Source organism: Nicotiana tabacum, chromosome 12 (assembly GCF_000715075.1).
Source record: "Nicotiana tabacum cultivar K326 chromosome 12, ASM71507v2, whole genome shotgun sequence".
Classification (NCBI taxonomy): Eukaryota; Viridiplantae; Streptophyta; class Magnoliopsida; order Solanales; family Solanaceae; genus Nicotiana; species Nicotiana tabacum.
Genome location: NC_134091.1, coordinates 55,381,433 through 55,453,521, shown reverse-complemented (window position 1 = coordinate 55,453,521; position 72,089 = coordinate 55,381,433). Strand labels below are relative to the sequence as shown.

Below are 72,089 nucleotides of genomic sequence, written 5' to 3'. Positions count from 1 at the left end.
CTCAAAACAGTCGGTCGGGTCGTTACAGGTAGCCCTTAGGCTTTACGGTCGAGTGAGAGTGGTTTCTCGAACTCGAACTAAGGTAGCCCTTAGGCTTTACGATCGAGTGAGAGTGATTTCTCAAACTCGAAATAAGGTATCCCTTAGGCTTTACGGTCGAGTGAGAGTGATTTCTCGAACTCGAACTAAGGTAGCCCTTAGGCTTTGTCGGGTGAGAATTTGCTCGAACTTGAAGCAACGTAGCCCTTAGCCATTCGCATAATGGACCACAGAATGGGTATGCGGGTCGCAGAATTGTCGCAGAATCTCATTTTTCATGCCTTTGCTAATTTGGTCATAACTTCTTGTAGGAATGTCCAAATGATAAACAGTTTGAAGCGTTAGAAACTAGACTTAAAGATCTTTTATTTGATAGGTAATACACCATATAACACTTCGTATCATGAGAGTTATTCTCATTTAAAGTTAGGTTTTGTGCGAACACACTTGAAACTTTAGTCTATTATGAAATTTCCAACTTCTACATTCGATGCCGAAACCTATCGAATCAAGTCTGATTGACCTTAAATTTTTCACACAAGTCATAAATGACATAACAGACCTATTCCAATTTCTGGAATCGGATTCCGACCCCGATATCAAAAAGTCAACCCCCCGGTCAAACTTTCCAAAAATTTAACTTTCGCCATTTCAAGCCTAATTCCACTACGGACCTCCAAATAATTTTCCGGACACGCTCCTAAGACCATAATCACCATACGGAATTATTGGAATCATAAAAACTCTATTCTGAGGTCGTTTACACATAAGTCAACATACGCTCAACTATTTCAACTTAAGCTTCCAACATGAAATTTATTTTTCCAACCTAAATCCGAAATACCTTAAAACCAAAACCAATAATTCACACAAGTCATAATATCTCGTAGGAAGTTATTCAAGACTTCAAATAGTTGAAAAGAGCGTAAATGCTCAAAACGACCGGTCGGGTCGTTACAAGTTATTCGTCTGCTTTCGAGGTATGAAGCAACGACGGGCTTGATAAATACTGCTTTAACTCCTAAAAAGCCTGTTGGCATTCCGGAGTCCATGCAAAGTTGCTCTTCTTCTTAAGTAGTGAGAAGAATCGGTGGCTCCTATCTGAGGACCTCGAAATGAATCGTCCTAGGGCGACTATCTATACCGTTAGCCTCTGCATGGCCTATACATTATCTACTACCGTGATGTCCTCGATAGCTTTGATTTTATCGGGGTTGATCTCGATTCCTCAATTGGACACCATAAAACCAAGAAACTTTCCCGAGCCAACCCCGAATGTACATTTTTCGGGGTTGAGCTTCATATTGTACTCCCTCAGTATGTCGAAAGTTTCATGCAAATGCTTTAAATGGTCCTGCATTCGTAGGGACTTAACTAACATGTCATTAATATAAACTTCCATTGATTTTCCTAATTGTTTTTTGAATATTTGGTTTACTAGGCGTTGATAAGTCGCACCAGCATTTTTAGGCCGAATGGCATTACGTTATAACAATAGGTACCGTACTTAGTGATAAACGAGGTCTTTTCCTGATCCTCCGGGTTCATCTATATCTGGTTGTACCCGAAATAGGCATCGAGAAAACTAGGAGTCTCGTGGCCGGCTGTGGCATCGATCATACGATCGATATTAGGCAAAGGAAAAGTATCCTTAGGACATACTTTGTTCAGGTCTTTGTAATCTATACACATTCTAAGTTTGTTTCCCTTCTTTGGGACTACCACCACATTTGCTAGCCATTCAGGGTATTTTACTTCTCGAATGGATCCTATTTTAAGAAGTTTGATTACCTCGTCCTTGATGAAGGCATGTTTGACCTCGGACTGGGGCCTTCTTTTTTTCTTTACCGGATGGAATTTCGGATCCAAGCTAAGTCTATGAGTGGTTATTTCTGGTGGGATCCATGTCATGTCAAGATGGGACCAAGAGAAATAGTTCATGTGAGCTATAAGAAATTGAATAAGCTTTTTCCTGAGCTCGGTATCTAACCCCGTACCTAGGTATACCTTTTGCTCGGGCAGATGTTTGATTAGCGTGATTTGTTCTAGTTCTTCGACCTTTGATTTGGTAGCGTCAAAATCATTGGGGACCATGAAAGATCGAGGAATCCCATCATCATCATCTTCGTCAGTCTCCTGTTTCTCTAGTTGGGTCGAGGCTGACATTTGTGATTGCTATTTGGTGTTCTGTTTCTCCTTCAAATCTGATCCCTTTGTCGATGATAATGATGATATCGGAATTGCTTCATCGACGGCAAACATTTCCGTTATGGCCGGTTTCTCCCCGTAGACCATTTTGATTCCTTCTGGTGTTGGGAATTTTAGAACCTGGTGTAGGGTCGAGGGCACTGCTATCATGTTGTGGATCCATAGCCTCCCGAACAGGGCATTATATCTTATATCGCCTTCGATCACGTGGAACTTTGTTTCTTGGATGGTCTCGGCCACGTTAACTGGCAGAATTATCTCACCCTTAGTAGTTTCACATGCCATATTGAATCCGTTTAGTACCAGGGTTGCGGGCACGACCTGGTCCTGTAGCCCGAGTTGCTCTACGACCCTCGATCGAATAATGTTGGTCGAGCTACCTGGATCAATTAACACATGCTTAACTTGAGTTTTATTCATATGTACAGCTATTACCAATGCATCATTATAGGGCTGCATGATTCCTCCCGCGTCTTCGTCACTAAAGGATAAGGTTCCTTTAGGCATGTAATCCTGAGTTCGAGATTGCTTCTCTCTTATGATCGACATCTTAGTGCGTTTAAGCACCGGCCCTTGAGGGGCATCGATCCCTCCGATGATCATGTGGATGATGTGTTGTGGCTCTTCTTCTTAGTTTTGTCTATTGAATTCTCTGTTTTTGAAATGGTTCTTGGCTCGGTCACTTAAAAACTCTTGAAGGTGCCCTTCAATGAATAACCGGGATACCTCTTCTCTCAACTGCCTGCAATCTTCCGTTCTGTGGCCATGAGTGCCATGAAACTTGCACATTTGATTGGGATTTCTCTGGGCTGGATTGGACTATAGAGGTCGAGGCCATTTAGTATCTTTGATGTGTCTGATAGCTGATACGATGGCGGATGCATCAATGTTGAAGTTATATTCTGATAACTGTGGTGCTTCCTTAGGTCCAGTGTGTATGTCGAACCTATTCTTGTTCATCAGCCCTCGAGACCCTTGGCCTCGATCACCTTTCCTTTCTCCTTGTACGGGGTTGCGTCCCGGCTCGCCACCCTTACAATCTTCGTTATACGGCCGGTATCAGTCCCTGTTCGACCTTGGTTCTCGGTCGGTATCCCTTTTAATAACGGACCCAGAGCCCAACTGGTCATCTTCGACTCTAATCTTCGATTAATATCGATTGTTCACATCGGCCCAGGTAACAGCCGGGTACTTGATCAAGTTCTGCTTCAACCGTCGTGAAGCCATCGAGCTTCGTTCGTTTAGTCCTTGGGTGAAAGCTTGAACGACCCAATCGTCCGTGACCGGTGGTAGGTCCATTCGTTCCATATGAAAACGAGATACAAACTCTCTTAGCATTTCATTATCTTTTTGCCTTACCTTAAAAAGATCTGACTTTCTGGTTTCGACCTTTATGGCTCCGGCATGCGCTTTTATGAAAGAATGTGCAAGCATAGCAAAAGAATCGATAGAGTTAGGCGGTAAATTATGATACCATATCATTGCTCCCTTTGACAGGGTTTCATCGAACTTCTTTAATAATACAGATTCGATCTCGTCATCTTCTAGATCATTCCCTTTGATGGCACGTGTGTAAGAGGTGACATGTTCATTGGGATTGGTCGTTCCATTGTATTTAGGAATTTCGGGCATGCAGAACTTCTTGGGGATCGGTCTTAGAGCCACGCTCGGAGGGAAAGGCTTTTGCACGAATGTTTTGGAATCCAAGCCCTTCAATATTGGTGGTGCCCCCGGGATATGATCAACCCTGGAGTTATAAGTTTCCACCTTTTGGTCGTTCGCTTCAATCCTCCTTTCTCTTGACTCTATTCATTTTGTCAGTTCCTCGAGCATCTTAATAATTTCGGGATTAGTCCCTGATTCTTATTCATTTGACCTTACTACAGCTGGCCTCATTTTGTGGGTGACTTCTTGGGATGGACCGGGCTCGAGCCTGCTCGGTGCTTGGGTTTGGCTCTGCAACTGAGCTATCGCTACTTGTTGAGCTTGCAACATTTCAAAAATCATACGCAGGTTGATCCCGTCTTCTCCAACATTTTGTGTATTTCGAACTGCAGATCGAGTTCCACCATGAATGTTATTTTTGGGGTCTGAACCTTAATGGACACATGTGAATTAACGTCAATTGGATCTACGAATCGATTTATAACGGGGTTGACGAGTGGCCTTTCATCCTCGGGCATCAGGTTGTTATTCTTATCTTGAAGGCCAGCTTCGTTATCGATAGGTAGGGCCATTAGTTGAGAGTTCGTCGTTTTTAACCTGAAATCAAAGGCACTTCCAAGAGCAAGTGTAAAATAGTGTATTTCACATAGATTCGTACAAAATAACTACTATTATCCTTAGCCCCACGGTGGGTGCCAAACTGTTTACCCGAAAAACGGATAGACTTGAATTTATACGCAGTTCTAAGGATACGTGGTATAAATTGGTACAAATCGAGAAAGATAAATAAATGGATACTGAAATTAATTATAAAAGAGATGAATGCAAACCGGATGAACTAGTTAGCCTAAGCCTTCAATCTTAATCACCTCCAAATTAGGTGAAGAACGATAAATAGAAGAAAGCAATATGGCCAAAAAATACCATAAACCAAAGGGAGGATAATATTCGCTCTATTTTTTGTATATATTAGAATGAATGTGTGTGAATCAATGTCCTCTTACAAATGATAACCACTCTTAATATAGTTGGGGAATTCCATTTTGGGTATAATTAAATACATAGTGGGGATCCCTTGATATATTAATTAATCAGCTTTTCCTTGATTTACGTTGAGATTCTCTCCCCACATGCGGATATAACGGCTCTTTTGTCCCTTGGATCGAACTTAATCTTGGCTGGTCTCAGTACCGGCCGGTCTCTGGATCTCGAGCTCGATATTGAGTCGAGCTCGACATTGATCGATCTCTAGGTCTCGAGCTCGATATTGACTCGTGCTTGGCACTGATCGGTCTCTGGGTCTCGAACTCGACAATCCAACTTCACATCACAACTCGATATTATAATGACGAACCTCAGCCCATCATGCTTCAATCTTGATTAATCATACAAAGGGCAAACTCGATTTTGACCGTATACATGCTTCTTAGTTTTTAATTGCTTTTACCTCAAAGAATTCTGAATTATTAGTATAGTTTCTTAAGGAATATTTTAGTTGTCATTTGCAAATTGTTGACTGAACATTAAATTATTCAATGATTCTCTTAAATATTTTTGTTGCAATTAAATTATTGATCTTTCATCTATAATTTTTTATTACAACATATAGTTTATTTTTGTAAGTAATTCACATATAAAGAATTAGTCATATGTTAAGATTTTTTAATATTTTTGTGCTTCTTTTTGCACTAAAATTAGCACAAGTTTCAAATTTTACGGTATTACATTGTCATTAGCATTTTATTTTCCCTCTTTGTTTTGAATTTTGATGGTAAAAATTGAATTGTTTAAGAAGTGTATAAGTTATCTCTTTAATAATATTTAAAATTGATAATAAGTCATAAAATACTAAATGTTCTCACATGAATTGACATTAGTGACCAAAAAAAATTTGACACTATTTACAAGCACCAAATTTACGTTAAAGCCGATGGTGCACCCATGACCATGGTCTCAAAATCCTGAATCTGTCTCTTGAACTTAGTATGTGCAGACCCCCACCCTCACCCCACCCCATTCTCTCTCTCCCCCCTGTGACTACAATAATATTTTGCTAATTTTGAATGTACAGATTAGATATTTAAGAGAGTTTGCTTGAATTTTGTTTAATATGGCAAGGAGTAAGTACCTAAGTCACAGACCATAAATAGTTGGACAAAGAAAAAGTTGCACTCAAGAAGCCTGCAATGCATGTGGAAACTGCATAGTTAATTTTTTTTATATTTTTTTAAAAACCTTTTTTCTCCTAACCAAATCTGCAAAAGGGGGTGGGTGGTTTGGAATTGACATCAAACGACTTACCTGTATCAATTACTTCTCGTAGTAAAAATCATCATTCTCTTATTCTTTCTGCAGAAGTCCACATTCCACGTTGACCATGCATGTATATTGCTTGTTTTTTTTTTTTTTTTTGTTGCTTATTTATATATACGTATTGTTTATCAAATCTATAGAATGTTTCATTGGATGGTTTATACCATATACACTTCTTGATGACATGTAAATGGTTTTCATTTTATTTCGCTGCTCCTCACTATTTAAGTCGAGTTGTATTACTATTTACTATACACGAGTTTTTTTATTAATGTGATTAGATGTTTTAGATATAATAATCAATGTATTTTTATAATTTGTAGCGCAATGACCATTGTTGCTCTCAAACGCACACGCAAGTATACGTGATCGATAAGTAATATAGGATTGTAAGTCTAGATATCGTACTCACAGGGACTACTTATGATTAACTATCAACTAAATTAAACTCAAACAATTAATCTATTTAAGCGAATCCTAACGTATGAATATTTAACTAAAATTAATCTAGAGTAATAAATTAAGAGATTAAAGAAAACAACGACAAGACGAATTCAATGTGAGTGAATATTCTAGAGCTATGGGTTAGCTAACAACCCCGTTGAGTTTTTCACTTAAATCGTCTAATTAATTTATATGATTTATTGGTTGACACGGTTAATATTGCTCGTAGCCTTCTCCCGAAGTACTACTCGTCTATTCAAGCTAATTTAACGCCTATATTCCTATGAAATTAGAATTAACAAGAACGCATTAATAATTCCTGTATAGTAACCAAGCAAGACGATTAGGTATATTCCTATCCTAACCGCAAATTCGCCCCCACTCAGAGTTAAGATCTTGCTCTACTCAATCTTATATGCAATCTAGAATTCCCTCTCCCGAGTTCAATCTTAGATTCGTAGATAGTATTCAATTGGTGATCAAGCAATCAAATAATTAAGCACAAAATTAAATAAATAATCCAATATGATAAAATAATAAGAACAATTCAAACTTCAAACTACAACGTTCATGTAGCACCCAACAACTCTAGAACTAATAAACTATGAGATTAAAGGGAGAGAAACTAATTAGAAACCTCCTCCAAGCGTGGTGTGTGTTCTTCCACGTGAATTCTCCTTCAAAGTATGTTCAATCTTCTCCAAATCAGGTTTAGAACTCCTTATATACGAATTGGAGTCGTATAGGGCCAAAATAACCTTGTTCCAAGCAAAATAGGAAAAATCCCGTCACGCAGGGTCCAGGCCAGCGCCGGCGCTGGAGTCAGTGACGGAATTTCCTTGTCTCAATGCTTTGAATTGTTTCACGGCTTTTTCTTGTCTTCAAATTGGGGGGACAAACACCAATAGGTGTCCCCCTATTTCTCTTTATTTTTTTTTTGTTTAATTTACTTTCTTTTTCTTCCGTAATTTATTCAATTTTACTCCAAATCTCGTTATCTTCGTACCGCTTTATTTCTAAACAGTTAAAATATAATATTAAGCACAAAGTAATATAATTAACACTCAAAAGATGATTAAAATACTAAAACATGAGGCAACAATAAAAAAAAATATATGTATTTTTTGCCGAACATCAACCATGTTGTCACGCTAATATTGTGGTGGAAAATGATATTTAGGATGACTTTACATAGAGTACTTGCTTGACTTAAAACAACTAAACTGAATTTACCATAAAAGAGTTGGGTAACCCGTAAATAACTAGGTGAGTGGTTTACTCACTAAAGTTTAATTAACTTGGAAAAACACCAGTTAAGCGACATATAATCTGATATGGACATTTTGAAATAGAAAATTTCCTTTCTATATACATACCTTTTTTCACATACTTATGGGGTGAGCCACTTGAGGGTTGATAAAGCCTTTTTTTTTTTTTGGTCAAAGATAAAAGGCAAAACTAATTCTGAAACTTTTAAGGGAAAAAAAAAAGAAAGAGAAGAGCAAGCAAGTCTAATAATTGAATAAGCACTTACACATCTTAAAGAACAACCTGCAAAAGAGCTCTCTTACTAGTATTTATTTTTCCTTTTAAAGATATGACAACTGAAAAAAGGAAAAATTGAAGCAGAAAATTCTAACAGTCCCATGTGTGAATTTCAGACAAAGAATTTGGGTGCTTTACACAGAGCATTCTCTTTGTACCCACCAATTCAAAAGCTGATGCAATGCACATTACTCATTACGAAATCAATGTATTATGAAGAGGTCATATAAATTATAATGTCAACATCTTAATTTGGACAAAACCCTAAAAGTTTGAAGGAGTGCTTTAATAGCTTGACCAGCTCTAACAAATCATCAGCCTGAATTTTTCTTTTCATAGTTTTATTTTTTCGTGAATTTACTCAGCAATATGAGATTTTTTTTTGTTGAAAATTGCAGTAAATTAAAAAATGAATGCAGTTCTACTTGTTGTGTGTGTGTGTATATATATATGTGCGTGTGTGTTCCTTATTATTTGGATTTGAAGCTTTAGTTTAGTTAATTTATCTTCAAAATTACCAAAGGAATTACCAAAAGTTAAAATCAGAACTACCAAAAAGATAAATTAACTAAACGAAGTAGAAATTCCTTATGGGGAGTGCATCCCTCTTAATTAATCTTATTCGATAATGGGACCAGTAGATACCGGATACCAAAAAATTTTAAAAAATTATATTTGGTAGTTTGTTTTGTGACACTAATTAGTTTGGTAAAAATAAATGGCAAAAGTCACTCATCTTGTGCATGTGAAGTGTGGAAGAATGTATTAAATGTGAGTGAAGATGACATAGGAAAAAATAATACTTTACTATTAAACGTATTTAAGAATGTATTTAATGTATTAATTCTCTCTCAAGTCTTAGTGCATTATAGTAACATTTTGTCTTGTCCGTTTGAGAGAAAAAAGTATTCTCATGGGGACCCTTCTTCACTTTCTATTTTGAGTAAGTCTAAAATTATGATCACCGTCCCAAGAAACCCTAATTGGAAATACTCAAGAAATCTGGTAGCATTTCTTCCCCAAGCCCCCCATCCTCCAAGAAAGGCTGATAGTACATTGTCAGTGGTAGTTATGCGTCAACAACAAAACGTCAATTACTTTTATATAATATTCTTCTTCTTCTAAAGTCGCAATTACTTTTTTGTAAATAATAATTAGTACATGAAAGTATGATATTTATCGCTTATACAAACAAATTAAACATGATGCTGACAATTACCATAAAAATTATGTTAAGACAAACAGATAGATATTTAAATTTGCTATGCTATATAATTACAAAGATATTAATCACATAAATAAGCTATTTCTAGTTTTTTTTATTTTTCCTAGCCAGAACTAATCTCGAGATCCAGAAATCTATCTATACGCCTAGCCTTAAGCAAAAGAACTTTGTGAGATCGTCAATATTGTACCGAAGGCATCTTGAGAGTATACCGAATCAGTATAGCTATCCTTCTTTTGACACAGCAAGGCAATTTGAATTAGTATAATAATTACATAGTGGTGTCTAAACACACGTCAACAGTCTTTCACATGTCTTATTTTTTTGATCCTCCCAGATGTTTGCCTCTGGCAATATTTTACTTTCTGTTTAGTGATCTTTAATTGTTAAAAGATAATTTTAATTACGTCAAAAAAAATTATGTAAATTTCGTGGCCTGGCACTCTTATCACTCTTTGTAATACCTTCATAAGTGCTCGAGTATTTTTGCATGACAATATATATTGTAAAATAACAAATAAGGAATTTTTCATATCCTCTTCTACTATCATATATATATATATATATATATATATATATATATATATATATATGTGTGTGTGTGTGTGTGTGTGTGTGTGTGTGTGTGTGTAAACGTAGTAGTAAAAGCTTCATTACTTCACAAGAACTAGCCATCTAACTCCAAAAGAAAACTAAATCATGAAGAAAGCGGCCAAAATAAGCTTCTTTTTCTTCTTCTTTATAGTGGGTAAAATTAAAAATAAAGAAAATTAAACGTGAGGAGGATTTTGGAATTTGAGAAGTTAGTTTATATAAATAGGTGAGGATTGCAAAGAGGACACACCACTACCCAAAATCAGAAAGCCAACCTGAAAAAACACTACAAGAACAAAGGTAAACTCTTAGACATAGCCATTCTTGCTTTTCCTTATAAATCTCCTCTATAAACCTCAGTAAACTAAACTTTTCATTTCTTACACTGAATGTTTTTACTAATTTTCCATTTCTTACACTTTTCATCCTTCTCTTTATGGATCTTAGTTTTTTTTAAGCACATATTTTTGTTGCATTTCCAAGGAAATTACCAAGAAAATTCAAGAGTAGAAAAGGATTTCTGTTTCGCCATTAAAATCTAGGTTTCTAATTTGATGCATATCTATATATATATATATATATATATATATATATATATATATATATATATATATATATATATATATATATATATATATATGTATGTATGTATATGTATGTATGTATGTATGTATATGTCTTTCGAGGATTAATTTTTTTTTCTTTTTGTGGTTTATTTTAACCTTAATTAGGAGATACATTAAAGAATAGTTGGTGATAATGGGGAGAGGAAAGATAGAAGTGAAGAGAATAGAGAACAAAACCAGCAGGCAAGTCACTTTTTCGAAACGAAGAGCTGGTCTTCTCAAGAAAACTCATGAACTCTCTGTTCTTTGTGATGCTCAAATTGGACTTATCATCTTCTCCAGCAAAGGCAAATTATTTGAGTACAGCAGTCAACCCCACAGGTTTTTAAAATATTATTTTCTCATTTAGATTTCTTCTGAAAATTAAACATCTTTTTTGCATGATAATTATGGGCTTTGTAGTGACTTTTTTATGATAAATTATGAGCATCAATTTATTTTCTGTGGTTGATTTTCAACTAACTATGAGATTCTTATGCTCCTTTTTTTAAAATTTATTTATGGCTTTATAATTTCTTGATGGTACTAGTTGAGTTGCAATTCCAAATGCGTGTGTTTTTGAAGAGTTATTTTTCTTCAAGTTTTAGTCAAGTCTTCAGTGTCTCAGTTGACCAACTCGAGTGCCTAGACATTAAGTTCTGACAAAGTTAGGGTTCTTTTTTGAAGTCTATACCTTCTCGTTTAAGGTTATTTCTTGAAATTAAGTGATATTATATGGCATCATTAACAAGATTTCTTTTTTTTCACCTCACAGCATGAGCGAGATTATTAGTAGGTATCTCCAAACCACTGGTGCCTCAATTCCAGTTCAAGATAATAGGGTACGTATAAAAGACGACCAATCTTGGACTACTATTTTTCTTTTAATTTGTTTTCTCTTCTCTTCTTTTAGGGTTGATTTTATAACTTAAAGATTCTTATAATTTCTTCACATCTATTTTTCACTTGAAATTTAAATTTATAGGTTGAACTCTATGATGAAATTACTAAAATGAAGAGGGATACGCTTAACCTTCAGTTGAGCCTTCAAAGATACAAAGGTGATGACTTGAGCTCAGCACAGTATGAAGAACTGAATGAACTTGAGAAGCAGCTCGAATTCGCAGTTAACAAGGTCAGAGCTAGAAAGGTAATTAATGGTTTTTATTTTTAATTTACTTTATACAAAGTTGCGGTTTAATTTTTCCAAGAACAAATTTTTTTGGGTCAAAAAAATTTACTCAAGAAATAATGGTTTTTACAACTTTCATAATGTGATTGCAGCACGAGCTCATGCTGCAGCAGTGTGAAAAATGAGAAAAATTATTCTCCCTTAATTTGTTGATGTTGATTCTCTTCTATATTGTTCAATAATGTCCTGTATAGGAGAAAATGCTGGAGAAGGACAATCAAGAAATGTACCAGTGGGTAAGTTTTATCGCATTTAATCACTATGAAAATTATGTTGTCTATTAATTTCTTAATAAATGCAAAATGTTGGCTTTAACTATTTTAAGTATAGCCATTAATTAGTTTTCCTATTGACTTGGAATTAATTTATGAAGTTGATGAGCAATCAAATGAACAAGCAACAGTCAGCATCAGTAATGGAGCATAATGATGAAGAAGCAATTACTGAACTGAATCTAATGGGAGAGCAGCCACTGTTGTCTCAGTTTTCATTCTTTGGTGAAGAGCAAGTACAACCCAGCAGCAGTAATGTACTTCAACTTGCTGCAGCTAGCTATAGTACTACTACTTGTGCCTATCGCCTTCAGCCTTCGCACCCTAAACTTCACGACTCTGATCTTCCTGGTTGTAGCTATGCTCACTTAAAAGGTAATTATATTTAATAACGCACTCAAATTCTTAAGCTCTTTTCTTAATTAAGTATTCCCTCCTTTTCTTGAGACTAATATGTGGGAATTTTAGCATGCATTAATACCTCTTGGTTAATTTGGTTAATATGTTACTCCACTGTCCTAATTTGTCTGAAACTTTTTGAAGTTGATAACTAGATGTTATCATATGTGATTTTGACACATTATATTAAATACAACTTTTTTATGATCTAGAAAAACAAAAGCATTAGTGTATATTGAACTGGTTTATATTTTTCTTGTTTTGACTGTGTAAACATGTAGGTATCTTATAATCTAGTTATCAATTTCATATATTTGTGAATGATAGGTCTCTTTATTACTAATAAGATTTTTTTATTTAAATCCATCAGAGTAAAGCTGTCATTTCTGTGTTTGCAGATTGATCATGCTTTAATTATTATGAGGAGCTCCAATTGCTGGGAATGAAGCTGGCCAGTGAAATTCCTAGTGGATAATTCTACAATTTCCTTTTGGCATATTTGGGAAACATACTTTATTTAATTATTATGCATCTGATTAAGGACCTATTGATTGTACCTTGGAATTTCTCCCTATGCGTGTACCTATAGTGATTTGTGGGCTTAGAGATATATAGGAACTGAGAATGCTTATAAGTGATCCTATAGAAGATTTACTAGTGTTATAGATTTATAATTGCACTATCCTTTAAAGTAATGGGGCTGGAAAAAGATAGTTTCTTCTTAATAGCTGGTATGAGGAGTCGTGATCACAACAGTCGTTATGATTTAAGAAGTTGATTTTCCTAGTACTAAAGACAAAAATGTCTTTTTGCATGAACTTGTTAATCGACAGTTCAATTAATTAAAATCAGTGCACCGACATATTTGCTAAATGTGAGTAACAAGAAATTCAAGATCATAACAAGCAATTATGAAAACTAATCCTCAAAGAAAATAAAGGGTAGGGATATATGGGATAAAGGGAGGGATGGAACTTGACCCCTTAAGCAAATCATACAAATAACACACCCAAGAAGAGTCCGTCACATAGAATTAAACAAAGAAATGAAATGAGGAATTAGTCCTAGACCAAAGTGGTTGGCTAAAGACAAACAAAGCTTGGGATCCAATTCACAGTCAACCTATAATATAGAAATTGAAGCTCAGACCTAAATTTTTATCTTCAAGCGATCCAAGCACTGATTCAAGCATAGACGACAAGCCCTATTTTGCACCATAAAAGGGTTCTTTCAAGCAAAAGCTAAAGTCCCATAATTACAACATTTAATTACCAATAGGCGAGTCATTTTCTTCAGTTAATTATGATCAGTTAATTTAATCACCACCATCAATATTACATTATTACCAGCTAATATCATTTAAGTATTTCTCTCCCACATTTTCCTTCATATTTCCAGAAGTTATTTCCGTCCCTTTCACACTCCAGTAGTTTCTCATCCCTAGTTATGGATCGCATTACCCTGGCATAATTTCATCCTCTCTAATTTTGAGACTAATAGTAATTTAACATCAGAAATATTAATATGATGATCGCCCTCCTATATTATCCTATTTTGTCTGCCTTCAATAAGAAAACAATTCCAAATTTATCCTTTGCAGTAATTTTGATGGTAAAATATAAATTTTGGTGAATTGCATTATAATGGTGTGGACTACTATATATTTTTGGTAATAAAAAATTTTTATTCATCATTTTTTTGGTAACCAAAATTTTTTTAAAGAAAAATCAAACCACTGATTTCTTGGACAATTGTCCCAAGTATCAGTTATAGCAACTAGGAACTACACAAACAACTCTGCTATCATCAATAGAATTAACTTTCTAAGCAGACATATATTTAGAAGGTGTGGACTCCTAACCTTTTAAAAAAGGAAATGCGATTTTACTTTAAAATTAAAATTTTAAAATCTAAATGGCTATATAATTGCAAGGATCTTTTTAAAATCATGATGCGATTCAAAATTAATGATGACACTCGTCACTCGGGGATAATTATAATATATGTATTATCCTATGTAATAATGTTGTAGATAGTTATTAATACATTGCTTTTCCAATAATTATCGGTGAAGTTTTACAACCAGAAAATCGCTCTATTTAACTACTAATTCCGACTACAAAATAGTAGTAGAAATTTTCTAACTACAGTACTATCAAAAGTTCTTTTTTTTTTTTGTAATAATTGTGAACTATTACCATTAACAACAAAAATAGATACACATAAAGAGCACTTGGATTCATAGCCGCCTTTCAGGAAGGTTACTCCGACATCCTAAGCCTCAATCAGCAGAGAAAAAGAAACTAACTACATAATAATCTTTGAACGAAAACACTACATCTATGAATTGTCCTCTGTAATTCTAATCTCTCTTGTATCTCTTTTTGTATCTGTACTACACAAAAACTATTATTTACACTGATTCCGCTAGATAGTTTCTAATTCCTTACTTTCCACATATGATATATCACAGCTCCCAATTAGGGGTGGCAAAATGGTTAAAAGAAAATAATTAATCATCCATATTATCCACTAAAAAATGTGTTGGATAATGAACTTTTTAATAACGGGTCAAATATGGATAAGAACCATATTATCTATTTAGAAAATGGATAACCAATGGGTAAACAATGGATAACTAATGAGTTTAACTTTTACATTTGTAATATCTCAAATTGGGGGTTCCTTAAGTTTGGGAGACTAGAAATTCTCCCAAAAGTGATCATATTCATGAAGCCATGGATAATATGGTTACCCATATTATTCGCCGGTTAACCCATTTTTTTATCCATATTAAATATGGGTCAGGTCGGACTAATTAGACTAATAAGTGTTATTTCTTAGCAAAATGGTGATTCCCCTTCAATTCATTCATCAATTAGGTTATCAAGTATATTAGAATCGGTTTACCCTCAAAATCGGATAACAATTGAATTTGTTAGTGGTTTTAAGAATATGCGAATTAACTTGATACAAAGCGATAAATTAGATTGAAATTGAAATAAAAAACGATAAATTAACTGCAAACCACATGAATTGGATGATTTCAATGTAAGGAAGCAAGCCACCCTTGAGTTGAATACACTTTTATTGACACCAAAATATCAAAGAGTAAGAACTTGGAGAATGTATTGCTTATCAGTATATGTTACAATATCAAGTCTCCTTTATATATTAGTGGAGATCTACCTTTTAAGGTATTATTTTATTATTCCATAAAAGGCAAAAGTCTTTGATTTGCTGACCGTTGGTTCCCTTTTTGAGTCGTTCCATGATTTCTACCACAATGATTGGTTAATGACGAGAATTACGGACCCCTGTCGGATGAGTTGGCAAAGCTTTCTTCAAGGCCGTTAGAAACAGGACTGGTTACGCCTTCGGTAAACTCGAGGGCAAATCTGATGGTTTCGATGGCTATCTTTGACAATGCTATGGGTTCGATCATAATCACCATGTGTCGATCTTGGCTGATGGTGTTAGGCGTCAGATCGATCTTCGAGCTCGACTTCACCCGATCACAGATATTTCGACCCTGGCCTAATCAGGGAGTTCGGAAGCTCAATCGAATATCGAGATCGGTTTTACCCGTATACTGATAGTCCTCTCGTTCTGCGGAGAGTAGATGACGAGGAACGACATGAGCCTAGATTCTCACTTCGATATATCATGACGCAAGTGACAAAAACATGACGTCTATTTTTTGGAGAGTAAATGATAAGAAACGATACGAGCTTCCGATTCTCACTCCGATAAATCATGACGATGAATTCATGACGTAAGTGACAAGAATAGTTGAAACGTCATGTCGGCCCAGTCTTCAAGGCATTAAATGTGTGTCAGTTAATGGTCGGCTGCTACATGATGCGAACCGCTGTTTGAGAAAACTATAAATGCCCTATTTCACATATTCATTAGAACCTTTACATTGGGCTCTTGTGTTTTAAGAAAACTTCATCACTCTCATCTTCTGGTCTTCTGAAAACTTAAGTTTAAAACTTCCTCCCTTCTGGTTTTCTGAAAAGTTAAGTTTAAAACTTCTTCCCATCTGGTTTTCTGAAAGCTTTCATAAGTTATCTGCTAATTGTACCTCCTCTTTTATCAGCACCTTATTTTCTCCTCTATTTAGAAGCAATGACAAAGACTTCAAAGTCTGTTCCTCAAAAAGAAAACCCCTCTTCCTCGAGACCGTCTGAGAATATTTCGCCTGTTGTCACTAAAGAACTGACACCAGAACACCCTCCAAAGACGTTCACACCTGCGGGGTGTCCAACCGAGGCCCATTTAAAGGTTGAGAAAACCTCCTCGGTACCGGGTCGATGCGAGCCGGTCTCTAGGTACATATATTCGGTCACCGACAGTGTCCTCGAGAAGGCTAAGGAGGATTGCAACTGGGCCGATAAGCTTGTAGTGGTCCCTACCCCCGAGGAATTGATTTCCACCTACGTGAAGGGTTTTTTAAGTGTTTACACTTACCCTTTCACGTTGGGTTCTTTAGATCCGGTCAGCATCGCCTTCTGTAAGAGGTACGAGGTGACCCTCGGCCAGATTCATCCTTCGTTCTAGAAGATAGTAATTTTTCTCCACTTCTTTGTGAGCAAGGTCGAGGGATGTCCCTTCACCATTGACTACCTTATGCGCCTGTATATCCCCCGGCTCTACCGAGGGGATTAATCAAGCTTGCACGTTGGGCCACTAAGGCCCCTTTTTCAAGCATCGACGAGGATCGGGACCGAGGCTGGTTAGCTCGTTTCATCTGAGTGAAGACCTCGGATTTGATCCCAGCCGAGCATATGCTATTTCCTGAGAAGTGGAAAATGAAGCGTAAGTATAATCTTGCTTTTAAGATTTTGTTCGATGTTCTTTTCTTTCCCCTCTCATCTATATTTTGCGATGGTGCAGCTGTTGCTCGAATGTCGGATACGGTTCCTTGAATCAAGGATTGGGTCAAGGGCATCGTAAAACAAAAACCTTATTCCGATCGTTCGTGGTGCGAGCTCTCGAAGGGCCGATGGGAAGCTAATTCCCATGGTAAGAGCTTTCTCAAATTACTTTGATTTCCCTTTCGCGTTATTAACTTCTAACTTGCTTTTACTTCTTTTTGCAGGTTTACCAAAAGATGCTGAGATGAGGCCCCCATCCGGTGATGACGATATCTTCATCGAGCACCCTGCCTCGGGACAGGATAAAGAGAAGAAAAGGAAAAAGGCTCTGAGTTCCCCGGGCCCCGAAAAGAAGAGGCCAAAGAAAAGAGTGGCTCATAAACCCAAGGGAAGCACCAGTGGTCGAGCACTGTCCCCAGACTCACTCTATTGACTGAGGAATGAGTCCAATGGGGAAGGAGAAGCCTTTGATCTCGTGGCCAGTATACCGCCACAGCTCGAAGGGCAAGGGGACTCTGAACCAGGGGGAGGCGAGGAGGAGGTAGGAACTGAGGCTTCCCGATATGTGGGAAAAGCCTCGGAGGAAGCACTCGGTTCGATAGAGATTGCTGAGTCGCCTTCGTTCACAGAGTCGATGTTTAACGAGGCCCAAGCAACAAAATAATGCCCCATCGAGGGAGCCCACAGATCGAACGGCCCTTTTGTCGTGGTTTTTTCGATGGCGTGGATTCGACGGCCACAGAGGATGCCATTGGATTTGGCGATCTAGAGATACCAAGGAAGAGCTCACCCTCTGAAGCAAGCGGGCCTTCCTCGAGCCCAAAATTGGTCGATCAATTTCCTGCCCCGAGTGCATATCCCGATCGGAAACACACCATTATTTTTTCCCTTCCTAAAGATGCCCGGGTCCTTTCCGTCCCCGTAGGGGTGGCCAGCTATCTTTGGTGCCTGGTGACCGGGGATGATCGAGCTAAGATGAACGAGGTGGATGTACCCTGCCTATTCAACGAAGCTCAACAGGCATTGAACCGGGTAACTTTGAATATTCCTTTATTATGTACTTGCAGGCCCCGATAACGTTTTCCCTTTATTAAATAATCATAACATTTTCCTTTGTGCATGTAGGCCTCGGTACTTCATCACAAGGCTTTTCTTCGATACCGGTAAGAGTTCAAACATCATGAGGTCGAGACTTGGAAGCTCACTCAGAAGAAGGATGCTTACAAGCTTCTTAGTGAGAAATCCCAGGCTGAGCTAGAAGCGGCTCGGAAGGAGCATGCCGACTTGGTCGAGCAGGTAATTAGAGTTTTTGAAGTTAGTCATGATGAATCAGACACAATGGCTGACGATCCGAACCTGCAGGTTCAAAAGAAGCTTGAACAGATCGAGCAGCTTCGGGGGAGGTGGATACGGTCAAAGCCGAGGCCGTAGAGTGGAAGAAGAAACATGGATCGCCTAGCCTCGGAGAAGGAGACTGTCCGGGCCCAGTTGGTTGTGCCTGAGGTTCAGCTTCGGGCTACAAAGGAGAAAAACTTGGTGCAGGCCAAAAGAATCGAGGGGCTTCAGTCTCAGTTGAACTCGGCTATCTCCGGTCAAGAGAATTTAGACAAGGATCTTGAGTCATCCAAGTCATAGGTTATTGTGGTCAGGGCCGAGGCCGATGATAAGGTGGCCCAATATAAAGTTGATGCCGAGGCGATTTAGGACCAAGCGAAAAACATGGTGAAGCATGTGAGGTGTCAATCCCGAAGGGAGGCCCTCGAGGGAGTCCATGCTCGGAATTTTGACGTATTGGCTGAAATCGAAAATGCCAAGATATACGAAGCCATGGCCAGGAAGCTGGCTTATCCCGAGGGAGATTCTGAGGGGCCCGAAAAGTCGGGTGAGTCCGATGGTGGCGAAGACCTCTTAGGTGATGACATGGCCCCGATGAAGATTAGGCCATTTAGGATCTTTTTGCTTTTTGCACAATCTTTTTGTTGAGGTCGTTCGGCCGTTGTAAAAAATATATATCGGGGCTATTCAGCCCTTGTAAAGAAATTTTGATATATATATATATATATAAGGCTTTTCCCTTTCATAGCTTTTGAATTTTTTCTTTGCTTTTTTATTTGTATCCGCAAAGGTCGAAATGCCTTAGCATGAAATAATTAGGTTATGTTTGAAGATTCAAACAAACCTTGCCTTTAACATTACTTTAAGGAATTGTAGGGATTCGTGTTAGCGACAACTTTTCCCCAAAATAATTTAGGTTTATAGCTTGCCAAGGGTAGCCTTTAGAACCGGTTATGAGAATTTTTCGAAGGCCTTGTTTTTGTTACGAGTCTCGGACATCTCCGAGTCGTGTTAATATGGCCATAGCCTTTTTAGTTCAGTCAATTCCAAATAAGCTTTTGTACCCTCGGGTTTTGTTAACCCGAGAATGGCCTTAGCCTTTAGTTCGGGCAATGCCAAATAAGCTTCATGCCCTCGAGTGTTATTAACTCGGAATGGTCTTAGCTTTTTAATTCGGGCAATGCCAAATAAGCTTTATGCCCTCGAGTGTTATTAACTCGGAACGACCTTAGCCTTTTAATTGGGGCAACGCCAAATAAGCTTCATGCCCTCGAGTGTTAGTAACTCGGAACAGCCTTAGCCTTTTAATTCAGGCAATGCCAAATAAGTTTTATTCCCTCGAGTTTCGTTAACCCGAAATGGCCTTAGCTTTTTAATTCGGGCAATGCCAAATAAGGTTCATGCCCTTGAGTGTCATTAACCCGAAATGGCCTTAGACTTTTAATTCAGGAAATGCCTAAGCGACAGTCCCCGAGTGAGAGTGAATGTTCGAACTCGGATTAAGGTGGCCCTTGGGATCGATGGCTTTGGGAAATTCCTTGAAAGATGTAAGAAAATTTTTAAAGGACAAGATGTTTATGTGCAAGGAAGAATCTTCTTTTTTATTCTTATGTACAATAGTCATACATATATACATATTTTGTGACAGGGCTCGAGCGGTCTGTGTGGGCACAGTTCATTTGACTGTTTAGCCCTTACAATAAATCCTATTGATCGAGAACCTTCAATCACGAAGTTTCTTTCCTTGTTAAAGTCAATATCCGGGGGTATTTCCCCCCAGTGTTCGGGACTTACTGAAGAATGGCCTCGAATGCTGTTGTGATTATTGTCACCAGCTCATAGCCGGCCTTCAATTCTAATTAAGCATGATTTACTTGTTGCCTCGTTAAAAACCTTGCCAGAAAACCCATTTGGGACAAAGCCGGCTCAAGGGAAAAAGAGTGCAACGCGTGCTTTCAGATCTAGGATCTCGTATCATCCCTTGTTGGTCACCTGCTAGTGTTAGTTCGAAATGTAAAAATAAAAGAAAGAATCGGGGTCATACCTTAGTAGAAATATCGCTTTAAATGAGTTATATTCCAGTTGTTCGGTAATTTCTCGTCGTTTATTGTTCCGAGCTTGTAGGACCCTTTTTCCCGTGATCTCGATAATTTGGTACGGTCCTTCCCAGTTTGGTCCTAATTTCCCTTCATTCAGGTTTCGGATGCTCAGTGTAACTTTTCTTAGCACCAAGTCTCCTATATTGAAGTGTCGAAGGTTGGCCCTTCGATTGTAATATATTTCGATCCGCTATTTTTGGGCGGCCAGCCAGACAAGGGAGGCTTCACGCCTTTCATCTAATAGCTCCAGGACCGTACTCATAGCCTCATCGTTTGATTCCTTTGTTGCATATCGGAATCTGATGCTTGGTTATCCGACCTCGACTGGTATTAAAGCTTCGGTGCCATAAACCAAAGAAAATGGGATGGCCCCGGTATTTTACTTCGAGGTTGTATGGTACGCCCATAGGACCTCAGGTAGCATTTTCTTCCATTTTCCTTTGGCATCGATCAACCTCTTTTTGAGGTTTTGTATTATGGTGTTATTGGTGGATTCTGCTTGTCCGTTCCCGCTAGGGTGGTAAGGAGTGGATAAGATCCTTTTGGTCTTACGGTTTTCGAAAAACTTGCTTACTTTGTTGCCAATAAACTATTTCCCGTTGTCGCACACAATCTCGGCCGGTATTCCGAATCGACATATAATGTGGTCCCAGATAAAATCGATGACTTCTTTTTCTCTGACCTTTTTATATGCTTGTGCTTCTACCCATTTAGAAAAATAGTCAGTCATAAATAAAATAAATTGAGCCTTACCGGGTGCCCGTGGAAGGGGGCCAATGATGTCTATCCCTCATTTCATGAATGGCCATGGTGACAAGACCGAATGTAGCGGCTCTCCTGCTCGATGAATCATCGGAGCATGCCTTTGGCATCCATCGCATATTCGAACGAACTCCTATGCGTCTTTTTCTATATCGATCTAATAGTAACCGGCTATGATTATTTTTTGAACCAATGATTCTGCGCCCGAATGATTTCCACAGGTACCTTCGTGGATTTCCCTCAAAACGTACTCGGTATCCCTCGGTCCCAACCATATCGCGATCGACCATCAAACATTCTTCTGACTAAGGTTCCATCCTCGGACAAACTAAACCTGGCTGCCTTCGTGCGTAGGGCCCTCAATTATTTTGGGTCAGAGGGCAGTTTTCTGGTCCTGAGATATTCCACATACTTATTCCTCCAGTCCCAAGTTAGGCTTGTTGAGTTGATCTCGGCGTGGCCTTGTTACACCACCGATCTCATAAGTTGTACAATTTCTCCCGAGTTGATCTCGTTGTCTTCGACCGACGATCCCAAGTTAGCGAAGGAATCAACTTCGTTATTTTGATCCCGAGGTACATGTTGCAAAGTCCATTCTTTGAACCGATGCAATGTCACCTGTAACTTTTCCAAGTATCTCTGCATTCGTTCTTCCCTGACCTCGAATGTCCCATTAACTTGGTTTATCACAAGGAGTGAGTCGCGCTTGGATTCGATCACCTCTGCCCCTAAGCTTTTGGCTAATTCAAGGCCTGCAATCATGGCCTCATATTCGACCTCGTTGTTAATCAATTTCACTGTCTTAATAGATTGCCTAATTATTTTACTTGTTGGTGGCTTTAGAATGATGCCACATTTGCGTTTGAGGCGCTGTCCGTAAAGAGGGTCCAGATTCCCAAGGAAGTCCCCAAGTTAATTAATAACTCTCTTTCGACCTCGGGTAATAAGTTCGGCGTAAAGTTGGCCACAAAGTCTGCCAAAATTTGGGACTTAATGTCGGTCCGAGGTCGGTACTCAATATCATCACCACTTACTTCCACGGGCCATTTGGCCAATCGGCCCAAGAGTTCGGGCTTATGCATAACGTTCCTTAATGATAAGTTGTTATGACGCATATGGGGTGACATTGGAAGTATGGTTTTAGTTTCCTGGAGGCGCTTAGCAAGGCGAGCGCCAGTTTTTCTAGGTGAGGATACCTAGTTTCAGCCTCACCTAAGGTCCTACTAACATAATAAATCGGAAATTGCATGCCTCGTTCTTCCCGAACTAGGACTCCACTTACTGCTATCTCTGAGACTGCCAAGCACAAGTACAGTTATTCGTATGTCTTTGGTGTGTGAAGCAGCGAGGCGCTCGATAAGTACTTTTTTAGTTCCTCCAAAGCTCGTTGGCATTCTAAAGTCCATAAAAAGTTATTTTTCTTTTTCAATAGTGAGAAGAATTGATGGCTTTTATCGGACGACCTCGAAATAAATCGCCTGAGGGCGGCTATGAACCCGGTTAGCCTTTGCACGGACCTTACGTTGTCCACGACTGTGATATCTCCGATGGCTTTGATCTTGTCGGGGTTGATCTCGATTCCTCGATTGGATACCATGAACTTAAGAAATCTACCTGATCCGACTCTGAACGCGCATTTTTCCGTGTTCAACTTCATATTGTACTTCTTCAATATGCTGAAGGTTTTCTGTAAATATTTTAAATGGTTCTCTGCTTGCAGGGACTTAACCAACATATCATCAATGTAAACCTCCATCGATATTCCTATTTTTAATCCGAATGGCATCACGATATAACAGTATGTGTCGTATTTAGTGATGAAGGAGGTTTTTTCCTGATCATTTGGGTCCATCCGTATTTGGTTGTACCCGGAATAGGCGTCAATAAAACTGAGGATCTCATGGCCGGTCGTGACATCAATCATACAGTCGTTGTTGGGCAAAGGAAAAGAGTCTTTGGGGCATGTCTTATTCAGATCTTTGTAATCTACACACATTCTTAGTTTATTTGCTTTTTTAGGGACGACCACTATGTTTGCTAACCAATACGGGTATTTAACCTCCCAAATGGACCCTATTTTAAGGAGTTTAGATACCTCATCCTTGATGAAAGCATGTTTGACCTCGGACTGGGGCCTCCTTTTCTGCTTGACCGGATTGATTTTTGGGTTCGGGCTTAGCTTGTTAGTGGTTATATATGGTGGAATCCATGTCATATCAAGATGGGACCAAGCGAAACAATCTATGATAGCTATGAGAAATTGAATAAGTTTGTTCCTACGCTCGGGAGTTAACCTCGTGCCCAGGTATACCTTACGATAGGGTAGATGTTCGATCAATATAACCTGTTCTAGCTCGTTGACCGTCGATTTAGTTGCGTCGGAGTTGTCGGGGACTATAAAAGATCGGGGAACCCTGTAATCATGTCTTCATAAGTCCCCTACTTATTCGGTTGGGTCGTAGCCGGTATCGGTGACTGCTATTTGGCTTTTTGGTTTGCGCCCGAATTCGGTTCCTTCAATGTTGCGAGCGTTGATATTGGAACCACTTCTTCGACTGCAAACATTTCTTTTGCGGCCAGTTATTCCCCGTAGATTGTCTTAACCCCCCCCCCCCCCTCCCGAGTAGGGGATTTTAACACTTGGTGAAGAGTTGAGGGCATTGCCATCATGTTGTGGATCCATGGCCTTCTGAGAAGGGCGTTATACATCATGTCTCCTTCGATCACATAAAACTTGGCCTTTCGTATGGTTCCGGTGGTATTGACCGGTAACGTTATTTCCCCCTTAGTGGTTTCACATGCCATGTTGAACCCGTTTAGAATTCGAACTGCATACATAATTTTGTCTTGTAGACCGAGCTGTTCCATGACCCTCGACCGAATGATGTTGGCCGAGCTACATGGATCAATCAAAACACATTTAATTCGAGTTTTATTTACGAGTATAGATATTACCAGTGCATCGTTGTGAGGATGTTTGATCCCTTCCGCATCCTTGTGGCTGAAAGATAAAATTCCTTCTGGTATGTAGTCTCGAGTTCGTTTCTCCCTAGTGATGGATACTTTGGTGTGTTTCAACATCGGCCCATGTGGGATATCGACTCCAGCGATGATCATATTAATGACGTTTTGAGGTTCGGTATCTTCTTGTTCTGTCTGTTTGTTAGAATCCTTGTTCCTGAAATGATTCTTGGCCCGGTTGCTCAAGAATTCTTGAAGGTGCCCATCGTTGAATAGTCGGGATACTTCTTCTCTCAGTTGTCGACAATCTTCCGTTCTATGACCGTGAGTCCCATGATATTTGCCCACTTTGTTAGGATCCCTTTGAGCTAGATCAGATTGTAGAGGTTGAGGCCATTTGGTATCCTTGATGCACCCGATAGCTGATACGAAGGTGGCAGCGTCGACATTAAAGTTGTATTCCGATAGCCTAGAGGCTTCTTTAGGCCCGATGGACTTGTCGAAGCTGTTTTTAGTCATGAGCCCCCGGTTGCTTCAACCTTGATCATTTTTCCTTTCATTTCTTACGGGGTTCTGCCTGGACCCACTGCTCCTCCGATCTCCATTATATGGCAGATATCAATCCCTGTTTGATCTTGGTTCATGATCGATGTCTCTCTTGACTCTATCTAGGGATCTGACGGGATAAATAGGCTCCGAAGGGGCCCCGAGTTGGTCATCTTCGACTCTGATTTTTGATTGATACCGTTTATGTACTTCGACCTAGGTAACGACAGGGTATTCTATCAAATTCTGCTTCAGTTGTTGTGGAGCCACCGAGCTTCGAATATTGAGTCCCTAAGTGAAAGCTTGAATAGCCCAATCATCAGCGAATGGTGGCAGATCCATTCGTTCCATTTGAAAACGGGACATGAATTCTATGTGCATCTCCTTATCCTTCTGTTTGACTTTAAAAAGGTCTGATTTCCTGGTTTCGACCTTGATGGCACCAGCATGTGCTTTTACAAAAGAGTCTGCAAGCATAGCAAATGAGTCAATAGAATTAAGAGGTAAGTTCTGATACCATATCATAGCTCCCTTTGGCAGGGTCTCCCCAAATATTTTCAATAGAACAGACTTGATCTCGTCGTCTTCCAAGTTGTTCCCTTTGATGGCACATATGAAAGAGGTTACATGGTCGTTTGGATCGGTCGTTCCGTTATACTTATGTATTTTGGGCATGCGCAATTTCTTGGGGATCAGCTTCGGAGCCGCGCTAGGAAGAAAAGGTTTTTGCACGAACTTCCTGGAATCCAGTCCTTTCAATATCGAAGGTGCTCCTGGGATTTGATCTACCCTGGAATTGTAGGTTTCCACCTTTTTGTTGTTCACTTCGATTTTCTTTTCCCCTGATTCTAACCGCTTTGTCAGCTCCTCAAGCATCTTTACAATCTCGGGGTTAGTACCCGATTCTTTTTCATTTGACCTTACTATGATCGGTTCATTTCTGTGGGTGACTTCACGGGGTGGATCGAGTTCAACCCTGCTCGACGTCTGGCTTTGGCTCTGCAACTGAGCTATCGCCACATGTTGAGCTTGCAGCATTTCGAAGATCATCTGTAGGCTGATCCCATCTTCTTCATTGTTTTGTGTGTTTCAAGCTGCCGATTGGGCCCCACCACAGATGTTATTTTCGGGGTCAGTGGGCAAGTTGGCGTCGATAGTCACATGTGAATTAATATCAATCGGATATGCGATCGGAATCCCAACGGGACCAACGGGTGACCCTAGGTTACCGGGCACCATTTTGTTATTCTCACCATAATGACCGGACTCGTTATCGATATGTAGGGGTGCTAATTGAGAGTTTGACATTTTAGCCTGAAATCAAAGACACTTCAAAGAGCAAGCGTAAAGTAGTGTGTGTTATGGAGATTTGTATCAAATAACCACTATTATCCTCAGCCCCACAGTGGGCGCTAAACTGTTTACCCTCAAAATAGGATAACAATTGAATTTGTTAGTTATTTTAAGGATATACGAATTAACTTGATACAAAGTGATAAATTAGATTGAAATTAAAATAAATAACGATAAATTAACTGCAAACGACATGAATTGGATGATTTCAACGTAAGGAAGCAAGCCACCCTTGAGTTGAATACACTTTTATTGACACCCAAATATCAAAGAGTAAGAACTTAGAGAATGTATAGCTTATCAGTATATGTTACAATGTCTAATGAATTGTCAAATTCCCTTTATATATTAGGATAGATATACATTTTAAGGTATTATTTTATTGTTCTATAAAATGCAAAAGTCCCTGATTTGCTGACCGTTGGTTCCCTTTTTGAGTCGTTCCGTGATTTTTGCCATAATGACTGGTTAATGGCGAGAATTACGGACCCCTGTCGGATGAGTTGGCAAAGCTTTCTTCGAGACCGTTGGAAACAGGACCGGTTACGCCTTCGGTAAACTGGTAAATCTAATAGTTTCGATGGCTATCTTTGACAATGCTATGGGTTCAATCATAATCACCATGTGCCGATCTTGGTTGATGGTGTTAGGCGTCAGATCGATCTTCGAGTTCGACTTCACCCGATCACAGATATTTCGACCCTAGCCTAATCAGGGATTTCGGAAGCTCGATCGAATATCGAGATCGGTTTTACCCATATACAGAATCATCATAAACCCAAAATAATTCCTTTTATATCAATTCATCACTATTCACTTTCTTCTATATCCAAAATGTCATTTTGAAAACCTACTCTTAAGGTTCATACAATATCTCACTATAACTTCAAAATAACATTCATAAGCATGCTATACATACTCCAATATGTCATATATATAAAGCTCAAGTAAAGGAATCACCTCTTGGTGGAAGAAATCTTATTTTTCCTCTTCTTGGTATTCTTGAAAATTCAACCCATTTCCTATAGATTTGATCTATAATTATGTTAGTGTAAATTATATTATCTAATCATTCTTATACCAAAGAAACTTACCTTGAATTGTATTCATGGTGGAAGAGCTCTTCCTTCTCTCTGGCACCCAAACCCTAGTCTAAAATTCCATCTCTCTCTCCCCGAAATAGCCACTTTTATAGGTTTGACGACATGTGTAGCTATGCACACCTCCTGTGTAGCTACGCTGCCATTCCTCTTCAGCTCCCCTTCTTTGACTAGCTTGCTGGAATCAGCTATGCACAAGGCAGCGTGGCTACGCACTTGTGTAGCTGCATGGCTGCTGTGTCACTTTTCAGTAAAAAGATCATAATTTCTTGTAAAAATATTCAAATGCCAAACAGTTTGAAGCATTAATAATTGTACCCATAGACCTTTAATTTAATAAGTCGTACACCACATAAATTTTTATATAGTGGAGTTGTGCTCGTTTGAAGTTAGGTCTTGTACGTACAAACTCATTTGAAACTTTAGTCTATCATATAGTTTTCAACTTGATTTAGCCTTAGGGATCTTCTTAGACCATAAATCATTGCTAATACACCTCGTACATGTATTATCATGATCAATTGATATCTTTCATATCATTAGACCTTGTTCATACGCCAATAAATATAATTTACACATGTCAATATTCTTAATAACCTTAAAACACTTCGAAATTTTTCGGAGTGTCAGTTAACCCAACCCTGGAACTGGATTTATTTTTCTCTTCAGCAACATGATTATTCAATTCTTTCCTGTTAGCTCATTGTCATAGCTGGAATCCAAAAACTGGACGCTTGGGTGAGTATCTGCATTGTTTTAGATCTGCTAGTAATCTGCGATCGTAAAAGGTTTAAATTGTAGTCATAGCTCGATGGTCTGTAAATTCTTTTTGAATAGAACATATCCCATGAGAATGATATGATGAGTAAATTGTTCTATGACTTGTAGACACTTGAATTTTATTGGATGTTGATACAGAATTTGGGCTACATCAAAAATTCAAGAAATATTGGCTTGAACTAAAATTATTGGTCTATGGAGTTCGATTGATCCTTTAAGACCAATTACATTGGTTAAACAAAAATCAGACTATCTTTAGATGACAATATATAGTTAGGTAGCAAAATGTGTCTAGTTCGTTTAAGACTAGAAAAATACTACGTGCACAGGATGTTCTTCAGTTATTATTTTAATGGAGTATCAACCTTTATCTAGATCACCTTAGCTTTCTATCTCTTTTCTTAATTTTGGTATTAATTTCATACTGTTTGTTGGACTTGGAATTTGGTCGAACAGATAGAAACCAAGAAGGAAGTAATTCAAATAATTGACAAATATTGTTTGTTTGTTTGTTATCGGATGCTTCTACTATCTTGTAAAGTTATCTTTCTTTCGTTTATAACATAAAAATCACTTAAATATGCTTATAGCACTCACAAGGTCACTTAACCAGATTTCTCAAACTTTTAATTGTCAAATACCTATGTTACCCTCTAAATTATCAACCTTATCTTCTTCTTCTTTTAACTTTTTAATATTTATGATTTTTCTCTTTTTAATCAACATTTTGGACTTATCTATAGAACAAATAAATTTTATTTACAAATAAAAAATAAAATTATTTTCTAACATATATAATGTCGGAATAATAATGTAATTGAGCATAATTATCAAAAATATATAAATTATATTATAAAAATACCTTTATTTTAAATACTTATTTTCTACAGTACGTGCATGGAATGTATATTTTAGAACTTTTATTTTCTTTCATTCTCAATTGTGTAAATAATTTTTTGAGTATTTGTTGTTAATATCAAAATAATTATTACGAACAAATCGTTCTAATTAACTTTCTACTATGGTCAATATTTTATTATTTTAACATTATATATGGTTAAATACTATTTTTATCTTTTTAAATTTATAAATAAAATTTATTTTTTCTAAAGTAAGTCCATAATATAAATTACAAAGAGAAAAAACTTATAATATTAAAAAGCTAAAAAAAATAAAAGAAGATAAAAGTTGATAATTTAAAGGGTAAAATAGGTATTTGGCGATCAAAAGTTTAAGAAATCTAGTTGAGTGATTTTCTGAGTGCTATAGACATAGTTAAGTGACTTTGGTGTTACAAACGAAAGAAAGATGATTTTAGTAGATAATTTCGGATAGTTGAGTGACCATTTGAGTAATGAACTCCTTCTACTTCGCAAAATAAAAAAAAAACAATGGGAGCGGTGGGAAAGCAGATTGAAATGCTGACCCAGCTGTGGGAAACAACTGGAGCTAAATTTGCTAAAGTGAAAAAGTTCAAGAAGCACATGCCTCAATCTTATGACGAGGAAGAGATGGAATTTGATGAAGAGTAGTTTGTTGTGGTTGTTTGTTATTATTAGGATATTTAAACTTTATGGAATATTTAGACTTTATGGTATGTTTAGACTTTATTGTTGTGGTTGTCTGTTAGCTACTTAGACTTGATTTGAATTGTTTTAAATTTTAGACTTTGATTAATGCTTTAGTTTGGTTATTTAATGGGTTTAAATGTTTATTTGTTGAAGGGTTTAGTTATTTGAATCTTCTCAAGTTTGATTGGTTGGAATTTGACGTTTGGTTGAGTTATTAAGTTTTGGTTATTTAGCAAGTGGTATAGCTAACAAAATAGCAGAATTATGTTAAAAAGATGCCCAGTTTTAGTGTAGTTGAAAAGTGGTCGGAAGTGGACATTTTTTTTTTCCAGAAAAATAAATTTTCGATTATAGTAGTCGGAAAATTTAATGCACTTTCCAGAAAATTTAAATTCTCCGACTATGGTAGTTGGAAATTTTAATAAATAATTATTTTTTATGTTAATGTTCCGATTACTGTAGTTGAAAATATTTATAGAAATAAAAAATAATTTAATTGATTATTCGAATACTGTAGTCAGAAAGTTCGATCGTTTTATGATCGTTTGGCAAACTAAATTGTCCGAGGACTCTACAGTAGTCGAAAAATATTTTCTAACGTACTTTTTTTTCCGACTACACCAAAACGGTCGAAAAATAGTCAAAAAATTAGATATTCCGACTACTGTATGCAACAAAAGTTTTTCTCTTTTTCATCAACAATCAAAGCTTAATATAACTAAATGTTATAGTTGAAAACAGAAATAGAGTTGGAACCGTTGAAACGTTTGAATTAGACAAACAGGGTAGTTGGATCAATGGGATTGAGTGCAATGAGTAATGAGTAACTAAAGAGACCTAAACAATTGAATAGGAAAAAAAAGAAAGAAAAAGAAATGGGAAAAAAAGGAAATATAAATATCCTTGCAATCTAAGAGATGTGCCACATTACCTCTCTAATATTTATTCAATCCATTCACTTTATTTGGCATAATTTGACTTGACACAAAGTATGAAATAGTTTGACTTACACAAATTCAAAAAATCTTATTACGTATTTGACTAGCTATAAATTTGAAATTTGCGGTCTTAAACACACCATAACATTTGTATGGCTATAAAAGCTTCTCATTAAGGAATTATTGAATCGTGTCATTTTTTTTTGGAACGAATTAAAACTAAAATAGTGCCAAGCTAAGTGGTACGAAAGGAGTATTTGCTTTTAGCTCAAACAGTGCAAAGTCCAGGACTGTACTCTAGTTAGCATGTAGCTTCATCTCCCAGAAATCCAAGAGGTATGGAGCATTGAAGGGGAGAAACTTGAATGAAAATGGTGCTCTATCAAAATGGAAGAGTCTTTCTTTTCCATCTTTGATTGTCAGCACCTGCCAAAGGAACATAAGGCAAGCATTAATAAGTGAAAAAACAAAATACTACTACTATTTTAAGAAGGGAACTACTCACAATTCCACTCTTACTATAGATGAAGATTTAAGAAAAGCACAAATGTATGAAGACATTGGTAGAAGTAAAGGCGGAGGAATATCACCAATGGTTGTGATGGGCTGGATAAGATTCCTCCACTCTTAACCAGAGATTTCGAATTTGAGCCATGAGGATAGAAAAAATTCTAATAAGGAGCGATGTTGGGGCCCAATGCAGGTAATAGACACCGGATAGGAAACCAAAAGAAAAAAAAACTCGAGGATTTTTTTTTACCCAACTTCTTTTTAGGCAGCAAATTTGTAGAGATTATCAAAATCAGGAACACTAAGGTTATATATTAGTACTATTTATAAATATAAAAACTTCACAAACTATCCAATTCTAGTAAACTTGAGCAGAACTTGGTACAGAGTTGAAGTTGAAGAAGGATGCCAAAAAGCTTCTTTCCCTCTATGTGAATGCAGATGTTCACTCAGCAGTTCATATTCTAGTATTGCTCGACTGCCTATTATCTTTATACCAAAGACATCTTAATAGTCATCATCTTAGGAATACGAGCCATTGATGTATTGGTCATATATCTGGTATTCTCCAAGACTCTGATCATCTTGCACTTCATCCACCCCGCTGTACTGAATGGAAAGTTATCAAATAGCTCTTGCAAGTAATCTCTCGAAACATTATCATGGTTTATTTGTGGATCATCATGCAGAGAGACATCCTCTTCCTGGCCAACAAGGTTAAGAGATTCGTATGCATCTATCTCATTTTCAATATCATCATCCTCAAATCAAATTCATCATCTTCTAAATCATTAGGTTCATCAATTTCATAGTTTTTTGCTTGTTCATCAACTTCATTATTTTCCGCTTCTTTATTCACTTTCTCTTGCTCTTCAGGACTTGCAACTTTCACATAATTGCAAATCCTCTATCACTTTTCGAAGCGAGCAAAGAAAGATTTTAATAAAGAGTCTGCATCAAGATGAGGGCATATTGACATAAATCTCACAGCAATGCACATCCTCAAGCAATCAAGTGTATGAGAGGAGAACCATCATGTTGTACTATCGCAAGTTTCTTGATTTGAGGGTTTTCTGATTTCTTGTTAAATGTATTCGTCCTTGAGTTCACAAAGATGCAATGACATCTGACATTTATACGAAAAAACTCCGAAGGCACATATATCATCCCATCTATGTTTCAATCTAGATGATACTTGGCTCTCACAGTAGCTTCATAATTTAGGATTGTGCACTCGGAAATCAATGTTCTGGTATATGCGAGATTCAAGATCCTTCCGAGGACCATACCTTTTTTTTATCCAGAATCTACGGAAAGGCTCATTCAAAAAGTAATTTGCAAGTCTAACAAGAAGCTTTTTGAGCTTGCTCTCTCCATCCTCCAGACCCCCATCACGCAAGCGCTCAGGCAATGACTTTTTGCCCCATATTTGACGCTCTCCAAACAATTCATATACGGATTTCTGCCATCTCCAATCATCTGAGCCCTAAAGTATGATCTTTTCCCAGTCCATAGGTTTAGGAACCTCTTTGATATTAAAATCAATGCCAAGGCTCCGCTCCATCTCCATCTCCCTCTCCCAATTTTGCCGGTCAAGTTCGTCCTGTTTTATTTTTCTGAGCTCAAACTTGCACAATATTTTAACAAAATATTTACAAGCATATCTTTTAAGGAGAAGAGAGGAGGTAGGAAAATCATCAAATCCTCCTGATCGATATCCATAAGACCTCCCTTCTCAAATTTAGGTTCCACCTCTGCCCACTGTCTCTTTTTTCTTCTTGCAACATTAGCATGAACATCAAGAACATGCTGAAAGTCTACCATTCCATTAAAATGATAAGCTTCAGCAACATGAGAATAATATTAGCCGAGAGATGCTCCTGCAAATTAGTAGCTGTCAAACATCTAGACTCATTCACCTTTTGTGCACCTAATGAATATGAATTTTCTTGTTCACGATTAAAAGGACTTGTTGAAGATTGTCTCGATATCCCACAACTACTATCGACATCCCTTACTTTAGTCTTGGATATTTTCAGCACAAAATTATTGCTATGCTTAAGCTCTCCAAAGGCAGGGTGTGAATAAGGATCTTCTGGCCGAAAATGAAGCTCTAGCTTATTTGACTGTGAAGTTCGAGCCTTGACAATGCCTTGAATGCCGCCAAGATTCTCAACGACGTGCTCTATTGAAGAAGGGTAAGCAGTGTAATGTACGACAAAGACCTTGTTAGTGGGGTAAAATGCCTGATACTGAACCATCTTTTATAATCCCATACTTTATTTCTCTGAAGGAGTTGAATAAAGTGAAAATATACTGCTTCTTGCTACTCTGTTCAATCAATAACTGCGTAAATAATCCTGACATAAATTTTTGCACATTAATAAAAGGGAGTAAAAAATTATTCAAGGGTTCTGGAGGAATGGTCAAATGACAGTTGGAGGAATTAGAGTAAAAATTGATTATGTATGAGCAAATTTACAACTGACACTGTTCAAAGAGTTTTTTTTTCTTTTTTCAAAGAGTTACATTATACTCTAACTCGTTTTGGAGCTATGCGCAATAGAAATCTTCATCCCAAAATTGACTATGTCCGTTCATACCATGCGTCAAAAGAGATACAATATGCTAATAAATGCGATAAAAAATTCCATGGATCCACCAAAAATAAAAGAAAGAAAAAGAGGCAAACACATAGGAGACACGAACTAAGACCAAAGTGGAAGGCCAAAAACTAACAACGGCATCTGCATACTGCACCTAAATCCTTTTTGGGATCCAAATGCACATAGAATATAGAATTGAAACTCATACGTGCATGCTTATATCAATCCAAGCATTGATTCAAGTAGAAGAAGGAGACGACGAGCCCTAAATAACCACAAAAAGTGTAAGGCCCCGTAAAACTTCGCCTAAAACCCGAAGTTTCGTGGCGCCGAGCTTTTTGGGTTGAACAGTGCATTGGAGAGTTGAAGAAAAATTATTGCAGAATATGGCATTTCTGCGGTCCATTATGCGACCGTAGAATTACTGTGCGGACCGCAGATCCGCCGCAGAGTGAAGCAGAGAAATGGCCAATTTTGGAGGTTGTTTTGCGGTCCATTATGCGGCCTCATAACCATTTCGCGGGCCGCACAATCCATCGCAGATCCAGCATGAGAAAACTTCGGAAGGAGGTTCTGCGGTCCATTATGCGACCACAAAACTGATCTGCGGACCGCAAACCTGTCCAGACCTGCCCAGTTTTTGGGACCTTTTCTGCGGTCCCCTTTGCGGGCTGCATACCTGTTTTGTTATCCGGTCTACGACTGCAGATCCGACTTCGTAGAGTTTAAGTTTTGAAAAATTTCACCCGATCCCATTTTTATAAAAACAACTTGTGGTTTATTTTGGCTTGTTCTAACTGATATTTTAGAGAGAGGAAAGTAATCTAAAGTGAGAGGGAGATTCCTAAGCTAATTGTTCATCAATCTTTGCTCAAGACTTGAAGAATTCACAAGGAAGACTTACAATATCTTCATCCAAGAGGTAATGTTCTATACCCTAGTTTCAATTTTGAGCTTGTGGTAGAAGATAGGTAATGTGGATTGTAATTCTTAGGTATATGGGTGTTATCTATGCATGCATCTACTACCAAAGTGGTGGGAAGGTTGTTGAACTCAAAAGGGTAGATGTTGGGTTGTGGGATAAAGGAATCCACCATGGGAGGACCTTGAAAACATAATGTCCACCTAGTGTTTGATAAAATGATCAAGTGAGTTGAACCTATGAATATCTTCCTAATTGTGGTTCGATTTTATCATGTATCTAAATAGATCAAAGTTGCTAGGATTTCCAGAACCGTGTAGTAATTTAAGGAAAGCTCAAAGCGAGGTATGTTGGCTAAACTCATCTTGTAGAATCGAATCCATGATGTCCTCGTAAGTTATAGTTATTATTAGCTCAAGCTCTTATGTCTCATGTTCCGAGCTGTTTCTTATAAACTTGACTATAACGAATAAACTTTATGTCGAAAGTTATATGTTCAAAATGTATTCGGAATGCTCTTATCATATTGTGTTATCCTTCGAGATTTTATTCAAATGTGACCATATATCAAAATATTATGAATTCAATTATGTCTCAAATGCTAGTATTATGCCAAATTATGGAAGAAAATTCAATGTGCCTAAGACTCTTATTTGCTCATATGTGTACTAAAGGTCGTGATTAGAGATGTTTTGTTGTTGATAATCTATGATGATGTTTGAAAGTAAAAGGGGTGATCATGACATATGAAATACGACCGACGTGCCAAGAATGACATTACATGTGTGACCACTAGTGCCAATGAAATGAAAAGATAAGTAAAAGACTATGAAATGAACTGAAAGTCCTTTATATAATAAACATTTGGGAGTATCGTTAGTCACCGAGGAAGGGTAGGTTGAAATGACCTAACCCTGAAACTACACGTGTCGGTGTAGGTGTGTATTGTGATTATTCCCCTTGTTTGGGATGAGATTGATGTGATGAGATTATTCCCCTTAAATGGAATGAGATGATTGCTAGAAAAGAGTGATGTCGATCCACACGACATTGTGGTGAGACAGACTAGCTGGTCGGGTCGAGATCGGACGTCATGCCGCACACATGGTGGTGATTGTGCTTGAAGTTGTGATTGAGATAATGATTGAGATATTGATAGTGATTTTGATTGTGGTTGATGTCTTTGGGTGAGACGTCCTAGCCGATCGGGCCGTGATCGGATTCTGTGCCAAAAATTACGGTGGTATATCGGTGCTAAAGACCTCCCAACCTAAAATATGAAAATTTACTTGAAAACTTGTCTTGCTCCTAACTCGATGTCTTGATGTTGTTTGAGGCTCCAATTGGATCTATAATTGTTCTTCCTTGCTTTATTACTCGTTCTATTGAGAGGGTGGTTAGTCATTCATACTAGTACCATTTCATATGTACCAATGTCCATTTTGTCGGGGGCGCTGCATCTTTAATGGATGCATGCGGCTTTGATTAGTGATAGCAGTACACCTTCTTCCCAGCTGACTTGGTGAGCTCCACTTCATCTCAGGGTCGTGTATCTTTTGTTCCTTGTGTAGTATGTTTTGAGGTATAGCCGGGGCCTTATTACCGGCACGATCACCGTACTCTTTAGTATCAATTAGAGGCTCCGTAGACATAGTGTGGGTTGTATGTTAGTGTTGGAAGAGTCAAACTAGTAATGTTGTATTTGTACCACTTGTTCCACTTCAAACTATGAAAGTGTATGTATTTTTAGACTTATAAATGATGTAACTAATGATAATGAATTGGTGTTGCTCACATGATCTTCTTATGGTCTAATCAATGAAATAGATCTTCTCTTTGTTTATGGGTGAGTTTGGGTAAAAGGTATTATACAGGCTTGCTCGGCCGGGTTATCTCGGTTGAGCGCCGGTCGCGCTCCCTGAGGTCGGCGAGTGACAAAAGGGTTCTTTAATTTAAGCAAACGACTTTTAATAATTTTTCAAAGTCCCTTGGTCACAAAGCTAGAGGCGAAGCAATTGACCATATTCAGCCGTTTTACTTATAATTTAAAATACCTTATTATATATTATAATTTAAGTTCATTAAAAACATAAATGAAATAATCTTCGTATAAATTCATTACAAAATTTATGGTTACTTTTTTACTGTTTTTTTAATATAACGTGCATTAACAAAATACTTAAATTGCACTTCTCATTGGTGGAGCCAAATTTTATATAAAAAAATTCAAATAAGACGGTATGAATCTGAATAACATTAAGATTTGTGTCAAGATTAAGATATATGAATTTAAATTCAAATAATAATAATTCGCCTCAGTCTCAAACAAAGTTGGAATCAGCGATGTGGATCTTCACTTCTTTTTTTAAGCTCAATTCATATTATTATTATTATGCTAAAATAAAATAAGAGAGGCAGTGAAAATAAGTTAAATATGCTGTGACACCTTAAGGTGGTAATAAGTTTAGTTTTAACAAAAAGCGAGAGATGTAATAAGACTGTCACGAAACATAGGTGTATAGTTAACAATTTGGAGCCAATTGTGAGTAATATATTATCCTAATTTATAATGGGGTTTCGTGGTAACAATACAACAATAACAACAACAATAAATTCAGTAAAATCCAACAAATGAGGTATGAGAGGTTAGTGTGTACGTAGACCTTACCTCTACTTTATGAAGATAAAGAGACTGATTCCGGTAGACCCTCGGCTCAAGAACAAAAAAAAGGGGCTTACCGGTAAATGAAGTAGAATGAAGTAGGTGCACATCAAAATGCCAACATGGTAAACTTATGTTTGTGCTAGCCGATTATGTAAAATAACCGATGGACTCTATTAAGGAACACACAAATTAAATATAAAACAACATATATATATGTTCCGCAATTTTAATTTTTGTCCAAATACACACATAGCCCTTAAACCCTTAAACTTTGACACCAATTTCTATATAAATACTTTAACTAAGGTTTATTCCTATTAAACACTCTAACCTTATTTAAACACTCTAAGAGACAGTAGAATTGAAATATCTGGTCAAGAGAAGGTAACACATGGAAAGAGGGCCACGTTTTGGAAATAGTAATACATAGTACAACATGCATGGAAGAATCCATACAATAGATAACCGCCCTTTTCTCGAACCTTGCGCATAGTAGGAGCTTAGTGCATCGTACTGCCCTATGCCCTTTTAGTCTTAAATTCTTAAAGTAATAATATTTTGGAATAAATTGTTTCAGTTAAAGCAACACTTGAGAGAATACCAACAAGGGTTGTGGTGAAGTGGTAAGTACTCCTTCATGCGGGATTTCCCAACTAGATTTAGTCGGGATCCAATACGGGTACCAGACACCGGATGAAAAAAAAATACTTGGGAGAATAGTTTTTTTTTTCTTTTCCGAATGCTGTAAATAGTTGGCGCCCTTATTATTACAATAGTAACTATTACTGGTGAATTTTCCTTTTCCGGGGTTGAAATAAAGGTGTCAAGGGGCCAAGCCGGTCGGGGTAGAGGAAAAGGGAACCAGTCGGTTTCGGTACTGGGCCGGTTTTCAGTTATTTTTTATCGGGTTTACTGATTCCGGACTTCCCCGGTGCTAAATTTAACCGGAACGGTTCCGGGCCTAATGGGCCGGGCCATTTTTTCTTTTGTATAACAATCATAATTTATATTAAAATAAAGTAAACACTAAAAAGTAACGTATAAAAAGAATGTTTGAATAAATTTTAAAGGCTTTAGAAGCCTTATAATTAAAAAATTCATTACGAATTTAAGATAATACAATGAACATGAAAAAAATATAACTTATAGTGTAAGTCTTATAGTGTTGATAACTTGATACGTAAGGATCAAACTTCAAAGGTTTTTATTTCAAATTTCATTGCATAATTGTACTTCAAATTAATCTAACAAACTAAAACATTAAGCTTAAATAAGTCTAATAATTTTAAAATAACATAAATTATCTCAAATCAATTTAAATACGAATTTCTGGAGGACGCTCAAGACAACTCTTCATATGCCTGCTTAAACAACATGTGCTCTCCTACTTTCGACGAACATTTAAGACTCGACCACAGTTCTTGCACTTTACTTTGCAAACTTCTTCATTTTCTTCTACCACCTCAAAGTGTTCTCAAACACATGAGCGCACTATAGAAGCACGTGGCATGATTTAACTTGAATTGAGAGGTCTATTTATAGTTTTTCAAAGGGATAAATTAGTAAATAATAAAAGTGTTATTTTTTTAAAAAAATATCCAAAAAGGGCTATTCTTGCAAATTAGCCATTGGAAAACGGTCAAAATGGCATCATACCGTTGCCAAGGATCAACTTTATTAAAAAAAAAATTGAAATAGCCGTTGAATCGGTCCGGTCCGATTAATCCGTTCCCAAATGACTTGATCTTAATCGGTCGTACCGGTCCGGTTAACCGTTACACGCGGCCTAGGCCGGTTCCCGTCCCAACCCAGCCCTTACTATCGGTCAGGTCCGGTCTAAAACCGGTCCAGTTTGACACTTGAAATCGGGGAGTTGGAGCCGGTGAGGGTCTGTGTATGACAGAGGTTTTTCTTTTCTTCATCCCCGCTCTCGTCCTTTCATCACTGCAGTGCTTATACGCTCTCCTATAAACCAAACTCCCTAAATCCCATATCCAGCGAGCTTCTTTCTCGTCATCTCAACTTCCAACATAGCAGCAAAAGCCCTACTCCTTTGAGGTTAGATTTCCACAAATATTGTATTGTATTCATCCAATTACAGATTCCAATTTGTTTTATAACTTTAAAATTCCTCATACACCTTTTAATGAGAGAACTATATTAGACTTCATCATAATACGGCGAACCCAGTGTCTCTCTCGTATTTGACTCGCTACTCTAGGACCTTCCTGAGAACTGCGCCAAAGAAATTATCTTTGTACGTGGCGAACAAGCATTTGCCTCGAAATACTGCCTAATAGATTCCTATGTAATCTTATTGTGCTAATACATGTTAATTTGAGTGTTTTTATATGCACGTTTGATGTTCGGTGAAAATCCTATGTCACTTAAAGACTGGATTGGGCCACTTTGATGGACTTCACTTAGGTGTTAGATGAAAGGATGATCACATTGTTTTTTTTTTTTTTTTTTGAAAAGGAAAAGGTTGATCACATTGTTAGGCAGCGATTCCATATCTTTTTTATGCAAGACTTCCCCCATGTTTCTACTGGACCGGCATGCAATATTAACGATTTAATCATGTATGAGTGAAGTGAAGAATCCATTTTCTATGTTGTAAAGTAGGATAAATATTTTACGTTTAAGGGTTGGCGAGGAAGTGCACATTCCTTCATTACTGTAATGTGGGGGAGAAGAGGAAGGATTTAAGGAAGCGAAGTACGGGACAATTGGAGAGTGCTTTATAAATCTGGATGTGAAGAGGAGACTTTCTTTTTTAGTTGTCGTTAAGTCGCAAAATCAATATCAGGGGAGGAGGGATAATAATTTTCTATGGAACAAAATAATTGACCCCTTCTCATTTTCTGCTCCTCCCTTGCACCATTTTGTGAATCGAACGTTTTGCAGGTTATCATTGTCCTTTGTGGATTGTGCATACTAGCTATTCACCCGATACAAATTAGTTTTTTTTCTAAACTGCTTCTTGGACATTTAAAGCATCTAAAATTTGGCATTATAATTAATTCTGTAAATGAATGAATCTAGGAATGCGGAGTTGTCTTGCTAAGGAAGGGTGTTTTGGAATATTCTGAGCAGTAGAAAGGAGGGCTTGAGCAGTGAAGAGGCAGAAATTCGAGCAGATGAAAGAGGATGGACGGCACATTTACCGACATTCCTCTTAGGATTTAGTGCCAGGCCTGCTGGCAACTCTAATTGAGTGTCATCTTTTGAATTTATCCAGTTTTCAAGATAGAGATACTTCGTTAGAATAGTCCACCTAGTTTGGAATTATTAGATTTAATTCAAGACAATCAGAACATTCGGCATGAAAGTTTTTCTAGTTAAAAGGTAGAAGACAGGGATAATGACCTTTGCGTTCATAAGGAGGACCACTTTTTGCAGAATTTTATCACCTTCCCAACTGGCTGTTGTTTTAGATCAAATATTATCTGCTGGTTGAATGAGTAGCAATTGATCTATTCTATTTTGGATAAATGATGCAGGTGCTTACTTGAGTTCGAATGGTAAATCAATGAGAGAACAGTCATTCGATTTTGTTTGCTGCTTTCAGAGTTTCAGGATAAAACTCAATACTATGAACAGTAGACACCATATCTTCTAGTGATTTATAAAATTGTGAATAAGTTTCTCTTATTTTCTCAACTTGGGGGAAGCTTCCTGAAAGAAGCAAAATGGGTTGACAGAAAAGCATTTAGTGAGAACATTCTCCGTTCTTATAAAAAATAAAACTTTGAATTGGATTGGTTCTCCCAATGCTAAAGCCACACCTCAGTTTATCTATTTTCTTCCTTTTTTCTGTTTATTGAAGACATTGGTTATGATCCTTCTCTCACCAGTCAACTTGCGCAGCAATAATATCTGTCTATTGAACTCATCCTTCGAAGACTTCTGTATGCAGGTGGACTGATTCTTGGCCAGCTCTGGTATCGTGTTAATATTTGACTCTTCAAAGTTTTGGAACTTTGGAGATATTGGATACTTATGTTTGATATTTATGGATGACCATACTGTACAGCCACTTCCACCTGGAGTTTCTATGTCAAATTCTTCACCGCGTGTGCCAACTTTTAATCCTGCAGGCCATTTGCCTCACTCCTTTCAGACAAGTGCTAATTCTCATTACAGTGCTGGCAATGGCGATGTCACTCTTTTCCCTGTTGTCCCTTCTATTCAACCTCGCTATGAAACTTGTCTTACCTCTGGACAAGAGTTTTCTGAGGCTGTACTCAATACGTTGCCGTCCAATTTGGAATCTGTTAACGGATTAAAGTTGCAGCCACAAAGTACTAATGATCTTGAGAGTGCTGCTCAGAATGCTGTTTTGCATGAACAGGTCTGTTGTACCCTATTTATTGGTGTTTTATTTCTTTCTTCATTTTATTGATCTAAATTATTTGTTTGCCTGCACAGGAAATTGCAGCCCAGAAAGTAATACAAAGTCAAAGGTTTGTCTTTGTTGGCTTTCGTTTTGTAACTTTATGAAACTAAAACTATACTGAATAAATGGATGGTTTATGACAATTTCACTTCTTAAATCCAGAGAAGCAATGCCTGCAAGCGGACCTGAGAATAGTTCAGATTTTTTCTCTGGTCGACATGACCCAAATGCTTTAAAGGTGTTTGAATCTGTTTTGGACTCTTTGTTATCTTTGTTGTGATATCTCTCATCGTAGCGCATTTTCTAGTTGGCCTTACTAAATCTGTCTGCTAACTGCAATTTATAGGAGCATTTACTCCAAATGACGGCAGAGCATCGAGTGCAAATGGCCTTAAAGCGTGGCAAGGCGACACAGCCCGAGGAAGGTTGGTATCTTGGTGCGATTTATGTGGAACAGTTGATATCCTTGTAATGATGTCATAATAAAAACATAGAATAAATTTATTACAAACCTTTTCTTTTCCACTTTTAATATTTTCCCAGGCCATGAAGCAACTGAAATGTAAATGTAACCAATGGTTACTGCCAGAAGTAATATTTTTTTTTTTTTTGGATGACCGAGTAATCCGTTTGGGGCCGATCCTTTGGACCAACCGCAGCCTTCGAAACTCGGTGGTTGCTGCCAGAAGTAATGAAATAACTGAAATGTACATTGAAAAAAAGTCCTACCTTTTCCCTCACAAGTATATATGTATGTTTACTTGCAGCATATGAAGGCACTGAAAGTCAACAAAATGAATTTGTTAACACCTATTGGCTTTATCTGGGTGATCCTCATTCTTTTGCCTTTTGTTTTATGTGCTAATTTTGGCTTATTTTGTTGGGAAGAACTCATAGTGGCAAGAGAGGTACCTTTAAGTTGTAACACTATCTCTTCAAGCTTAAGGTATATTATGACAGTTTGACCTTGGAAGATGAGTTAATAGGTATTTTGTTTCTACATATAAAAAGGAGGTATAATATTAATTGACAACAACAAATGAAAGCTGGAAATAATTATATCCAAAAGTATAGCAACATCACAGATTGTGTAACAACAACAACAAAACCAAGTGTAATCCCACAAGTGAGGTCTGGGGAGGGTAGTGTGTACGCAGACTTTACCCCTACCCGGTGAAAGTAGAGAAGCTGTTTCCGATAGACCCTTGGCTCAAGAAAAAGGGAAAAAAGGAAGCAGTAGGAACAAACAATAACAACAACAGAATAATAAGATAATTGAAGCGAACGAAACATCATATAGTAATAGAGATCTAAGAATAGGAAAATACAAGAATAGTACTAATACTACTGGAAAGGAAAGGAAATAAGCCAAAAAGTAAATCATGGGTTCAACAACATTTACTACAGCCATGTTGCACCAAAAGATAAGAGAAAAGTGCATTTGTGTTTGACACTAATTACCTATTCCTTTTTATTTTCACAAAGTGTTGACTTTCTTTCTTCCAGATAGATCACCAAATTGCTGCTGAAATTTGAGTTTCTTCTCTTATATTTCTCCCAAAACTTACAAACAAACATGCCATTTCTAGTTGGTGACTCCAGTGTGATAGCTCAGCGGAAAGGGAAATCAAACAAGCAATCAAAATTATATAGAAATTAGAAGATAGAGAAAGAAAGGATAGATCAAGCAAGAGACGTAATTATCCAAATAAGTATATTAAACTCGAGCCTTTACTGACTAACTAACAATAGATTGCAAGATTAGAATCCAAAGGGAAAGAGAGATAGAACTCATTCATACTTGAAGAATCCAAGAGATGTTCAATTTGAAGAGATAAAGGTTTTCCCCTACAACTCACAAAGAGTTTCACATCAATTATCATCAAACACTAGCTAAGAAATGAAGACATAAAACTACACCTAGGGTACTAATTAGTATTACATTGGCCTAAAAATGACTTGGGCCGATTTAGAATTTCTGTGCAATATCATGCTAGCTCACGATCACAGTATGTCGCAACTGTGCCTTTTGCTGAATCAGGCTCCTTCACGATTGCGGAGCTGTCAGTGCTGGGCAGCCTCTTTGATTCTTTGAACCCCTAGTTGTCTTGAATCTTGGTAAAACATCCAATTAAGCATATTATGAACCTTAAAAATCGTCTTTCTGTGATTCTTTAAAGCTCTCCAAGCTCTTGATGGTTGAAAGAATGCTCCAAAGCCAATGATAATTACTTTCAGAGTTATTATAGTGTTATTAAAAGCCGTTGCTTCTTCGATTAAAGTGATGAAACGAGAGTTATCGCCTCATGGATGAAGTCATATGCATTAGAGAAGTGTGCGTTTCAAACATGACGCACAAAGTAATCCAAACAACGAGTGGTCGGTTCTTTGCATCTCAACTTGAGGAGTTGGATTAATATCGACACTACTATTTAATGGATGATAAAATTAGTTATTTTAATTGCAACTTGATTATTTATTACTATATCCATCTATGTTTGGTATATTTTAGTTTTCCGTAAATAAATTGTGCTCTTCACTTCACGCTTTTCACATCAAGCTCCATGGGCATTGCTTTTGTGGGCTTTTAACTTTGACACTGGGTGAATCAACTTTGAAATGACAAGACACACATACAAGTATGTGATTTCTTTCAAATTTGGTCAATACATTGTATATATTGATTTTTAACTACTTCGGCCGATGGATGAGCCACGAAGAAGAAGAGAACTCCATTCAACGGAAGTTACTGTTACAAATTGCGAATTAGGTAAAAACTTGTGGTGAAGTAGGTAAAAGTGACAAGTGTAGCAATAACGGCAGTAGCAAGAGTAAGTTATGGTGGCCTGTGTTTGTAAATATTTGCATTAGTTTATAGGTACATGAAATTTCTAATAGCTTAAACAGGCTGCTTCTTGGTCATGTACCGAACGAAAGCTGGGGCCATTTATCTCAATGCTCAAAAACTTCTTTTTTTCATTCAACTGTTATTTTGCATGGGCCTTTGATCAGCTAATGGTTGTGCATGCTAACTCCCCCCAAAATTTTTCATTGGGAATTGGCATGGATTAGACTATCATTCAGTCACAGTTAAGTATCAGAGGATTATGGTTGAAATTGTAATATCATTAAATTAAGGACGTTCGTAAAAGTTGAAATTGTTGATTGGGCTGCTTTACCTTCTAGCTTTGCCTCTTGTTTGGAAATAGAATTACCTGTTAGGTGTATTTCTAGTGACTTATAGAAAAAGGTCTAATCAGGTTTTACATGATGAACATTTTTTTACATTCTACCTAACATATTGGGACAATGTTCATGACACTAGTAAAAACATTCACAGAAAATTAGCTTAAAGTGAGCAAGCTAATGCAGACAATTAAAGCTGATTGTTATTTGAAGAAAATGTAATCCCACTACAGCTTAACTCATTGGTTGATGGTTTTTCAAACTTTGTTTGTCTACTGCATGTCAAGAATGTCTGGTATCATGATCAGTTTATTTGCTTTTAGTTGTACATTCAAAACTGAAAGTTGTAACTCCCAAGTTTTATCTGAATTCTTTCCAACTCAGATTGCAGGTTCTCCTTAGGATTTAAGTAATAGATTGATACTCTACTTGTCTTATAAAAAAAGTAATAGACTGATACTGTTAGAATAGTGATTTACCAGATGTTTCAAGAAACGGATCTATTTCTTGTTTGGCAAAATTTGGGAGTTGAACCACTTTATAGGTGACCCTACTATGTTTATCTATGGTGAAATTATATTGTTGTGGAGAAATTGTAGGGTCAAAGGGAGATTTAGATTTTGCTCACTCCATCTCTTCCCTAAATTGAACAAATCCAGAGCAGACCTAAAATTAGAACAATCTGGAATCTAGATCCAAGTAAATAAAGACTACAGTATTCCGTTGTAAATTGTGTCACCAAAACAGACAGGGCTTTAGATTTGGCATTCTTTTCTTTCATGGGTGCTCGTACATGATTAGTAGCACGAAATTCAAACCACTGTTTTTGTTCTTTCTTAGTATTGACATTACTTTTATCAGAAAAGAGTTCTTTTTAAGTATTGGAAAAAAAGGAAATTAATTCTGGAATTTATGGTCAGATCGTCACCCGTTTTGAGGCAGAATTTCATGTAGAGGAGAGACAAGTTGCTCCTTTCCGTCTTCACAAAATGTTATACTGTAGAACCATATTATGAAACTTGGAAGTGAAACAGTTATAGATGGATAATCCTCTTCAGTTATCCTATGATGCGTTAGTTCGATTTGACTTCAAATTTTCGTGTTATTACAACAGGATGAGGAATAGTTGAATGTCTCCTTTGCCAGGTAATGTGGAAATTGGAAATGGATATGGTGTGCCAGGTGGAGGTGCTTATTACAGTGCTTCAAATCCTGATGTCTCGATCTCCAGTAAGATTGGCTTCCTGTTCTTGTTCTAAATTCTATATTAGATTCTTTGGGTTATTTGTTTTTGCCTTTTCATATTCAGAGACAAATACAATCACTGGTCACAGAACAAATCAACATGGTACAGAGCCTAGTGGGAGTTCCGGACATAATTCTGTTGGTAAAGAGTTGCCTGAATACCTCAAGCAGAAGTTGAGGGCTCGAGGTATTCTGAAGATTGATTCAGAAATAGAGAAGCATGCCATATCAAACAATGTAAGTTGATTATGAATTACAGGCTATCTTCCTAGGCCCTGTTTAAATTTTGACGTACTTCAGATGGTCCTGGGTGACTAGAATCTTGAATTAGACATCTTTTTGTCTTCTGACCTGTGTGATAAACCAAAATATCCTCTTTGTTTCGTATGAGATACTCGTCATCAATTCCTAGTAACCTCTGTTTCCTAGAACTCATTTTTCAATATCCATTTATCCTCTTCATACTTTGTCTCTTGAAAATGAAATGTCTCTAACAACTCTATCTGAAGTAATCTGCACATTTCAGAGCTCAAAGGCACAGTTATCAAAGACATCAGATGCCAATTTGCCTGTGGGATGGGTGAGTTATGGCTTAATATACTAGTTTAAGCTTTCCTTTTGAAGTTCTTGATTTATTGCTTTTTTGTGTCAGACATCTATACCTGACTATAATTACGGAATGTTAGCTTATGACTTGTTAAAAGCTTCAGTCTAGTTTATTTGTTTATTTATTTATTGATTGATTGATATTTTGGCGATTAGAGCATTCCTACTCTCTAGTTTTTTCCTCTTTCTTGTCTGGTCCTTGAAAGACTTTGACAATTGAAAGTGAATCGCCAAAAGTGACTTGTATTTAACCCATCTCCCTCCCAGCACACTTTTTGCAATTGCCTTCGTTATGACCTCCATGTTTGTTTCTTGAAAACACACTAATTCTACCCCCATTCTCTAACTCCCACCTTGATGGCGACCCTCTTATTAGGGTCATTCAATCCCCTTGCATTCTAAGATAGGATGTTAACCTCGATAGACAACTTCTTCTCCTTCTCCAACTCCTCCTACCTCCATCAACTCACCCCTCCCTCAACTTGTAGCTCTTTTCTACACCACAATTCCTCTTCCTTCTTGGGCTTTCACACCCCTTCCTTCCGTCCTACTTCCTTTCCCTAACTTATTAGCCTCATTAGCATCTCTTTCAATGTCATTCAGTAATTGCAATACTCTATCTTCCTTCCTTTTTTATAAAGTAGTAAGGTTTTATAAACAATGGGCAAAAAATTCACCCTCAAGAAGTGTACCAAAAAGTAGAAAAGCTTACAAAATGATACTCCCCCCGTCCCATTTTAAGTAAGACTTTTGAGACATGTGGTTTATAATAAGCTATATATATTTTGTGTGGCTATAAATCATCTCATTAGGGGTAAAATAGAAAGTTTAAAGTTGAATAGTTTCTAAATATAGAAAGGCATCATTTTTTTGAGGACAAACTAAAAAGGAATGTGCATCACATAAATAGTGATAGAGGTAGTATGGTTCTCTACACACGGCATCTGATTTTCTATACCTACAGGGACCTCATGGGTGCACCCAAATTAAATAAAGGATAAAAGGCTATCCTTCCCTTCAAAGGACACATCAATCTTCTATCCTCCATCCCTGCAAAGGACTCACGCCAAAAATTTCCCAAAGCATAAATACCTCTCCCTCACCCTTTCGGATAGCCTTCTTTCCCCTTCAATAATTGCCAAAGGAAAGGCATCGTTCTCCACTCCTGCATTTTCGTGCCTATTGGAACAACCAACAAACGTGGACATAGCAAATTCCGTATTCAGGGTCAAAATCTCTGCAACTGTCAGTAATTGAGTTCTGGAGATGCTGTCTCCTATTTTTTCACCTTCGTAGGTGTCTCCACCAGGTTTTAGTCTTTCAGACCACCACCAACATCCTTAGGATTGAATGCCATCAATTCCGGCTTCGTAGTAGTGAACCGAGAAGTACGTCCTCAAAGCAGTTCTTATACTTTCTTAGTAGTATCAATGAACGATACTAATTCTCTTTGTTGTGTTGTTTCAACTCTAAATTGAACCTACATGTGTTTGTTTAGCAATTTAGAACTCTGGGGGGAAAGTCAATATGATGTTTATCGGTGTTATTAGAAGTCATCGCTTAGCAATGCGAAGCGAGGGGTTATCGCTTCATGGATGAAGTCATGCACTTCAGAGAAGTGTGCTCTTCAAACAATGAAGCAAAATGATCCATAAAAGAAATGGTCGATACTTTACATCTCAACTTTGAGGAATTGGGTTAATGTCGTCATTGTTGTATATAAGATACTGAAATAAGTTATTTTAACAGCAATTTGATTATTGTAGTACTAAATTCATGTATGTGGTATAAATTGTGTGCTTCACTTCAAAGAAACACATACCATAGATCTTGTCACTTGCACTTTTCCCTTTTAAAAACACTTATGTTTATAGTGTTGATAATTTTCTGTAATTTGAGAATGCAGATTGAAGCCAGGGACCCTGCAAGTGGTGCTTTGTACTATTATAACGGAAGTTCTGGGAAAAGTCAGTGGGAAAGACCTACTGAGGCTCTTGCACTAGTTTCTTGGGGGCATTCAGTACTTCCTGAATTTTGGCAGGAGGTTTTTGATGAATCAACTGGTATGCTATGTATCACAACTTTGCTAGTTGTTTACTTGTTACATGTTTATTTCATTATTTGTGGATACAGAAAGATTTGATTAAAACACTTAAAACTTTTGACTCATAGTAATATATATTTTTTGATAAGGTAAAAATTTAATTTAATAAGGTACCAAGATTGTACAATAAAGTAACAGAAAAACATCCCAAATTACAACATCAGCAAACTATTCTCTCCCTCCTAACACCTCGAGAAAGTCCATAAATTGATTCAGATTTCCTAACTGGCTACATTTACACTAAAAATACAGATTATGAAGACATATATTCTTAATTCTAATAATGTTATTTCTATGTCCTTCAAAGCAAGCCTTGTTTCTTTCCAGCCATAAGATCCATAGAATGCACAATGGAATGGTTCTCCACATCTGTTTCAGCCTTCTAGGTACCCTTTGGGATTGCCAAGTTTCTAATAAGCACAGATTGAGGCATCACCCAAGAAAAACCACAGATGCTAAAAAATAGATCCCAGCATTGCCTAGATACTCTGCAATGCAGAAGTAGATGGTTCACTGCTTCTTGCTCTTCTTCACATAGGTAACACCTATTGCACAGGCTAAAACCTCTTCTCTGCAAATTGTCCTGAGTTAAACAGGCTCCCCAGGCTGCTATCCACCCAAAGCAAGCTACTTTACCTGGAGCTCTGGTTTTCCAAATAATCATCCTATGCCAGTTGTTATTTCTGTGATTTGACTGTTCTATCAACCTGTCATAACAGTTTTTCACAGAGAAAGTTCTATCCTTGCCGACAGTCCAAATCAAAGAGTCCACCTTGTTATGATCAATCACAACTTGTCCTACTAGCTGCTGCAGTTGGCAAAAATCCTCAATTTCCCAGTCATCCAAATTCCTTCTGAGAACTATCTGCCAACCTGTATCTGAGTAGAAATCAGAGATGGTACCATCCTTGTTAACAGAATAATTGAACAAATTAGGGAATCTAGGTTTTAGACATTCATCCCCTATCCATAAATCTGTCCAAAACTTGATTCTTTGTCCATTTCCAACTCCCAGTTTGGTATAATCCAAAAATTCTTCCCATAGTCCGCTAATGCACTTCCATAAACCACCTCGTGACTTCATGTGTAAAGAGGGAGGTCTCTTTACATTCATAGTAATATATTGAGTTAAAATATGTTTTTTTTCTTACATTCAAATATTCAATTTATGTTCTTCATTGTAGTAGGTTGATCCTTTTTTTTTAATAAGAATCTTGATACAGTTGCTATTTCTCAAAAGATTTTTTGGCTTCCCCTTTTCTGGATATGCCTTTTCCAGGAATCATTTCATTCTTTAGTTACATATTATAATGGAAATGCCCTTTTGAAGAAGATAATAAGTAAAAAAGGGAGGCTGCTGTAATTTTTCTTCGTTGATAAATGTAGGACCTAACAAATGTAAAAAGAAAAAATAAAGAAAGAAGCAAAGAAAGAAAGGGTGATTCAGGCTTACAAATAAATGCTAAGGTCATATTCCTGAACTACCTTACTTTTTACATTGGGAAAACCTAAGTGCCAAATAGTTGTAAAAAAGTTGATAATTTCAAAGGATCTGAAGAAAGAGAAATAATCATCATTTATTACTACTAAAAATGAGGCAGTGATTGCTGGCAAGTGCCGCAACTCAAGTGAAAAACTATAGAAGAACAGTTCTGGGCTCAAACCAGGGGCAACTATCATCTACTTCTCCCGACCGACCAGATCCAAGTGGTCCTTTATTTTTAGGTTACAGCAAATGAAACTATTACTTCCTCAACAAAAGTGTCATATTGGTACAATGAATGGTGGACACCTCCTATTTGTAAGCCCAATGCTCTTTGACATAAATGGAAGGAGTTGGAGATATAGCTGAGTGATTTTGGACCAAATCACAACCCTTTTATAGACGTGTATAAGCCTTTATTTTCAACTTCAGGTTAAATGATCCTTCTTTGTCTACTCGTGTTACAAGAGGCCATCAAGAGTAAAATGAGTAGATTTCATATGGACGGCTAGTTACGTAAACTATTAGTACATGTGTTTTCTGTACCAGTGCAAAATAGATCTCTTTAAAAGCAATCTATTCTCCATGCTAGAACAGAAATTCCTTTCAGTTGGAGCCATACAACTTTTTACATCTGTATATATCTCATAAATAATCTCGATATGGTAGGTTTTGCTAGGCTTAGTCTTCTTTTTCCTTTTCTTTTCCTTCATAAGAAAAAACCAAAAGGTCCCGAAGTGCTTCAACTTGTAAATCTAGGGACTAAAGTTGTGATAAACATAAACCTTAACACTGGGATGTGAAGTACAATTTGGCAAGTTGCTTAGAGCACAAAACACACATATGAAAACTGCAATTTGATAAGTTGGTCTCTAGATCTTTGGTGGCATACTGTTGATTATCTTGATATTCTTTTTTCTTTTCCCCTTTCTCGTTGCTGTAATCATTCCTGAGAAGGGGAGCCTTGGCGTAACTGTAAAATTGTTGCCATGTGACCAGGAGGTCACGGGTTCGAGCCGTGGAAACAGCCTCTTGCAGAAATGCAGGGTAAGGTTGCGTACAACAGACCCTTGTGGTCCGGCCCTTCCCTGGCGCCCGCGCATAGCGGGAGCTTAGTGTACCGGGCTGCCCTTTTGCTGTAATCATTCCTGACACGTTATGTTAAAAAGCCGTGTTTTAGAATAAAATATAGACGAAGGTGCAGTAATGCTTGGGATAAATGTGCTGATTTTCCGAACCCCTAAATCCAGAGGTCCTGTTACATTTCTCCTTTATCATTTTGGGGCAGCTCCATTGTGTCACTGCCCAACTAGGCATGAATTTACGATCATGGGGTCCCTGTACATCATAGGTTTGACATGCCTTTTTTTCTCTCTTTTTGAACTGATGAGTGTGTAACTTTTTAGTACATTGTCTGTTCGTTTACTGCTAGACAAATAAACAAAGTGAATCTTATCTTAAGATATCAGAGCTTATCTAGTCACAATTTTGATTATTATCGCTATCTAATCGTCAAAGTACTCCCCAAGTGCAAACCTGGTTATATGAGTTCCTGACATTTTCAAATCATTTTAAACCTATATTTTCAATATTACAAACTGTGTTTGCAGGTCAAAAGTATTACTATAACGCAAAGACGAATGTATCCCAATGGGAGCATCCTTCTAAACCACAGCAGGTTCCCATGCAGCACCATGATAGAGCAGTTGTAAGCAATGCAACTAATATAACTTGGGGTGATCAAGATTCCACATTCCGGAGATGCATTGAATGTGGTGGATGGGGCGTGGGCCTTGTACAGTCGTGGGGTTATTGCAAACACTGCACTAGGTATGTTGTCAATGTATATATTTTTCTCTTTTTGACATTTTCGTGTTTACTTGTCTTGTCTTTGTTCTCGTATATTTGTACTGCGTACAAGTACTTTTTCTTGAGCAAGATTCCAACTTAAACTTTTATTGCAGATTTTAGAGCTTTCTTGTTTTTGCTCTCCTATTTGCTTGCTGTTAATGTACTGCATTGCCTATATGTGCAGTCCAATATCTACTATATGTAATTGAATTAGAAGGGTTCTTTGAGTTTAGTGTTTTCGCTTCCGTGAAATAAATAAATAAATAAATAAAAGTATTCCATGGGTTATAGCTAAGCATTTAAAGGAGCCGTCTCAAATTCAACGATCATACTTATCTAGGATGCATCATTCTTCTGAACGTTGATACTGTTTTGGATGCAGAGTTCTCAAGCTTCCTCAAAGCCACTATCTGTCAGCAAATGTGGAGAGACAACAACAAACTTCTGGCTATGCAGGTGCCACGGAAGACACTGAGAAAAGGTTCCTGTTCACTGTTCAAGTCTATATAATTCTAAACAGCTTTACTGGTACACTTTGGTTTTGTTTAAAGAAAACTTATGGGCTTCTCTGGTGCTGTTAACTGTTATTAAGCCTCTCTGTTATCCCTTTTTTCTTTTCCAACATCTCCGGGGGGAAGGGCTCGTTGGTGGTGTTAAGGGAGGTGTGTACCTGAAGATAATTTTATTGAAGGGGAAAGAAAAGAGCCAGTTACTTTTTCTTGGAATTGAAGTGGAGGCATATTAAGGGTAGTTTGGTATGATGGAAAACGTTTTCCACGGAAAACATTTTCCTACGTGGAAAATGTTTTCCTAGAAAATATTTTCCTGGAAACAAGTCGTTGTTTTACTTAGTTTCTGGTGTTTGATTAGTAAGGAGGAAATATTGTCGCAAGAGCATTTTAATATAATTTAAGCAAACATTATAATCCTCGACCTGGACCCGACCCCGACCCCAAACACGGTCCTTGACCCTGACCCCGGGCACCAAAACCTACCTAGACACCCGATCCGAACCCCGAACACTGACCCTGACTGCGACACCTGACCCCGAACCCCCACCCCAGACCCCGAACCCGACCTTGACCCTAGCACCTGGCCCTCGACCTCCGTGTTTCGGATTGCAAAGTCCGGGTCGGGCAGGGAGCGGTGGCAAGAGTTGGTAGGCCGGGGTGGAGGGATGGGGTGGGACGAGGTGGGGGAAGGTGGGCCGGGTCGTCGTGGGGTTGGAGGGTGGGATAGGGGTGTCGGGGTTGGGGGTGGGCGTGGTGAGGTCGGGTGCAAGGTGGTCGGTCGGGTTTTGGGGGCCGGGGGTGGCGAGGGTGTGGATTTGGGGGGGGGGGGTGGCAGTTGGGGTGGGGAAAGTTGAAAGAAAGTTTTGGAAAATGTTTTCCCTCCTCTTGGTAGGAAAGTCATTTTCCCCTAATTGGAGGAAAATGAGTTTATTAGGAAAATATTTTCCATAACATTTAGGCAACCAAACATGGGAAAATTGAAAAACTGTCCTTCATACCAAACTCGCCCTAAGTGATATGGATTCAGAAAGTATAGTCTCTTGTCCTCAGTTATGGTCACAGAATTCAAATTTCTCTCTTATTCTTCTTTTTGTATATTGTTTTTCCTGTCTGGATCTTTAAGAGAAACTGAGAGGAAGTAAGCATCCGTGGATCCTAAAGTTAAGCGTCAGATCCTGATTCTGCACCATTGGGGTCTCACTTGTATATCTTCCTGATATATGTACATTCCCATTAGGAATTCAGGTCTTTGACGTTGCATTAGTTCATTTTGTAGATGATAATGATGCTTAAGTTTTCGTTATATCGAAGCCTTGTATGTTAGTTTTGCACTTAGTAGTGGTGCATCATCATGCTAGTTAGTGAATGAACTAAATGCTTTATCCCTTTAAACATTAAATTAATAAATGTTTTTATCTCTACATTCTTCCTTATTACTATTTTGGAACTTATATTGGTGAAATACAGTAGATATAGATGACAATGGAAGTATTTTCTTAGAAAAAGTTTCTGCAAACTAGCTGTCTCTTGTTTGTCATGAGCAACTCTCATCCTTGTTTTATTTCACTTGAGGTAAGTAGTTTTCCCGGTAAATAATGATGATAATACAGATGACGACAGCAGAAGATGTCAGAACAATTGCGTCATGTTGCGTGTAGTAATAATTAACTACTGTTTGGACTAGCTCAAGCGGAAACTTTTCTCTGCAATACCTGAAACTAATTGAGAATTCTGTTTAACCAAGTTCATGCATATAGATCGAGGAGAATCTTTTTAATTTTCTAAGAAGATTATCTGATCATTTGGACTGCAGGTCCAGTTTCAAACCACCAATGGGTAAAAGTAACAAAAAAGACAAACGGAAACGCACACATGATGAAGATGACGAATTGGATCCCATGGATCCAAGCTCTTATTCCGATGCTCCTAGGGGCGGTTGGTACGTATTCCAAGGCAGTGTGCTACTTGCCCTGTACTGCTTGTTTTCCCTTACATAGCTTCCCATTTCAGAGATTTTAAAAGTTCTAAAGTCAGTAACTGATGATTTCTTTTATTGTTTTACCACTCTGTAGGGTTGTAGGTCTCAAAGGAGTGCAGCCACGGGCAGCAGATACCACTGCAACGGTATGTTGACTGCCTTTCAAGTTAATGAATAAGGCTAAACTTGTCTTAACTCTGTGTGTGTATATATATATATTTATATATTATTTTATTTGATAATAAAGGATCATTACTAATGTACCAAGAAGGTACTGAAAGCATACAAAACTACAGCACAGATGAAATTGTTACAATCTCAAAACTTCTATAACATCCATGTACTGATCTAAGTCTTCTGCCAAACTTCCCCTACACCAAAAGTGTAAGTTATGAAGACAACTAATTTTAACACTAGCTAATTGATTCTTCTTATTTTCAAAACATCTATTATTTCGTTCCAACCAAATGGTCCAAAAGATGCAAAGAGGTATGGGCTTCCAGATTTGCTTTAGTTTTTCCCGACTTTCTGATTCTGCCAACAAACTGGTAGATCCTTCACATTCTTTGGCGTCACCCCTTGCACACCACTCAGAGCCAAGAACAGATCCTATATCTTTGTGTAACTGCAATGCAAAAAGAGATGTTCTGCAGATTCCTGGAAATTTTCACAGAAAAAGCATCTGCCGTACAAAGGAGTTCCTTTTCTCTGCAACATATCGTGAGTTAAACATGCATTTCTAGCTACAGTTCAGCCAAAACAAGCTACTGAGGTGTCACGACCCAAAATCCCTCCTTAAGAGTTGTGATGTCACCTGGTCCCTAAGACTAGGTAAGCCACTGGATTAATAGCAGATTTTAACCAATCGACTATTAAGCATGAAACAGAAACTTCTATATAAAGCCAACAATCCAAAGTAGATACTTAACATTCCAAAACCGGTAGTACAAGTCATAAACCCTACTGAGTTCACTAGAAAATCTCTAAATACAACTGTTCCGGAATAAAATAAATAGTACAAAGTAAAACTTCAAAAGGTGACTCTGATGCTTGCGAACGCGACGGCATGTATACCTTGAGTCTCCGCAACAACACTCGATCAACTAACTAAAAATCAACACGCTCCGAGGTACCTGGATCTGCACAAAATGTGTAGCAAGCGTAGCATGAGTACACCACATCGGTACCAAATAAGTATCAAAACTAACTTCGGTGGAGTAATAACGAGGTACAGCCAAGACACCTACTAGACATAATAACTTGTACAAGTATGAATATGAAACTAACAGGGAACAATATAAAGCTAAACATGATAAGAATGTTTCTACCATACTTGCAATAAGAACTAGAATAACAATTAACAACAAGGAGCCAACATGTAATTATGTCGTAAGGTAAGGAGAATACAGTTTAAGTCGGGTGACACCAAGTAAAGGAAAACCAGTAACAACCCAATTAAAACAATCGCTTTCACACAAGATTTATTCAAGAATTTCCCCGAGGTACCACACCTCATAATCACAAATCACGGGTCCGAAATCACAAGATCTTGTGTCCTTGTTACAAATCACGTGCTGCACAGACAACTCACGTGCCAATACCATTAATACCTCATATCTGCACGGACAACTCACGTGCCAATAGTAGCAATATCTCATACAGAAGGCAAGTATACGAGAATAAATGTAAATGGTCAATAAACATCAGGGTTCATCTTCTTAGACTGATATAAGTGACTAATTACGGTGTGCTTGTGCAAGTGTTATGTCGCGACTCGAGTCAACAAGTAAGATCAGACACAACGAATGGCACATAGGAAACAACACAACGAAACGTAAAATGCATGACTCACATAAAGTAGGCACACCACTACACAAATATTATCAACAACAATGCCCCAAGGCCATCACAAGTCATAACAAATCATCCTTGACATAGCCCCCTTTGTCTCGCTGCGTGCGCAATAATAAAGTAAATGCCCGCCTTGTCTCGCAACACGCGCATAATAATATTCCCGCCTTGTCTCGCTACATGTGCAAACCCACATATGTATAGCCCGCCTTGTCATGCCGCATGTGCAAATATCAATAATAACAATAGCACGGACAATTCACGTGCGAACACCCCGACAAATCCTCTCAACAATATCACGTGTGCCAAAAACATAACAACACAATATAACAACTCGCACCACATGTGCTCATATGCCACAATGTTTTCTCAAGACAATTCCAATACCACAACCACACATACTCGGCTCAACAACACTGAGTACAACAACAATAACACGGGAGTACGGCAAGTGAATCAACACAAAATTACAAAACACAAGGAACAGAAAAGCGAGCTCATGATGAAAGACATAACAAGTAATAAACTCAACAATGAGAGAGGTAGTGTGTAACAACGATGTCAAATAAGAGTAACTCAACAATAGCAGAGATAACATATAACAATGATTTCAAATAAGAATAACTCAACAATAAGAGAGATAACATGTAACAATGATTCCAAATAAGAATGACTCAACAATAAGAGAGATAGCATGTAACAATGATTCCAAATAAGTACAACTCAACGATAAGAGAGATAACATGTAACAATGACTTCAAATAAGGATAAGTCAACAATGGAAAAGATAACAATAACTTCAATTAAGGATAATCGACTACGGAAGAGATAACATGGCAATAAACGAGGCAACAACTTCAATTAAGGCATATAAAAGTATATTTTGACAAAAAAGGATAGGACATGAACCAATCAACTTCAAATAAGACATGTAAGGGTAAATTTAGCAATGGAGGATATACCATGGTAAGACAACTTCATTTTGATGTACATAAGAAACTAAGAGTCTAAATCGTTCAAAATTCCATATAAGCCGTGTACACACTCGTCACCTCGGGTACACGTATTTCACGTAGTTCAATTAGTGCAAACAAACCAATCCTTACGGGGTAGTTCCCTCACACAACGTTAGGCAAGATACTTACCTCAAAAGCCCTCAATCAATACTCTAAAATAGCTTTCCCTTTACAATTCACCTCCGCTCGGCTCAAATCTAATCAAAATCTACTCAATAACATCAAATAATGCAAGAGAAATCAATTCCAATAATTAAAGCTATGATCTTTACAAAATTCCTCAAAAGTCAACCCCGGGCCCGCCTGGTCAAAACTCGGGTCCAAGGGTAGATTCCGACTACCCATAATCCCATGAGTCTATACATGTGTTTTGTTTCAAAATCCGAGTCCAATTCGACTCTCAAAACTCAAATTCTCATTTTTCAAAACATAGACAAAAATTCTCAAAATTTCACTTTGATTCTCATAATTTTGATGTTAAAACTCACATATAATCATGTAAAATAATTGAAAATTGAACGAAATCACTTACCCAATGATTGTAGATGAAAATCCCTCTTCAAAATCGCCTCCTACCGAGTCTAGGGTTCCAAAATATGAAAATGAGACTAAAAATCCCGCCCCTCAGCTTTTTGTCCAGGTGCAGGTGTCGCAAATGCGACCTGGGATTCGCAAATGCGAACCCCGCAAATGCGAGAAATCAATCGCAAAAGCGAAGAACCTCACACCCCTGCTGACATCGCAAATGCGATGCAAAGTTCTCAATTGCGAACATAGGACACTTTGCAAATGCGACCATAGAGATCACAAATGCGAACCAGCTCACCCAGGCCACCCCATCGTACATGCGAACACTGGGTTCGCAAATGCGAACCTAGCAGACTTAGCCAAACATCTCAATTGCGACTCATATCTCGCAATTGCGAGACCTGAAGTTTCTGTGCAAAAACCAACAGTTCTTAAACTCTATCAAATACTCCGCAACGCGTCTGAAACTCACCCGAGGCCTCGGGGCTCCAAACGAAACATCAACACAAGTTTAAAAACATAACACGAACTCGCTCGCGCGATCAAATCATCAAAATAACATCCGAAGCCATGAATCGGACCTCCAAAACACATGAAATCAACATGAAACTCAAAACTTCTAAAAACACAACCGCGCGTCCGATTCCTATCAAATCAACTCGGAATGACGCCAAACTTTGCGGACAAGTTCCAAATGACAAAACGGACTTATTCCAAGTCACGAAACAGAAATCCAAACACTATAGGTATGAAGTCAACCTACGGTCAAACTTATCAAAATTCTAAGCCTTTCAATTGCCAACTTTTGGCAAAACAACACAAATCAACGTACGGACCTCCAAAATCGATTCTGGGCATATGCCTAAGTCCAAAATCATGATACGAACCTATCAGAGCTATCAAAACACCGCTACAGGGTCGTTTTCACAAAAGTCAAACCTCGGTCAATTTCCTGCCTTATATATTTGCTGCATATCATTGACAGCACCCAATTTCCTGCATTATATATTTGCTTTTATTCCTTTTATGCCTTCAACTTAAAATGATCTTACCGGTTCTTCAAATTTCAGGGTCCTCTCTTTCAGCAGCGTCCATACCCATCTCCTGGAGCAGTCTTACGTAGGAATGCTGAAATTGCCTCTCAAAAGAAAAATCCTAAATCGCATCTTACCCCTATATCTAAGAGAGGTGATGGTAAGGATGGACTGGGTGATGCTGATTGAAGAATTTAAGCCTTCATGTTATATTATTTGCTTAAAGTGAGTATTCTCTGCGCGAAATTCTTGTCATTGTCAGTTTGAACTCGTTGCTTCATTTTTGAACTGTCAATTTTTTTTCTGTTTCAAGGAGGATTCACAGAGGGAGTTTCTCCAGTTGAAGTTGCTAGACAACAAGGCGCTAAACATTATTACACACATTCTATCGTAAATTTGTAGCTAAAACGCTAGTGTGTATTCTTTTTATCTTTTATTTTTTTGTTAGAGACTTCCAAAACTTTAGAAACAGGGACTATCTTAGGAGCATAGACCAGCCGCTGTATAGAAGCTGTTAGTTGTAACCTCTTATATATGATTGGCATATGATTTTTGTAACGAGCGGATGAGTAGAGAAAGACTTGTCCTGAAGTGGAGTCAACTTGAAGTCTCTACTAAAGTCTGCACGCTGTTGCAGGATCAGGAACTGAGTTTTTATTTCTCTTATCTAATTCGTTTCACTACATTCTTCTAAAAGTACAACTTTCATTTAAAATTTAATTTATACTTCTGGACAAACCATCCTCTTTTAACGTTTTTGGACAACCACAAACTACTTTGCAATAATCACATATTTGCTCAATAATTAAGTCGGAGCTTAATTAATCTCACTATCTTATGAATAGCCTCTCAGGGGTATAAATCTACAATAGTTTTTGACATTTTGCCTTATGAAAGTACATAGTCAAAAATCAGCAAGCGGTAAAGTTGGAACTTATTTTGGCACCAAAATCAAAGAATATCGCTAGAGGGTAATCGTAAAAATTTATGCGAAATATCATTCTGCATTTAGTTGCCACGTTCTGAATAATATTGAGTTATAATTATAAAATTCTCTTTGAGGTTCTTTGTAAGTTACCCAACTTGATCAGAGAGATTAAATCATATTTATTTTTATACTATTGTCTTATTATTACCTTCAAAGTGATAGATCTTTAAACTGTTACAAACCAAATAGGTTGTAGAGGATATTTCATTCATTTTTGCTTGCGCCGTCACTTGTTGTTAGGGCAAGTGTCCATTCATGTCTGTTCTACAACCATTGATGTTTTGTCTATTCATATTTGCTATTTCTGCTAACCTCTCCTCTTGCTTCCCAATTTTGATTACAAGTTTGATTGAACTCGATAGTTTTGGTGCAAATTTTGTATTTATATTGAAATTATACAAACTATTAACTTAGAACTCAGTAATGAATGCAAACTTTAAATTAAACTTCAAATTTTAGCTCTGCGCCTTTGTTCTCACACGATTTTCTCTTTTCCATTTCCTTGCTTTTTGATCATTTCCTCCTCTCTCGTTTTTTCTCCCACCTCCATTTCTTGTTTCCTCAATAATTTTTTCTGGCTGTTCTCTTGTCCTCCTTGCTTGTTTTTGGTTTTGTTTTGGTTGTATCTCGATTACTGTCTTCTCTGTTCCTCAGTTATATTGAGGAACTCATCTTTAAATATCTGCTCAAGCCTTTAGTGTGGTTGCTTTTGGTTGATTGCTATGACGATTGTTTGTAGCTATGTATAGTTGTAGTTTTTCTCTAGAAGAAATCAGTGCAAGCACTTATTTTCTCTATCAATAATAAGTTGCCAACTGACATTTGACAAAACCACCTGTGTTGTTGCGAGGCGGTGTTCAATTTAGAAAGTGTTATATTATCAGCTAGGCATGAAGCTGTTTCTTTTTTTATTTTTTATTTTGGAGCAAATTGCGTTTCTTCTCTTACATTGATTTCGGATTAATAATGTCTGCTTGACAATTTTGAAGAAGAGCTTTGAATTTATTCATTGTTTGCAAACCAAAAGAAACTAGAATTTTTTCAAAATTTCCAAGAATCCACCAAAGCAAGAATAAGGAAAAAATAAAAAGTGAAACACATACTACAATTATTTAAAAATAACGGAAAACTCGAACCAATACTCCAAATTTCTTCGGAATTTTCATCATCGATTCGCACAAAATTTCACTGTCCTACGTTTCCCTCTCTTGCGATACTATCCACATCACATTTACCAGTTACCAATTTCCCCTTTTTTCCGACACCCATATAGTATATAAAAGTAAAACTCCTCGTAGATAAAACTTATAATCAGCTCCAAAATCCATTTACGCTGAAGCTTGACAATTACTCCTAGAATTGTATACACGAACCCGAAATTTTGGAGTACAGAGATGATCCTTAGTTACACAGAAGCTAGAACATAAGAATTATACCCAGATGCGAGAAACCAAAATCTTGGTAAATATATCAATGATTGTTGATTTATTTTAGTGATCTTCTGGTAAAGAATTGGAGTATTAAAGCTTTTTTTTTGAATGGTACTATGGCAGCCTATTGTCCATGCAAGTTTGATATGGGTCGGAAAGTTGCTGGTGGGCCAATCCATTTTCAAGATTGTCAGCTAAGATATGTAAAAATTTCAGGGTTTGGTATTGGGTTTTCATATGGGTATAGGCGTGGGAGGTTGAGATGGGTTCAAAGGAGAAGACAGAAGAAGCTTGTTGTCGGTGCTGAGCTCTCTAGTGCTTTCTCCTCTAACGTTGGATTCGATTCTCAGGTTGTTTTTTATTTTTTTTCATTTACCTACTAGTGTCATTCTCAGTTAAAGCTTTGATTGAATATTTGCCCTCTTATCTTGTTAATTTGTTGGTTGGAACTGTGCTGACAGAAAGGGATGTTCAACTGAACCTAATAGCTTTGACTCAAACCCAGTCCATGTGTTAAAATGTCTACTAAATAAATACAAATAATAGATTTTGAGCCTAGTAAGTCAAATGGGTTGTGATAAAATTTCGAACTCGAACCCATAAAGTTCAAATCTTGACTCCCCTCTGTGCACTAGTGATGACTTTACAAGCCAGTGAGTCTTCAGATAGAGCAGACTTGAGATTGTGTTTCGGAGCATTTGTTTCATGTAAGATATGCCAAGGTTGAACCTTGATATGTCCTGGTATAGGGAGTAAAAGCCAGAGAGATGAATTCTAAGCAGAAGTGCAAGCTATTATATCCGATTCTAGCTGTTTTGTTTTCGCCCCAATAAGGTGACAGAGAGTATCTGATAGCTTGTTTCATAGTTTTGGTGTCTTTTGTATTGACTGATATGAAAAACCAAGTGGTTCTTGCTTGAAACTCGAAGCGAAAAACAGCTTAGTTGATTAATTTAAATTTTAAGCAAACAAACGTTTGCACACAAATCTTTCAACTATGTTATGTTCTCATTACCCTTTTTTGTTGTTTCTAATTAGTTCTTAATTTGAAAGTTTTGCCTTTTGTTTTCGTATGGTTTGTTTACTTGATCCGGGATGGTTTCTAGTCAAAATTTATGTTTTTATTTTCTGATATAAGTAACTCAATTAACAAAAAATGGGACTACCCCGTATACTAGAGGTATTATGAAGTTCTAGATAAATAGTTTCCGACTATTAATCTCTGCCTGCAAGTTGTTGGTTTGAACTTTTTGTTATTAGCTGACAGCTTTCCTGAAATTTTGAACTCTCCAGCCCCGTGATATACTGAAGTTACCCTGGATTGGCCCTCTACCTGGCGATATTGCTGAGATAGAGGCTTATTGTAGAATCCTTCGTGCTGCCGAACAACTTCATAACACATTAATGGAGACACTATGCAATCCAGTGAGTGGAGAATGTAGTATCTCATATGATGTACCCTCAGAAGATAAACATTTACTGGAGGATAGAATAGTTTCTGTTCTAGGATGTATGGTATGTCTTCTAAACAAAGGGAGCGAGGATGTCCTATCTGGGAGATCCTTTATCATCAACTCATTCAGTGATTTTGATGTGCATGTAATGGATGATAAGCTTCCTCCACTAGCTTTTTTCAGAGGTGAAATGAAGAGGTATTGTGAGAGCTTGCATGTTGCTCTTGAAAACTTTATAACACCTGATGATCCTACGAGCATTAATGTATGGAGAAAGCTGCAAAGACTGAAGAATGTATGTTATGATTCTGGATTTCCCCGTGGAGATGACCATCCCCACCATACATTGTTAGCTAATTGGAATCCTGTTTATTTTTCATCAGAAGAAGAGACACAATCTGCAAGTTCTGAGGTTGCTTTTTGGACAGGTGGACAGGTAACTGAAGAAGGTCTTAGATGGCTGTTGGAGAGAGGATTCAAAACTATTATAGATCTCAGAGCTGAGACTATAAAGGACAACTTCTATGAAAAAGTGCTAGACGAAGCCATTTCCTCTGGAGATATTGAAGTACTGAAACTCCCTGTTGAAGTTGGCACAACACCTTCAGTGCAGCAGGTTGAGAAGTTTGCAGCACTGGTCTCTGATGTATACAAAAGACCCATATATCTCCACAGTAAGGAAGGAGTTTGGAGGACATCAGCTATGGTCTCTAGATGGAGACAATACATGACTCGCTACACACCACTCTTTGTACCGAATGCTAATAAGGATGTGACCTCCAGTGTGAACTCATTTTGTGGTAGTAGAGGAACACAAGAGGCAGGCACGCCAGTTAACTCAGAAGAAAATAAAACTTCTACTTGTGAAGGTATGTCTGCATCTGATCACAAAAATGGGACACTACCTGCAAGATCAAACAGCATAAATTCTGCTGGGAAACTTTTCAAACAAATTCCTGAAGCTAGGGAACACAAAGGCCTAAGTAAGAATGAAGCTGATGATACTGTTGCAGTCACTTGGAAAGGCACATTGCTTACTGCTGATGGTAAAACAAACCCTCTCAAGTCGCAACTGCCTCCCCCTAAATTTTTCTCCCGAACTGAGATGTCTACATATTTCAGGAGTAGAAAGGTTTCACCAGAGACATATTTCACTCATGAAAAGAAAAGATTGGAGGGGCTCCATGCTTCGAGGTATTACTACAAGAGAATACCTAAAGGGAATGCAATCATAGACAGTTACACTGAGGACAGAGCTATCGATTCTAGAAATCCAAATGGGCCACCTAGTAATATGGGCTTATCAACGAAACCTTCGAATTCCTCTGCGAATATGGAAAAGTATGGGGGTCATAATGGCTCTGCAGCGCCAATTTTGAATAGATTCAACAATGGTGAAGTACATACCTCTGTTAAAAGCAGTAGTCTTATTGATGCAAGTAACGAGTTGGATACTAATGCTGTGTCCTCAGCCACTGCCATTGAGAGGAGGAACATTGAGGCCCCCAGGCCTTCAGTTGATGATAACATGGAGCTAATTGAAGGAAATATGTGCGCTTCTGCAACTGGTGTGGTAAGATTGCAGTCCAGAAGGAAGGCAGAGATGTTCTTGGTTCGCACAGATGGGTTTTTGTGCAACAGAGAAAAGGTAACAGAAACTTCCTTGGCCTTCACTCATCCTAGCACCCAGCAGCAGATGCTTTTATGGAAATCCACGCCAAAGACCGTACTACTTTTAAAGAAGCTGGGACAAGAACTCATGGAAGAAGCCAAAGAGGTGCTTACACAGTTATCACTTATCGATCTTGGACTCTGATATATGACTACTCTGTTAATGCTGGACTCTCCCTGTTGTTTTTCATGAGGATGCATACAGTTACCAATAGGTTTAATAGGGCTGTTAATTTACTATAGCAAGGCTCACATTTGTGTTTTTTACAATTGAAAGGAAGACCTGCAAAGGACCTTCCTTGAGAGCAAGACATTTATTTTGGCTCATTTGAAATTTCTGTGCTACACGATAATCATCTTATCTGCTTTGTGAAATCTATGTATATACTTTGAAACTCCAGATTGAGTGATCAAGTAGGCCTACTTGCTCCTGTTTTTTCTTTATCAACAAAAAGAAAAAAAGAATATGCTCGACATATGTTCCTCCATCATACTAGCCCGACCTGTCAGCTTATTCAAACAAATTACAAAAGCTGCACTTCGTTTGTGAATGGACATTTAGTTACTGTCAATCATCTGTAATATGAATTCCATCTACTTTCTGTCCAATTTTGTATCCACCAACCAACTTGAGAAAGGAATATATGACCATTAGTTTTCTCTACTCATTTTGGATCTTCTTTGCCATTGACTTTCATCCCTCTTACATCATGAATTTCAGTGTGTCATGCTTTAGGCCTTGAGATTTTTCCCCATTTGTTTCATTTTGAGAACCTTTAGTTTCAGCTTGTTGTGCATGGCTCTATGATCCATTTATGGAACTTATCTTTGAAGGTTCCATATTTAAGAAAATATGTAGTTCTAGCAAATTCGCTATTTTCTTTTGCAACATGCTTATGCAGTCGAAAACTATGTCCTTTTCGTTCTTTAGATAAGTATCTCTAGCAAATAGTTTACTATCTCATAATTTTAACTCTTTTGCCTTTTTCTTTCTTTCTAATTCTTCTTTGAAGGTTGCTTCTTTCTTGTATTACCAAGAGAAAATGAATGTTCTTGTTGAACCTGAGGTGCATGATATATTTGCACGAACTCCAGGCTTCGGATTTGTTCAGACCTTTTATAGTCAAGATACCAGGTGAAATGACCCACAAACTGTACGCTCAGATAGCATTCTTCATATATTTGTTTGTTTGTCTCGGTTCACTTCTTTTACTTCACTAAGATATGCTGACCTTGCCTGATGTACCTAATGCAGTGATCTTCATGAAAGTGTTGATTTTGTTGCCTGCCTAGGAGGAGATGGAGTTATACTCCATGCTTCTAAATTATTTCGAGGTGCTATCCCGCCCGTTGTGTCATTTAATCTAGGATCCCTTGGATTTCTCACTTCCCATACAGTATGCTTCTTGACTGAAAACATTATGATTTAGTTCTTAATTCGCTTGGGAAGTCTCTCCTCTTACTTTTTCTTATTAATCCGTAAAGTTCGAAGATTATAAGAAGGATCTAAGACAAGTCATTCACGGGAATAGCACTCTGGATGGTGTTTATATAACTTTGAGAATGCGTCTTCGATGTGAGATATTCAGAAATGGAAAGGCAATGCCTGGAAAGGTGTTCGATGTCCTAAATGAAGTTGTTGTTGATCGTGGTTCTAATCCATATCTCTCCAAAATTGAGTGTTATGAACATGATCGCCTCATTACCAAGGTGCGCTTTTTGTAAACCTAACTGCCAACCACCCCGCTGTCCTTGCAGAAGAACAAAAAATTATCCCATTTTTCACATTTCAGGCTTCGTAGATCTTCCTAGCCAACTTTTTTATTTCAACAAGCGTCCGCTTGATTAAGGAGCTATAGGACATGGAGATACCTGTGACACCATTTTATGTTATTTGGCAGGTGCAAGCTGATGGGATCATAGTAGCCACACCAACTGGAAGTACTGCTTATTCTACGGCTGCTGGAGGTTCCATGGTACCTATTATCCCTAAGAGATATGAACCTTTTTAACTTACATGAGTAATTGAACATATGTGTCCTGAAATACCACAGGCAATGAATTGTATCCAAAGCAAATACTCCCTCCGTTTCAATTTATGTGACATAGTTTGATTCGGCACAGAGATACGAAAAAAAAAGAAGAGAAAAAGAAAAAGAAGACTTTTGAAATAGTGGTCTTAAAAGCTTAAAGGGTAAAAGTTTTGTGGGGCCATAACATTTGTGTCGCTATAAAAGATTTTCATTAAGTCTAAACTGGGTAAAATGAAAAGTTTAAAGTTAAATTGTTTCCAAATATAGAAACGTTCCATTCTTTCTGAAATGGACTAATAAGGAAAGTGTGTCACATAAATTGAAAGCGAGGTAGTAATAAGTTAAAAGCTGAATTACAGAACTAGTGCAAGATGGTGAGGTTTATAGCTTGAACAGTTTGTTGTGGCATTGATGAACAGCTAAAAAAAAGATCCACAGAGAAGTGATTGACTACCCCCTCCCCTCTCATTAAGAAATAGGAGAAGAAGAGACAGGAAAAGAAAGTAGACTGTATTGTGCACTTAATCGTAAAGATATAGAAGTTTCCTGACATATTTTACGAGTTATTGGTAGAAGCTAGTTGATTCCTCCTGTCATATCGTTACTATTGATGTGGAAATGGGGTGATGCAACAGACACTGGAATTGAAATAGATGGAAAGGTTACTTTCGAAGATATTGGGGAAAACTGCTAAGCTAGTCAAATTTGGACTCCTGATTGAAAACCTACTATCGGGGTTTTTCTTTAAAGGTTGAAAGCCTAATATTTAGCATTAAACAAAGCTGATAGCAAGACTTCTTTGCTTGGTTCTGTATTCAGTGGTGATTATTATGATCCTTAGCTGCGTTACATAATCTAATACTGATCAATTGATTTATTTTTTTCCACTTCCTATTTATTATTTACTGAAAGTAATAAATGCATAATCTTGTTTCCATCTCCTATTTATTGTATGACTGAGAATAGTGGAGATCGTAAAATTGTTTCACAAAATGTCACTCTAAGTGTAGATGTGTGCAACAAAGCAATAACTTGCAGTAGTCAATCAGGTTATCAGCAAGTATGAGCCAATTTTTGGCATCGAAAGCAAATTGACGAAACTCCATATTAAACAAATTAGCTTTCAATGTACTGCGAAGCAGTTTTAGCTAGTTGTGTGAAGATTTCTTTCTGATTTTTTTCGTTCTACTTAGTTGCAATCTTGAAGTTACATCTTGCAATAAGATGGTTTTGTTATTTGATCTTTATACACAGTTCTTGATCTATATTTTTGAATTTTGAAAGTTGTGTTGTTTGTTATTGTTCATTTAATTAATGCTGAAACTCTAGCTGTGCTCCTTCTGGTCAATAATTGTTGATTGTTTCGCCTTTACCAAGTGGATGCTAGAATAGTATATCACAAGGAAATTTATGTCATGCAGGTGCACCCAAATGTTCCTTGCATGCTCTTCACACCAATCTGCCCACACTCGCTCTCATTCAGACCTGTCATTCTTCCGGACTCTGCAAAGCTGGAGCTAAAGGTGACTTTCTCCATGAATATTTAAATAGTAATGGTATACATTTACTTTTAACTACTAGTGCTAGTACCTTGATACAGTGTGTTAATACTCTTGGGCACTTCTTTAGTAAATTTTGAAAGATCATCTTAGACAATGGAATAAGTTATTGTCCGGAAGGGTAGCACCCAAGGGTGTCGCCTAGTGGTCAATTAAGTTATTGTCGGGAAGGATAGCACCCAAGGGTGTGGCCTAGTGGTCAATGATGTGGGTTGAGAACCATGAGGTCTCAAGTTCAAATCTTAACGGAGGCAAAAACACTAGGTGATTTCTTCTCATCTGTCCAAGTGTCGTCCATGGACAAAGTTGTCCGATACCTGTGGCTAGTGGGAGGTAGCAGGTATGCACGCAAGCTGGGTTGGACACCACAATTTTCAAGAAAAAGTTAGTGTCTGGAAGGGTAGTTAATGTTGGATGTTAATGAACATGTTGGGAGATATAGAAACGAGAGAGGGAGAGAGTGAGCCAGATGAGGGTGAAAAAATGAGGAAGATGAAAGTGAAAGGAGAGTTAGCTATGATGGCTATGATACATAATCTAGTTGAAGAAGAAATCTAGGGTATTTGGTTGAGAGAGGGGAATTCTTATTCAAAATTCTTCCATTGAGAAGCTATAGCGAATAAGAAGAGAAACTTATAGAGGCAATAGAAGTTAAGGAATAATAATGTACAAGGAGAAGTAGTGCATGAGGTGATTGAGGATTTATACATACAATTATACAGGGAAGGGAGTGCTTTAGGGGTCGTTTGGTATCATGGTTAAAGAAAATAATCCCATGATAAAAATGTGGGATTATTTAGTCCTGTGTTTTTTTTAAAAATCTTCATAAAAAAGAAAACGAAAATGAAAGAGAAAAAAGGAGGACAATACGTGGCATAGTCCATGTTCTCTTTGTTGTTGTCGTCTTGAGTCTATGACACACCTTTATTTACTACCTTTCTTTCTCTATGATAACAACACCACCACCTCAATTTCAAACTAGTTGGGGTCCGCTATATGAATCCTCACTGACCATGTTCTCCATTTAAATTCATCTCAGGCCAGTATTATACAAAATAAAAATAAAAATGAGAAGTACTAGAAGTTCTTGATATTTCCTACTAGCATAAGAATCTGTAATAAGACTAAAAAACTCCTAGAAAACATAGGCCTAAAGTAAACGTAATAGCGTGATATTGCACTGAATGGTAAGTGAAGTTGTTAAAAGGAGACGAGATGGGCCTAAAACACATGAAAGAAGTTGTCTCAAAAGACTTAAAATCTCTTGGAATCAATGCTAACTTACTTCTATGTGATTTTAGGTCTACCTCGTCTCTTTTTATCACCTTCACTATCCATGGTTTAACATCCACAGTGTACAGACCAGTGCATGTGGAGGTCAATGCATGACATGACCAAACCATGTAAACCGACATTCTCTGATTTTATCCTCATGCTACTTGTTTTATCCAGCGAATGTAGTTATTTTTAATCTTGTCCATTCTTATATGAACGCACATCCATCTTAAGTTTCGGATCTTTGAGACACTCATCTTGTGGATGTGTTGGATTTTAGCAGCCCAATATTCACATAAATATAACATTGCTGCTCTTATAACTGTTCAATAGAACTTGCTTTCACTTTGATACGTATCCTCCTATCACATAACACCTCAGTAGCACAAAATGTTCGTCGACAACAAGATTGGAACCTGCACAGGAAAATCCCAACAGATTTCAAGTCTTCTCCTTAACTGCTCGAACATATAGGCAGTTTTTTAATAAGTTCTTATCTTTTCTCATAAAACAACAATCTTTTCTATTTGTAGAATGTGTGTCCTTTTATTCTGCTACTTCTGATTTTGGACTTCTCTTCTACTCGTGATGAAGTTACTAAAACAATTAAACTTGAAGTTGTGCCTGATTTTGATAGGTCATCTTAGAATATGTTCTAGTCAATATTCTTAAAAGCAGACATGATTCCTCAATGAATTTAGGTTTCTTAGGATGCTTTAAGGTTTTCCCTAATAGAGTAATGTCGGTGCAAAAGCCTGTATTTCAACTATCGTGTTTCATGATTGGCACCTTGATGAGTGCACGTATCCAATTTCTTGATGTTACACCATTATTGTTTGACTATTGGCACCTTGATGAATGCATATCCATTTCTTGATGTCAAATCATGAAATCTCTCGTGATTTCATGGCATGTGTCTAGCAGGCAGCCAAGGCACAACTGCGTCTTTCTAAACTTTTTGCTCTTTTGTGGATTCATTTCATACCATTCAGTTAGAAGGTTAAGTTATTTGCTTATAAACAGATTCCAGAGGATGCGCGCAACAATGCTTGGGTCTCCTTTGATGGGAAGAGACGGCAACAACTGTCTAGAGGAGATTCTATTCGGATATGTATGAGTCAGCATCCACTTCCTACAGTCAATAAATGTGACCAAACAGGTGATTGGTTTGGTAGCTTGATCCGTTGCCTGAATTGGAATGAAAGACTAGACCAGAAAGCACTCTGAAGATACTTGGAATTATCCTGTCCCACATTTATGTAGATTCTTGTACAGTCATATAAGATCAGCAGAATTACAGAAGATCCACTTTACACGGTATAAAATTTGTTTCCCACGGCTCTCATAGGTGCAATTAATTTTCTCCACCTTTCATCCTATCTTAGCAATGTCGCATTTCAACATGAGCACTTTCTATATCGCTAGTCTACAATAGTCGGCTATAAAATTGCTATCTTTACTCATCTGCCTGAGATAGAGAGTTCTGTTCGTGGTATCTCTTGGCTATCATACTTCTTGATACCTCTTTTATAGGTATCAAGTCTCTCCAGCCGCCGCCCACTCCAGAAGTTATGTTCTGGTAATAGCAAACATTAAGAGTGTGTTGAACTGTTCCATCTTGTTTGATAAAAGTGTTGCAGCCTCCTGTTATTAAGCCCCGATCACTCATTTTGTATTTGAGCAGAGTCGGCATACAATGCCTTTACTGCAGCATGAAATAATTCATTGAGAAAAAGTTTTTTTTTTCCAAGCAATTTGTTACTTCATACTTTTTCTTGAAGACAAGAGGGTTGCTCTAGTGGTGAGCACCCTCCACTTCCAACCAAGAGGTTTTGAATTCGAGTCACCCCAAAAGCAAGGTGGGGAGTTCTTGGAGGGAGGGAACCGATGGTCAATCGGAAACAACCTCTCTACCCCAGGGTAGAAGTAAGGTCTGCGTACACAATACCCTCCCCAGACCCCACTAGTGGGAGTTGTTGTATCTTTTTCTTGAAGCTTTTCTATTAAATAAAATAGTTAACACTTTCAAAAGGGTGAACTCCTTCCATGATTAGGGACCATCCTGTGGTTGCTCTGTGCATAAATATATACTAGGAGTAATATGATAAGTCTATGAACATAACCTCATGAATCAGTAGCGTTCAAGGATCAACTAAAGTTTTTTGTTTTTTAACTGGCGAAGTTTTTGTAGATGTATATACATAAGGTCAATATAGTATGATTTTGTCTCAGAAGAAAAATATTTTTAAGGACCTCATATTTTGGAGGCAGATCTAGAATTTAAAGTGTAGGTTTATAATTTTAGCTCTTTTAAGTTATTGAGTTCTAAATTAATAACTTGTACATATTAAATAAAT

The 72,089-nt window shown here is 37.5% G+C and overlaps 3 protein-coding genes and 1 pseudogene across 12 annotated transcripts; 3 read left to right on the top strand and 1 right to left on the bottom strand.

Annotated features, from left to right (window-relative positions):
* The first annotated feature begins 10,784 nt into the window (after positions 1–10,784).
* LOC107821130 (MADS-box protein FBP24-like) lies at positions 10,785–13,217 on the top strand. The gene is made up of 6 exons (XM_075227329.1): positions 10,785–10,980; positions 11,414–11,480; positions 11,624–11,788; positions 12,025–12,066; positions 12,204–12,477; positions 12,900–13,217. Exons 1-6 carry the CDS (start codon positions 10,793–10,795, stop codon positions 12,902–12,904), a joined length of 741 nt encoding a protein of 246 aa, XP_075083430.1. The 5' UTR covers positions 10,785–10,792; the 3' UTR covers positions 12,905–13,217.
* Positions 13,218–31,843: 18,626 nt separating this feature from the next.
* On the bottom strand, positions 31,844–33,703 carry LOC142167169 (uncharacterized; annotated as a pseudogene).
* Positions 33,704–39,251: 5,548 nt separating this feature from the next.
* Positions 39,252–60,037, top strand: LOC107821129 (uncharacterized). 8 transcript variants are annotated; one of them, XM_075226518.1, is made up of 16 exons: positions 39,405–39,587; positions 41,033–41,131; positions 41,449–41,883; positions 41,961–41,995; positions 42,091–42,166; positions 42,275–42,353; positions 46,261–46,344; positions 46,424–46,596; positions 46,886–46,939; positions 48,872–49,028; positions 52,163–52,382; positions 52,786–52,884; positions 54,729–54,854; positions 54,988–55,039; positions 59,359–59,547; positions 59,636–60,037. In XM_075226518.1, the coding sequence occupies exons 3-15, from the start codon at positions 41,545–41,547 to the stop codon at positions 59,509–59,511; spliced, it is 1,647 nt and encodes a 548-aa protein (XP_075082619.1). In that variant the 5' UTR covers positions 39,405–39,587; positions 41,033–41,131; positions 41,449–41,544; the 3' UTR covers positions 59,512–59,547; positions 59,636–60,037. The 8 variants fall into 8 exon arrangements, with proteins under 8 accessions (XP_075082614.1, XP_075082619.1, XP_075082617.1 ...); XM_075226517.1 differs by lacking the exon at positions 41,033–41,131 and adding an exon at positions 40,575–41,032 and having other exon boundaries at positions 39,424–39,587; XM_075226514.1 differs by having other exon boundaries at positions 39,424–39,587; positions 40,575–41,053.
* A 1,410-nt stretch (positions 60,038–61,447) lies between these two features.
* On the top strand, positions 61,448–71,195 carry LOC107805617 (NAD kinase 2, chloroplastic). 3 transcript variants are annotated; one of them, XM_016629682.2, is made up of 9 exons: positions 61,448–61,771; positions 61,864–62,090; positions 63,034–64,971; positions 65,879–66,000; positions 66,121–66,262; positions 66,351–66,575; positions 66,767–66,841; positions 68,320–68,421; positions 70,756–71,195. In XM_016629682.2, the coding sequence occupies exons 2-9, from the start codon at positions 61,887–61,889 to the stop codon at positions 70,957–70,959; spliced, it is 3,012 nt and encodes a 1,003-aa protein (XP_016485168.1). In that variant the 5' UTR covers positions 61,448–61,771; positions 61,864–61,886; the 3' UTR covers positions 70,960–71,195. The 3 variants fall into 3 exon arrangements, with proteins under 3 accessions (XP_016485168.1, XP_075082613.1, XP_016485167.1); XM_075226512.1 differs by having other exon boundaries at positions 61,864–62,122; positions 63,001–64,971; XM_016629681.2 differs by having other exon boundaries at positions 61,451–62,090.
* Positions 71,196–72,089: the final 894 nt, after the last annotated feature.

Coding starts and splice junctions, on each gene's coding strand:
- LOC107821130 (XM_075227329.1), top strand. CDS start 10,793: ATGGGGAGAGGAAAGATAGAAGTGAAGAGAATAGAGAACAAAACCAGC. Junction 11,789..12,024: donor ACAAGGTCAGAGCTAGAAAG/GTAATTAATGGT, acceptor TGTCCTGTATAG/GAGAAAATGCTGGAGAAGGA. Junction 12,067..12,203: donor ATCAAGAAATGTACCAGTGG/GTAAGTTTTATC, acceptor TAATTTATGAAG/TTGATGAGCAATCAAATGAA.
- LOC107821129 (XM_075226513.1), top strand. CDS start 41,545: ATGGATGACCATACTGTACAGCCACTTCCACCTGGAGTTTCTATGTCA. Junction 46,597..46,885: donor AGCATGCCATATCAAACAAT/GTAAGTTGATTA, acceptor TGCACATTTCAG/AGCTCAAAGGCACAGTTATC. Junction 55,040..59,358: donor CAGCAGATACCACTGCAACG/GTATGTTGACTG, acceptor TTCAAATTTCAG/GGTCCTCTCTTTCAGCAGCG.
- LOC107805617 (XM_016629681.2), top strand. CDS start 61,857: ATGGCAGCCTATTGTCCATGCAAGTTTGATATGGGTCGGAAAGTTGCT. Junction 66,001..66,120: donor TTTTATAGTCAAGATACCAG/GTGAAATGACCC, acceptor TACCTAATGCAG/TGATCTTCATGAAAGTGTTG. Junction 66,263..66,350: donor GATTTCTCACTTCCCATACA/GTATGCTTCTTG, acceptor TAATCCGTAAAG/TTCGAAGATTATAAGAAGGA.